Below are 70926 nucleotides of genomic sequence, written 5' to 3'. Positions count from 1 at the left end.
ATACCCTCTAGGAAATTGAACCACATTCTTATGAATAAAATAGCTTTTAAATAGATAGTGTGCTGTGTCCTAGTATCTCAACTTGTGGCCACAATAGTTACAATCAACAAGGTTTGTAATCCATTGTACCTAAATGGCTCAGAGAGATGAAAACTTTAAAACAAGTTCACATTTCATGAGGGGAAATGTAAGGGAAGACTAATTAACATACCAAACAGAGGAAACTAGGCTATCTTCAACACATCAAAGTTTGAACTAATTCCCTAAAAACTTTTTCCTCCAAAAAATCTTCTTATGCCATGAAGTGAATCTTATTTGATGGCATATTAAAAAGCTGGTACAGTACCCATATTACGAATCATAACAAGTGCGATATTTTGGATATAACAGAAACTAAAATATTTATTGACCATTTAAGGATTGCATCATCATCTGTTTCCATTGTAGGATTTTTTTGTTTCTGGTTCCAAAATGGCATAAGAAGCCTGAGTGAAATATGTAAAGAGTTAAAGACTAAAGACTACAAGTTTGTAGCACAGCTATGAGTGGGTGAGTAATTCAGTTGATTGAATCACCAATAGTCCAACATTCCAACAGGACACTTCCATGCGATTGCAACATACCAGCTGCAAGAAAAAGCCACGGTTAGAAAATAATCTCGAGCAGTATATTCACACTCAAAAAAAAAACACACTTGTACCACAACAGGTCCACTGTTAGCGCTTGTGATAACCTGTTGGTTGCGGTAGTGTTTACGAGTGCCACATTTTTTTGCCATACGCATGCATCTAAATATGGTTAGGCAATCTCCTAGAGGTGCCTTATTGCAGGTTTATATTTTTAGTTTTTATACATTTTCCCCAATTTTTGTGCTCAATAATCATGCATTAGGCTTGTCTCACCAGAACAACCTTGACACACTCATACTCACACCCAAGTTCACCAGGAAGCAGACACTGTATGGAGGAGAGGTGCATCCCCCTGACATCAGCTGTGTAACTCACAGATGCCCCAACGAGTCATAGGGTGCCATAAGTGGGGTACTAAAGTAACTCTAGTCCAGGGGTGTCCAAACCTCTCCTGGAGGGCCACTTGTCCTGCATGTTTTAGATCTCTCCCTGCTCCAACACAGCTGATTCAAATGATCAACTCGTTATGAACTCCTGAAGCTGCTGAATAACAAACTGATCATTTGAATCAGCTGATCAAATGACCGATATACCCACCGCTACCCCATGGGAATGAAGCTAGTTTGTTCAAAAAAGTAATAAACGTATGTGGTAAGATGAGAACTTCAGAAAAAACAATACAGTGCATTAAATATGCACAAAAACAGAAATCTGTCTTCACCGTATCATATTCTTCTACAGACTGTGGTGGGGTATGGAAAGCATCATCCAAAAATGTCTGTTCTTGCACCAATTTCAAAACACAACATGCTCTTAAAGGCCAAGTCAATTCAACACTATACCAGAGGCAGCCACGATGAGGTCTGTAAATCAATAAAGAACAAAGGGGATGATAAAACACAGCCAAAACAAGCCTCATTCTTGACACCACAAAGCAAAACAAAGTGGCCTGAACAAAAAAGCGGACACTTCAAAGCTCCAAAGGTACTGATAGATATTAAGAGAGACAATTTACTCAAAACAATGGTGTAGTGAATAATGGTGAAGTACACAAAATGTGACAAGTCATTTTGTATTGGTCTGTTTGACCTGTTTTGAATTAGCACCAGGAAATGGTGTCATTCTCTTAATGTCTGGCAGAGAATAGCTGCAAAGAGCTTCATCCTGCTTCTAGCAACTTTTCTCACAGGTTCAATCCAAATCAGTACTAATAAAAAGTTTCTGAATAGAGTCCAAAAAAAACCTTGACCATTTTTTCAACTGCTCTAGTAAAAAGACCTGAAAATGACACACAATGATACACAGTTTATATGTGCTTATGTTACTTACATACATACATACAGGTAACTGCCAATATAAAGGAAACACTTAACTAAATAAAAGATACTGGTGTGGTTCCTGACTTAATTAAGCAATTAGCATCTCATCATGCTTAGGGTCAAATATAAAAATGCTGGGCTGGCCCAGCTGCCTACTATGGCTTGAAGAAGAGATATCAGTGACTTTGAAAGAGGGTTGACTGTTGGGGCGCCTTTGGCAGGGGCTTCAGTGGCAAACACTGCTCAACTTTCCGGTGTTTCAGAAGGAACAGCAGTGGGCATGTTGCCATGGAAGCCTGAGGGACAGACTTGATCAACAAGGGGCAACAAAGGACGAAAGTGAATTCTCCTTGATCATAATGTTCTGCTGAGAACATCCAAAAGAAGGATACTATGGTCGGGTTGGAGTACCTGATTTACTACGTGAAAGAATCCATTTGTGAGTAAATTGGTGCAAAGAGGCAGTGGGCTACTGGGCAATGGAAAAAAGCCAGGGTCAGATGAGTCATCCTTCTCCTGGTTCTCAACATGTGGACAAGTGCATGTGTGGCACACGCCAAAAAAAAAACCTACAGGCCCAGGTGCTTGTTTCCCAACAGTAAAGGGTTTTGGCAGCTCTGTTATGGTGTGGGGTGCATTCTCCTGGAAGGTTTATGTCCACTCAGCCTCTTAGAAGGCAAGATGAATGCAAAGCCATTCTGAGTCCTTCACACCTTAACACTATGGTGAAGCATTTCTATCCTGATGGGAATAGTCTCTCCCAGGATGACAATGCCCCCATCCACAAGGCGCAAGTGGTCACTGAATGGATTGATGAGTCTGAAAATGATGTAAACCATGGTGCTGCATTCCTTAGACAGTTCCAGACTCTTGCAGAATCTATGCCAAGGCACACTGAACTTGTACTGGCAGCTCATGGTAACCCAACACCCTGTTAAGATGCTTAATGTTGCTGTTTCCTATATTTTGGCAGTTACATGCCCACATACAGGGTAGCTGAGAGGAGCAATGGTTGGTATTACAACTGTACCTACACATCCATACTATACAATTTTTAACTCAGAGAACTGCGGGTTAAGATTTCAGGTAAAGCACTGCTCAATCTAAATTGTCACTCACATAAATGAATGACATGTAAAAGTTAAGCTGTGTTAGCAGACCTTGACAAAGGGATCCGCTAGACAAGTAAATACTAATCATGTAAGCACACTTCAGTGAGCAACGGTTACCTCTTTTGTCCTCCGACTCTTGTTTAGGTTTGATGAGGTCCACCTGCCGCCCAGTGATGCCCAGTGTGGCCAGGTCGATGACCCCGCTCTGGACTCCCTCGCCCAGGTGACTCTGGTCCACGATGTTCGCTTTGGCCTTGTTGGACTTAAGCATGAAGTCTTTGAGGGCCAGCAGTTTGTCTTCCTCAGCCTCTGTCATTCCCTGCAGGGAGGCAGGAATGTAACACTTGAGCTGTGGGTATTAGGGTTCAAGATGATGGTCCTAACACTGGCTGAAAGAGAGAACTGTTAATGTGCCTGAGTGATGTACTTTGTTCTGATCTATTCTTGGGGATGGGTTCAAAAACTGGTGTGTCTCTCAGTGTTGATATTAGGGCCACATCATCAGGTGACCCTCTACCCAAGGCATTTAGGTCTGTGGTTAGGCATTTAGGTTAGTGTGGTTAGTCTACTATAGCATTTAGGTTACTGGTTCTGGTTGGTGGCACTGACAAATGTTGGTAGTACATATCAAATAACATCCACCCTCTGCCCTCCATCCTCCAACCTATGACCTATGACCTATAACCTGTGAGAGCAGCTTCTTCAGCAGCTGGGCAATGGCCGGGTCCTCAGGAATAGGGCATTCTGGGATGGAGCCATTGCGTTTCTTCTGGCGTAGCAGCAGGTGCCTGAAGAGGCTGCCGATGTCCTTGGAGCGCAACGCGTAGTCGAAGATGGAGCGGCTCACTGGCTCTTTCAGAACACTCAGGAGAACGATCTCTTTGTCAATCTAGCACAGGAAGATATCCCAGTCAAAGTAAGTACCCATACACAACGGATGCTTTCAACAAGTTCATGTGTCTACATGTACTATCCCATGCAGTACGCTCTTCCTCTACTCCAAAATGACCTGCACTATATTCAGAGATGGACATTTGTAATGAATAATGAATACGTATTACGCATAGTTACACAATGCTGGCTCATAGACTAACGCTGTTGCAGGCTGATTTCATCATCGAAAGGCCTAGATCAATTCAAACAAGGCTAACATTGGCTGGTGATGATGTGAGCTGAGCCTCACCTGTATGATTGGCTGGGTGATGAAAGGGTTGAGATGGGGCATTAACTTGCAGTAGACATCGGCGATGTTAAGGTGCTGTGCCACCACGGTGATGAACCCCACTGCCCCATACCGAATCCACAGGTTGGGATGGCACAGGAAGGGAGCTGGGAGAACATCAGGGGACACCACATTACGCATTTCAGAGGAAAGTTTTGGGGGGGTTATTTTTGAAGTGTTTTGTAACATATATAAAGGGCATTTATGTGTCACTTCACTTTATTTCTGCAGTAGTCACTATATAGCTACTTTTAAAATTATTCCTTGTTTTATAAGATCTTATATTTGGCAACAAGAAACAAGTTTTAAAAAATTTTTAAATTGCAATAAGTGTCACATTTGTCCATTATGGGCCCACTCGAAGTAAAAACATCCTTCAGATCAGCCTAGAAGCACAAGCACAGGAGAGCACTCTGCATCAATAATTGACGGCACTGACTCCAACCATGGCTCCACCCATAACTGATTTCACTGACTCCATCCACACCCCCACCCATGAATGATATCGCAGACACGCCCATGCTGCTACCACTCACCAATATCGCTGACAAACTCATAGATGTGGGGTTTCTGCAGTAGTCCCAGTTGGCACATGCAGGTAAGGGCATTCAGGGCCTTGTAGATGACAAACTCCTCAGCATCACTCAGGCCCTGCTGCAGCAGCGGCTTCAGGATTGAGGAACTCTGCCAGCCCACATAGGCTGCCACACCTGCAAGGGGGCGGGGACAGAGGCACAAATGCGTGCGAGTGTGAACCTTGGCGATTTACAACAGCTTTTAGCAGACAGCCTAATCTGGGACATTTTACAGCGTGTATGAAACAATACAATATCAAACATCATGCAGAAATACAAAAACGGCACTCTATTTCATGTGATACCTAGGAAAACAATTAATATACAGGCAATTCAATAAAGTTTGGACTGAGGGGGCAAAAAAAATCATGGGTTTGGGCAATAAGGCTCAGCATTGGAGACATGGGATTTAGCAAAGGGAGTGCTGGGCACCATTGACAGGATGGAACCTGATGGTGGCACATAAAGCTGGTACTAGTACTGGTAACTGCAATCTGGAATGTCAGTAAACCTTCTGCTAACTGTTAGAACACCTGACCCGTTTATATAACTACATCCACTTGTCATGTGTGTGGCTAGCGCTTACCCACAATGCTGTCAAAGAAGGCCCCGCGGAGGTGCCAGTCATTCTTGTCATTGAGGAAAGTGATCATGTGGGAGAGGAGCACATCGTTGGCCTTCTGCCGGCCGAAGAAAACACAGAGCCGTGTGATGCCATTCTCCATCAGCGTCTGCTTCACAATGTTCTCTGGGTCGCTCAGCAGGGTGACCACCTTCTGCTGCACCATCTCGTGTAGAGCTTGGAGCTCTGTGGGACAGGAGGGAATGGGGAGGGAGGGAGAGGTTTGGCAGTAAAAGTGTTAGAGCAGAGATAAGAAGAGACAAGAATGGAAGGAAGAGGGAGGACAGGGTGGGGGTGGAATGAAAAAGATGAAGAGCAGAGATGACAAACCAGCAGGAGGAGACACAGGGGGGCAAGGACACATCAGTGGTGTATTATCAGGCTGGTATTTTACCAGCTGAGCCCAAAAAAAAAAACATAAATAAATCCAAACACTAGATCACAAATAATGGACAGGAAAATGTGTCCAAGCATACAAATGCAAAGCTCAAACTGGACCTACATTTGGTGCCTTTTGCAACATCACCAGCCATCTTAATTTCAGAGAATATCGCCAGCCACACTTAAAATCTGTACCCTTTCATTTTTACTGATCTCTACAAAGTAGAAAAGATACATAAACAATCAAGAAATCAAGAAGTACTCTCTAAATCAATTAATAAGAAAGTGTTTACTATCTAAAGCATGTTCATAGCTTACCATCAGAAAAAAAACAAACTTTTTTTAAAGGTGCAAAAGGAACCTCTCTGAGATACAAAGCCTTTGTTTCCAGGAAAGTGAGCTCATACATCAAGCTGAGCCTTACCAGAGTCGTAGTTCTCATTGGGGTGAAGAGCCTCCTCCACATCTTCCCCATTTAAATCATGCTCCATGTTCAGGTTGTTCTCCTGAACCAGCTCCAGAAATCGCAAGGCTGTCTCAGCCAGATGGGCTATGTTCTCTAGAGGGGAGGAAGGAGGGGTGCATTAAATCTGGAGAAAATGCCAACACTTCTGCAAAAGTCAGGCAACTACTCAGTAAACTTTAGATGAAGAAACAATGGAAAACAAATAATAAGATATTTATAACGAAGTAATAAGTGTGCACACTTATTTTCTTCCTTTTTCATGGTTTTCAGGAGACATGATGATATAAACATTTCACAAAATAAGCAGATGCACATGAAGGCTTACACACCATGTCAAGTTATTATCTAAGATAATCAAATCTGGCTGTGTCTGAGCAAAGCCTCTCCCTCCCCATCCACCTGTATGACCCAATAACCAGTTAGTCCATCCTCCTCTCTCCCCATTCACCTGCTTAAGCCAATAAGCAGTCAGTCACTCCCTCGCTCTCTTTCTGTGTACCTGCATATGCCAGACGGACGATGGTGGCCTCGTCCTGGGCCATATGGGCGATGCCAGGCAGAATGTACTCCGGGTAGATGTTGACGTCATTGCGCGGCACCTCCTTCACCAGCGCCAGCACCTTGGTGAGGGTGCGCACGGCCTCGGCCCTCACGCGGGGCACCATGTCGTTGCAGAAGTGCAGCAGGTAAGGCGTGATGCGGTCCAGCAGGATGTCCACGCTCAGCCGCTCGGCCAAGTGCAGCACCAGCTCCAGCGCGGCCAGCTTGGAGTCGCAGGAGCACAGCGTCTGCAGGCAGGACGTGATGACCGACACCAGCACCACCAGCCCGTGCTCCTTGGTGGTGTCCGACTCGGCCGCCGCCTTCTCCGCGGGCTCCCCGCCGCACAGGTTGTGCAGGATGTTCTCCAGGTCCTTGCGGATCACCAGAACCCGCTCGTCCGCGGACTGGAAGGTCTCCTTAGCGAACTGAGCCATGTACGGCTGAAGGAATGTATAAAAGATATCTGGGAAGGCCTTGCCCCTCTGCTGCTTCAAGTACTCCTCCGCTGTCAACCGTTTCTCTGGCTCACGCTGCACCATCTGGGCCACCTGAGTGATTTTCCCATAATGCAACAGTGATTATGGTGCTGATAGACACAATTGTAGACCACAACTACAATTACAGGCATACAAAGCTAAAATTCACAATGGCTAAAGGACATCACTATAGTAAAACAGTTCATAGGGCTAGACGAAAGGTTTTAATTTGAAATGATCTCCTGGGCAGAAAATCATTCTTGGACAGATAATGTTTGTTTTTGCCCCGTGACATGTTTAGAAGGAGGGTCACATCGAAAAATCTTATGGATAATTACCAACTCTCTGACACTCCGGTCCTCGATTTTCATCAGTACTTGCTCAGTCTGAAAGTGGCCTTTGCGGTAGGCTAACAACTGTGAGAGGTCAAAGAGAGGGTTGCCCTCTGTGAAGAGTTCCGCTATCACACAACCTGGAAAACATTGAGAGTAAGTTACATTCATTGATAAAAATTGTAGGTGTTCCCCCCCTGTGTCATTTAAAAAAATGTACACAGCATTTAGCAAAATGCACAGTAAACATATGTTCACTTTCTATTGCCTCCGATGACCCTGTTAAAATACAACAAACAGCTTCACAACAGCTACAGGTGTTCTGAATGCTCAGAAGAAGGGGCACCTGCTGAGAAGATGTCCATGGGCTGCTTGAGCTCCCCTCGGGTCCTCTGGCTGTTACTGGTGAGGTCCACAAGGGGCGTGGTCTGGTCGCTTTCTGTGGCGAACATGCTGCCATCCACAAAGCGCTCGGGGGCGATGTAGCACGTCCTCCTCCTGGAGGTGTCAAAGAAGTAGTTGAAGTCTGCCGGGTTGTCCTCGGGCAGGTACGTGGGCTTGAAGCTGGCAAAGTCCGTGAGGAGAACCCAGTTCCAGCTGGTCACCATGATGTTCTCCGTCTTGATGTCACCGTGCCTCACGCCGGACTTGTGCGCCTGGTCCACGGCGTTCAGGATCTGGAAAGCAATCCACTTCTTCTCCACGTTGTTGAGGAAGGGCCGCGTGCTGATGCGGTCGTACAGGTTGTCCCGCACGTACTGGCGGAAGAGCATGGCCGCCTTCTCGGTCAGCGTGGCCTTCTGGAACGGCAGACAGTTTTGGCACGAGTGCAGGCGGATCTTGAGCTCCTCCAGCTCCTGCTTGTAGCTGGTCAAGGGCAGCGAGGGATCCTGGATAGCAAACACCTTGACAACCACCAGGCCCTCCCTGTGTTTTGCCCGTGCCACCTTGAAGAACCTGGTGCTGCCCAGGCTCTTGTCGTACTCATAGTCGTGGATGTCAGAGAAATAGCTGTCCACAGACAGGATCTGAGAGGGGGCGATTCCAGCCAGCTGGTTCCCCATCCTCCTTCACCTCAGGGCTACCTGTTTTTATTTTTTCAACCAGACAACAGTAAGCTTAGTCTGCATCTGCAAAGTCTAAGCAGTATAAGAATATCGCAGGCGATCTTCCTGGAAACATTTTCATAGCTACAGTTAGCTAACAATTCTGCTTCTTGATTTACCAAAACCAGAAGACCTTGCTTGCAGCTAAAATGTCGCAAATAATCCTAAGTAGTTAGCCATCTAAATTCAAATGAATTTGATTTAAATTATCACAGTGATCGGATCACATTCTAAAAGACACACTATCCTGTCCTGCAAATTGAGTAATATCGGTATTTTCGAACTAATCAAACAGGCATGCATAATATTCAGCTAAAACATGAACTAAGTGCAATACCTTGTTAGCTAAGTTAGCTAATAGCAGTCAGTAATGTAATATTCTGCTAGCAAAGTACATTGCAATAACATAATTCTATCTACCCGGCTACCTCGACTTGTACACTATCGTTCAGCCTAGCGGTAGCAAGCAAGATAGCTAGCTAGCCACATGCAAGTGTGCTAGCTAGAAGCTTCACTATTTCCTTCTAAAGTAGAGGACATTCGCCGAGTCAGTAAGTCATAAAGCAGCAAACCTGATGTAACTAAATTGGTCTCAGACACTAAAAAATACGTTTTTCTGCTTGCATGGCGATGACAGTGCATCATCATGGCCGTTAAAAGCTACAGGACAATACAGAATAAAATCCTTGCAGCTAAGACCATTAGCTTTCTGGTTACCTGGCTAGCTAACAACGTAAATTATTGAATAAACATGTCAACGCAATGCACGTGAAATTCCATAAGACATGGTGCAAGTTATCGTTTACCTGGATCGCGATATGGAAGGTAGCTAGCTAGCTATGGGTAGCTCGCTAGCTCGCTAGCAAGATGACTCACTTCTGTGCGTTTCGTCCTCGTCGTGAACTAACCAACATTTCGAATGGACGGACAATGACAGTCTCAAATTTATTATGCAACTCTACAAAGCTCGCCAGATTTTCACAGATTATAAATTTCCACACATTTCCTGTTAAAACGTGTTTGCTGTAAAAACATATCCCTCCGCTAATCTATTGCTACCTTGTGTTTACTTCCTGCACCGGGTGTTGTGTATCCGGGAGCACAGGGAAGCACCTTGGATTGGCTTGTTTCTTGACACTGTCATGTGATGGTCGCTCTCCGTTTCACGACCCGCTGACCGAGATAAGTGACACAATACGGGCAATTTGCGCCGCCTTTGCATCAATCAGAGTGCCATTCTACTCTGCCATTGAAGCAAAGTGATACACTGATTGCATTATGTGTTAAACACAGATAAAGGTGTACTTGTGAGGGTGACAGGAAAGTGGTGGGCTGCCATCGTGACATCCTCCACATGACCCTCTTCTCTCTCCCCGCTGATACAGGAGGTTCTCATCTCTACCGTAGGAAGGTGACCTTGCAGCTGTGCGGTGCCACAACTCCACTCTCCCTGCTGGTCAAAGAGCCTCCTCAGTCTGACACATACAGGTCTGCTGTCTTCCTTATTCCAGGCAGTTCCCAATGTGTTTGCTGTGGTTCCATTTATTGTCAGCCTCATGATTCACACTGATCCTCAAAACCATTTTAATGAAAGGGTGGGGCATGGATGGCACAGGAGTGGGGTGGTTCAGTGGCACATCTTTCATTAGTTTGCAGCTCTGCTTCTCTGCACTGCTTATGTGCATGAATAATTTACCATTTTCCTTCATTAATGCCATTACGTAGAAGACTGTGGCATTGTCTCAGAACAACTTACTTTGCTTTTTGAAAAAAATTCTGAATGCCAGTCATTGTTAATGAGAAACCCACAAGTGCTTTATAACAAGCTGAACATGGTGTTCTTGAAAACAGCTCATGAGCTGGGGAGGTGAAATGAATATTTCTGATGCTGTAAAGGGAACATAACATTTTTTAAAGAAATAGAATACGAAATGATGCTCTTCTGAATAATCATGTGGACGGCAGGGACCATTGTCAAATATTGTCATGTGTTTCTTGATTTGTCCACAAGGTGTCACAAGCCCTACATTAAAGACAGCACATTGTACAGGAATGCTGTGATTGTTGGTTTGAGTATGCAATGGATGCATTTCACTGAGAAACTCTGTTGGGTGCTGTGGGTGGCCTGGCCAGTCCTCTGTTATTAGGTGTCAATCCACCAGACAGCCAATCTAGTATATGGAGACAATTTATAGTTTGCTTAATGCATTCATATGTCTGGAAGAGGTTGAGAAGAGTTGGTTTGGAGTAGCCAGCTCACTAATGGAGGGTATTATGAATGACATAGATATTCAATTACTGTTCCATATAAAAGGATTCATTGGAGCCTGGTTATTTTTAGTTTCTGCACATTACTTTCAGTGGAACCAATGCAGTAGTCATGCCCTTTCTTCTTGTCATTCTAGAATGGAAAACTGGTAACTTGTTGCACTGTGTTAGACCTGACACCAAATATGATGTTAACCATGAGATTAATGTTTGCACAAAGACAAAGCAGTTATAACAAATGAGTGTCATGTGCTCAATCATAGTAGCTATTTTATACTAGGGAAAAGTTATTGCAAGCAAAGAAATCCATTTGTGCTTATTTTTACTAAGAAAAGGGTTGTCATCAGAAGTAAGGAACAAGTGTGGCACACAGAGTTTATGGGAAGCCATGTGACACTTCCATTTCATTAATATTTTGCATATTTACACGTGACTTTTGTCACATAGCAAATGCTCTTATCCAGAGTAATGTACAAGATGACTACATTTAGTAGTACCTTTACATTTTTGACATTCAGAAGATGTTCTTATTCAGAGCAATTCCAGAAGTGAAACACAATGGGCATACAACAAAACAACGTGAAATTTTACACAAACCATCAATCACACATAAATATGAGCCAGTGTTAAACACACAAGGCTGAGACTACAAATATGCACCTTGCCCAATGCACACGTGCAGCATAATATAACTGGAGTGTACCATTCCAACCCAATACCAACACATACCCAGGGCCTCACTGGTGGCCTCCCTCTCTCAGTAGACTCCTATAGATAGACTCCCATGCACATCTGAGTCTTCTCACAAGTGTCTGCACCACCACAATCCGCAAGTGTCTTTCATATTGTGTTTTATGGAGCCAGAATAAAAATTGTGATTTAAAATAGCAATAGGCATCAAAACAACAGACGTGTATGGGGCACTGTTTGTAACACAGCCAATTTTGTTCACAAAACAAAAACACTGCATGACATTTCTAGGAGGAAAAGGTAAACATTTTTCTCACAAAATACATACCATTATTTGCCCAAATGTTTATAGATTCCTGGAAACCTTAAAAATTATTAGGACAATTTGACTAAGAACGTGACAGATCTGACTGGTTTCAAAGTCCAATACAAGAAATCCCCAACTGACCAAAGCAGGCTTTATTAGGAAAAACTCCTCTTTCATATTGCATGTACTTGCTTGCCCTTCCTTGTTTCTTGCACTCCAGCCCCTTCCCCAACAGGGCAATCATCTAGTCCAGTGCTCTTACACATTTTCTATGGACCCAGATTTTTAAAGGAATACTAACTGCTAGCCAAACTTTACCAACTTCCTACTGATGAAACAATGTATGAATACATTTTATGTATTAGTTACTAATATGTACTGCAATTTTTATCACTTTCAGAATAAAGTATCATGGTTGCTTTATAACTGTTTCTAATTTGTGGTAAATGTTCGGTTCAGAACATTACTGTAAATTCATATTACCCAAATTAAACAACACAGGTTAAATATTTTACGTATAGTTCAGATTCACAACAATAATAATAAGGAAACCAAACTAACAGGAGTCAATGTGTAAAGAGGAAAAAGCAGGTGATTGTGTTGAAGATGCCGGTCAGAATAAGGTGACACTAGAATTACAATTCACAATATTTGATGCAGCTTACTATTATTGCTACTATTACTGCTAGTAATGAGGAATCAAACCGCCAACAGGAAGGTATTGGCATTTGGCCCGGACCACTAGTTAAAGAGCCTTGATTCATCCCCATTGCCAATCTGTATGGTTAAATTCGAAGGGTGGCTTGGGTATATATCACCTTTGGTGTGAGGGAGGTCGTGGACAGTGTAGCTAATAGCTGTCCTGTGTAATGGCACAGACACAAAGGCCGAGTACAGTACGCCATTGTGTAATTCAGAATTGCTCCTACCAAATAAACGTTCGAATTCGCACAAAACCCCGCGCGCAGTGATTAGGCTGGCTCTTCTGATACCAGAAATTCGGTCACCGGGCGCTTTACGCGGCGCACCGTGAAATTCTAACTATGTTCGTGACAGCCACAGTTTTCAAGACCCAGCACACTTCGGCAAAATGAGGACAAGCGGCTGGCTGGAGGTTAAACGGGCTGGCCAGAGGTCTTCAGGTGTATTAAATATGAGATTTCTTCCGGAACAATACCAGATCGACGCAAGGAAGCCGAAATGAACCGGTGAAACAACGAAATGCACGGTTGTGTTTGTGTCGGTGCGTCTGAACGTAGCCCCGCCTCCCTCAGCGCTTCTAGCGTGTTGACCTCACTATGAACCGTCAGTCTGACCAGTGTATCTCACGGAAGATGCAGAAGAAAAAGGAACCGCTGGTAAGTTTCGGTATCAATTGGGGTTCCTCTTTCAAATATATTTCATGTGTTGTCCAGATCGGTAGAGCATCCTTACGCCGGCGGAAATTATTTTTAAGTGGGCAATCACAATAGCGCAACGCTAACAAGCTAGCTGCGTACAGAAATGAAGGAGGTAGCGAGCTAGTGTTGCGATGCTCTGTGGAAAAAAGGAGCAGCCAGCATGTTGTTTTCTCATGTTTCTGCCTACCTTTGAATGACCGTTTTCTGCTTTTCCAGGCCGCCGTGGTCAGGCGCTGTGTTGTTCCCAAGGAAAGTTGCTTTGTGTTAGCTATCTAGCTCAAATAAGTGAACGGAATGAAGTTTATTTACAGCGAAAGTCGTTAGATTGTATCTGATTAGCTACGAGCTAATATAGCGAGCGGGAAGCTATAGCTAGTTGACACAGAAACGTGTCCAATGTAGCTGATGTAGCCAGCCAGTCAATCTATATAATACGATCGAGCTAGCTGGCTAACTGTAGTAGTTTGTACCTAGAATTCTGGGTAGCTAGCTATCAAGCCAACATACATGTCTGTTTCGGCTCACTATTAGTATTAGCTGTGTCCTGTTAACTCTCTAGAATGGCAGTTGATTTGGACAACATATGTAATCAGTACCAGGCTAGGTAGCAAACCGTTGCAACTATTGACATTAAAACAGTAACATACAGTACTGATGTTTATCTGGGTAGTTCAACGATCAATGGCAAGAAAACCTGGCAATTTTTCAAGCCACCCTGGTAACCATTTAGATAAGCGAGCTAGTTAACTATCACAGCGAAAAAGCAAACTAGCTAGCTCGCTGACTTAAAAAAAATAATTTCATGTGAGTGTTGAGTGATAATCACACTCACATGAATTTCTTTTTAATTCGTGTCAGTAACAAACTGTTAGCTTGTGACTTCGTCTTGACAGCTATTGGGTTAGCTAAAGACCATGCCGTCGTGTAGCTAACGTGGTTTTAATACTTATATAAATGTCCATTATCCAGAAGGATTATCCTGTCCACAAAGATTATGCCATCCACTCCCTGTATTCTTCCAGCTTGTGGTCGTTTTGTTTTTCAGTTTTCCTTTGGGGCTGGCCCTCAGGGAAGCAGTGAAGGATGTTGTTTCCTTGTACTCTATTTCCATTTTCGGTCTGCAACGATAAAGGACGCTAGGCAAGCATGTATGTGGCAATCACAGTGCTGATTTTAGTGCTGAGCGTTGGTATTATTGACATTTATGCATTTTGTCCCTGTCACATTTAAATTAACACCAAGGAGAGCTTTACATTACATCATGTGCTTTGCAGACGCCTATATCAAGAGAAACATACAGAGCTTGCATGTAATGCAGTTATACAGCTGGGTATTTATTTATTATTTTTTGAAAGTGTTCAGGTTAAACACCTTGCTCAGGGGTATGGCAGCTGTGCCCCACCTCTGAATTGGTCCAGAATTTCTCACAGGTCACAAGCCCGTACTCCACACTGGTAATTTAACTGGGCTATGGGGGCCCGTACATCTATCATTAATTTAACATACTACACATTTAACATACTACACATTCCCCTTCGGCTTTAATAAGACACCATGCTTTGCTGTGAAAACAGGTTTAAAGGGGTACCATATAGGCCTAGTGCCTGCCATGTGATGTTTATTGCAGTCCACAGTTCCCAGCAGATTCCAGTGGTTCTGCTTGTATGCCTTTGTAGCATGAACAGAACCCTTGAGGGTCTTAATGAGATTTAAGCCAGGTGATTATGATGGCCAACTTTAGTTCCTTCCTCCTCAAACTGTGGCAAACAGAATAATCCTCCCAAGTCAATAGCCTTGTCTTTCTGTGTAATATGAGTGCCCATAAAATAGCCTGTGTAGGGCTATCACACCAGTGTGGAATATGGGATAAGCGTATCTTTTAAAGGAGTAATTAATGTAGATTTTTATTTGTGTATTTGCCAGACACTCTTATCCAGAGAGGCATGAAAGGTCATTATGGCAAGATATTGTATAATGCATATCACAGAAACAGCATGAATAACAAGTACATAGGTACAAGACACAGTAAGTGAGCATGAAGCCTAAATACAACGCTAAATATATGCATATGGCAGCTCTTTTAATATACACAGGGTGGCTGTCAATTGTCATTAAGAGGAGCATACCTATGGCATGCTGACTGTAGAGTTCACACAGTGAAAAACAGTGATGCATAAGAGCAGCATCACGTGGCATCATGCAGCCATATTTGGAGTGCCATAAAAATCTGTAAATATAATTTTAGACCAGGTCTTCCAGTACACTATATAAGTAATCCCCAGAAGTTGTATCAAACATACCTTAATAACAAAACCGACTGCTCCTTTATTTTCTGTTGAGCTCGAAATGATTTTCTCTCATTATTAAATAGCCACAAGACCACAAAGGTCTAGCCAGGAGAAAAGGAAGGAAAAAGTTCTGGCTCCCTTGAATACTTTTTAATTGATTGCATGTATATTCTGGTTATTGCATGTACATCAAAGACTGGCAAGAAAAATGATTGACTTGTGATTTGGAATCGGGGTGCTCTGTGAATAATAAACAGCTCCCAGATTTAATTAGCCTAGGGTCTGTGTTGCAATCCTACTGTTAATTGCATTGAGAGTGTGTAGAGCAGAGGGGCAGTATGGTTATCGGGGAAAGGTCTGACACGCCTGTTTACAGTGCCCTCTGAAAGTAACGTCCCTATTGTTTTAAATTCACACATATTTCAGTCATTAAATATGAGAGAGCAAAATGACACTTTCAGCGTATTTTTAAACAGGCTTTAACAAAACAAATTGTAGGGATAATATGAATAAATGAGGAAATCACACAATTCTAAAGAACACTTGTCAAAAAATATGGGGAATTGTATTAACGGATTTTCAGAGAGCTGAAGTGGTGAAAATAACTTCATTACTAAATAACTTCAACAGCTTCATTGTCTGAATAACTGTACAAATATTTGTTGAATAAATTGAATTGCTTAGGTAGTCAGCTTGTAGTGAATGTACTGAACAGGCATCGTCAATCAGACAAGATACATGTAGGTATGTAAGTTTGAAGCGGTTTTTGGTTTTATGCTTGTGTTTATCTTCACATTTTTTTCAGAAAGACAACTGGAATCCCAAGCCATCTGTAGATTTCAAAGCTACGTATTCCATCTAAGATCACATACTTAGTGTAACGGAAACAGTATTTTTGTTAATTGGATTTTGTTTAGTTGGCAAGAGGCAAGTAATATGTGGAGGTGAGGGCTGTACTACAGATTTAATTATAAAATCATCACAAGGAAGATGGCTACATGGATATTTTTAAAACTAAAGATGTGTTGTTTTCAAGGGAGGTCTATGTCATTACCATCCCAGAGTTCACTCACCCATGAAGTTATCATTGATTGTGCGCAACTGAGGTTTTCCCTATGTTGAATTCAACACTGAATGAAGCTTAAGTTGTACAGGGACTGCTAGTAAAATTATGCAGGGGCAATAAACATTGGCTGTGTAATGCTAGAAAGTGCATGTTTGCACCATCTTAAGAAAGTAATACTGAACATAATTACAAGGTCGCTAAGATATGCTAATGCATGAAGTGATTAGGAAGCTGGAAGCTTGCAGGGTCAGATCTCGGTTGTGGCAGAGCTCTTGTACCCTTGAGCAGAACGCTCAGCCTGATTTGCTTCTGTAAACACGCAGCTTTGTGAATGCCATCGATGGGCATGAATGGGTCAGGTGTGAAATATAGGCCGTGTCAGAGAAGTGCTTCTGCTAAGCACATAATTTGATGTGAAGCTTGGTGGTCATTTCAGAGGTTTGTGTACGGTAGAACTGGCCCGAGAGGCAGAGGTTCCAGGAAGTGTAGGGCAGGCACAGCGAAGGCGGAGGGGGGTGTTTGCTCTTGGTGTGTACCTGTTAAAGGTGGGTGCTGTGAGGGCTGTCAGTCAGACAGGGCGTGCCAGGCTGGCACCTGCAGTCTACCGGCGCCTCACTCCAACTTCCAGCTCTGCAGACCAGGGTCCTTGTGGTCTGGCACCTCTGTGTGATCTGGCAGGTCCATGCCAGGGCTTACACTGGGTAACTTGTTAGAGCAGTGCCAGTCTTATCATATACCCAGCTGCAACAGCCACAGCGTCTGCTGGCTTCTGTTGATGCTCTCCATTTCTTTTTTTTTACCTCCTCTTAAAGGGCACCTAGAGCCAAAGGCACTTGACCGTGAACCCCAGGGAGAGCATTTAGCTGGACATGCCAAGCACGCACCAAGCCTGTGGCCCTTATAAAACAAATTTATAAAGGCTTGGTACATCCAGCAAAACATCTTCCCTGGTTTTTTGTTCTTTCCTCATAAGACCATGCCCTTGAAGGTTAATTGTTTGTTGAATCCCTTTAAACTGGGCCCACGTGAAATGGTGGGTGTGCATTTGGAAAAAAGGTTAGGAATGAGTGTAAGTTTGAGTACAAAATGACCGCCTGTTCCAGGGTCATGGGTTAGAATGGTCCCGCAGTATTAGAGTATTGGCTGTTTGTACCTTTTCTGAGTTGTAGAGGGTTGGCCGCAGCTCATATGAGAATGTGACAGAGTGGGTTGGAACCCAGCTGGGCTAAACATGTTCCTAACATAAGGATACAGCTGAACCAACTAGCTTATTGAAAATCCACACAAATGGAGTTCGTGTGACAAAATAGGAAGAGCCAACCGACTGATGAGGTTGTTTTTGTATGATATGTATTTGGATATTCTTTCCTGCCCTGTGAGGAAAAACAAAGTGATGCAACTCAGTAAAGTGGTAACAACACAGCCATTTTAATTGCCCAGCCAGTCTGCCATAATCCAACAATGGGTCAACAACAAGTGACTTTTTTATACTGAAATATATAATGAATGTTAATGTAAGGATCCTCTTTTGTTCATTTCAGCAGCCGATCTCTTAACTGCAAGACATAGAAAAAGTAGAACTTTGGCTGGGCTCTATTGTTCGGTGTCACAGACAGAATACATTGGGGTTAGACTGAGCAAAGCCCTTTGCTCTCTTTTGCCACAAGGCCATCTGAGTAACGTCGCATCGGAGGTAGACATTAAAAAAACGACATGAGTGTGTCTGAACAGAGCAGCTGGGGACATACAATACCCACATCTCACTCCTCATTGGTCATGGGAATCAGAGATGGCCTGGATTTGTCCTCAGAGGACATTAAACCAGGGAACTGGGTTCAGCTGGTTCCTAAGCAGTAGCTAGCAGGGAGGAGAGGCCAGAAGCGTCCGTTGAGAGCTCATTTGTCTGCACTTTGAATTCAGTGAGGTTACAGCCTGCCTTTTGGGCAGGGCTTGTCCTCTACATCTGCTCCTTACAGCTGAACGTGTGGAAGAACTGGATAAGCTACATTTCTTGCAGTATTCTAAAGTCCTTTTGACATCACACCTTGAGACTGAGGTTTTGTTTCGTAATTGTTTCATTGTTTTAGATAAGACTGCTGAACATGAGAGACTCACAGTAGGATTCCGTGTGTTATCAACACAGATAAAAATGGTTACTTAACATGGCATGAAATGTTAAGCATATCCTGAAAAAACTTGAAACCCACAGTCTGTTTTTATGTATATTTATAGATATATGTTTTTACAACATTTTTATAATTTTGTTGCTGTGATGTCAGATTTAAAACCACTCAAAATATCGCTTTTTGTAAAACACACTGAGAGGAAAATAGATTTTGTAAGTGCTGTAGGGTACTATGCAATTGAAGACTTCACCATATACCATAAAGATATTTTTTGTGTTTACCTTCTGTGGCTAGACTTTAAGGGTGTAGTTCCATTGCTGTGAATTAGATTGTTCTGAATTGTCCAAGGTGATCTATTTTGTTTCCTCGCAGTACTTCACTGGCAATATTTCACATAGAGTACTGGGCCTCCCCATACTGGTTAATCAGATAGCTAGCTAACAGAAGGCAACAGACATCACACCATGTATAATGGAGTGACATTTTCATAAAAACACATAACTCAATCATTTTTATTCCAGGTGTAGATCATGTTTTCAGGACGATTCTTTTTCTTTCTAGTCACCATTTGGCTTGTTTTGATTCCCAGTGCTTGGATACTTCCATGCAAACTGTAAAGACTTGCTAGGAGAGTGAAATCACACTCAAGTTCTATTTCCTGGTCCTAGCCTGAGGGGTATGCCACAACAAACTAAACTATTTTAAAAAAGCTTAAAGGCCAGGCTTGTTCCATGAGAATATTACACCGGGGGAAAGTGGCTGTTTGGACATACCAGGAATTTATAAAATACATCCTAAAGCCCCTTTGTCTCAGTTGGTGTTCAAGAAGGCAAATTAAACACTGGATTTTTCAGATTTTCCTAGGCACCACTCACATTATGAATGCTTTCAGTTTTAAAAAACATCAAAATTTTGACAAAAAACGATGGTGTATTTTCTTCCCTGTGAGCTTTGAGTGGAGAGCTCTGTCACACAGGTGGAAGTGTTGATGATTCAAGGACAGTGGTTTGCACAATAGAAGAAAGAACATTCTTCAGTGATTGACTGAATTTTTTGTTTGATTAAAAATTTCACTACAGTGTGAAGCAACCCCTCTGAACTGTGCTGATACACCTATTTGATTAACAGCAGAACATGTTCTTAAGAAAGCACCTGGTGAATGGTGTGTGAGATTAAATCCTTTATTCTGCTGACAATAGGGCTTTGCCGTTATGTGTGATGCAACCCATGTCCTGTTGCTCAAACCCCCGATGATGTCAGCATCACTATCAATGGATGTTACCTTGATATTTATGACTTTATTTAACAGGGAAAAGAAAGGGGATTTTGCATCAGCTGGAAAATAGTGTGCACAGAGGATGAAGGAGCATGTTCATCTTCAAAAAGACAAGCTGTCTTGTAGATGTTTTTGCTCAGCAACTCAGGAATTTTGCAGAGCGCTGAGTCACCTCCCGTTCAACATGCCACACGACGTTTGCTGTTGATGCACAGCTTTAAAGATGAAAAGACAGAACCACAACCTTGTCCCCTGTACATTGGAGACAAGGTTCATTTGGTATGTGAGTTGATTGCCTGGGATGATTTCTTTGCTTTGGGTGTGGCCTGATCAGGAGATGCCTTCACATTCTCCAGCCAGCAATGTCGCACAAAATCGATGTGACATTGGGGTTAAATTCCTTTAAGTCATTGGTGGTGTGCAAAGAAGTCTTGCCTTGGAGTTAGACTTCCTAGATGTTTATATCCTCCCCTGCTCTCTGACATGATTTTTGATTCGTCTTGTTGAACCATATGAAAGTGATGCTAACTGATGGATCTACCACAACAACCGTTAAAATTCCTCACAAAGCACCCAGGTTAGTTATGGGAGAAAATCAAACCTAGAAGTGTTTGGTCGGATGTACCGAGCAATTCTAAGTCTTGTAAGTAAGCTCGTAAAAGTCTTTCCAGACAAAATGATCCTTTTAATTAAAATTAATCGAGTGGTATTAGGTACCATTTTAGACAGTTTTGTCGGTGTGATTACTGTGTTGCAGTCATGCTATATCCTCAGTTTTACTTGTGTGTCACACACAATGCTAGCATTGTGCTTCTTTCAGACAGTGTACAATTCCTCGACATCTTTAGGGGACCGTATTGATTTCTGCTCTCTGCCATTCTTCTTATTTGATACGCATCAGGTTTGATAATGGCTTCCCTGTAGTCTCCAGTCTGTGGCCACCCCACACGCACACCTTTGTGCTGAGACTGTGTGTGTCTGTGTGTGAGAGAGTGAGTGCATCTGTGCACACCTGAGTTATTGTGTGTGTTCCCTGGCCTCCTGCTATTAAGCCCTAAGGCATCAAATAGACTGTATTTCTGTCGTGGAAGGAATCCAGCTACTACCCTTACCTTGGGTGCGCCCGCACTTTACAGGAGTGTACGAACAATAGAATTTCATTCGTCTAAAGGAGTACTTTACGGTGACATTTTGAATGGTGTGAGCAGCGTGTGACTGTGTTCCAGGCTTTGGCTGTGGAATGTTCCGCAGAGAGGGCCGAGCGCTCTGCCGTGCTGCAGTAGTAAGCGGATTGGTTCTGGGGTGGTCCTTCATGCAGCCTGCCCTTATCCCTCACAGCCTTTTTTTTGTGCAAGTGACTGACAGATCTGCTCCCAGTGGCAATGTTTTACCATGGTGAACCAGATGGCACTCATGTCTCTGGCAGAGGGTGCATCACTACCAGCCCTCAGACGGCAGTGGAATGACGTCATAAAGGTGTGCGGCATTCATCGGTAGAATGTCAGAATTCTCAGATGCCAAAATGCCACGACACTCAGATTTCATATTCTGAATGTCTTCCAGTTGTTGCGTCTTTGCCGGGGATATTTTTCCAGGGTGTGTTCAAAAGACCTCCCATTGGAGTTGACATAGGGAATGTGAAAACAGTTTTTTAACAAAAGCTGATATTCAGCATATTCAACAATGTACAATAGGACCAGTTAAGCATAGTTCATAGTGTGTCTACTGTTCGCACAAAGGACGTGATTTTCCAGCATCAGATGACAGGGTTCATGATAACTTCATGCTCACTTCACAGCTCACTGTCTCTAAGCTAACAGCCATCACCGCTTCAGAGAAAGAAACACAAAAAATGGAGCGGGAGGGCGCACAGTGTTCCCTTCCCACGATGCAACGCCCTGGCGAATCCCTCCTTCCTCTGAAGTGCCGGGATAAATGAACTGTCACGCTTCACTTGTCTCTGTCGTCCACCACGTGTCTCGCAGCTCTCCGAATCGCGTCTCTCCCAGTGTGAAACAGGTGTTGAACCTGCGTCCTTATTTTGACACCGTGCCCCCCACTCTGGCCAGAACTCTAATGAGAGCTTTTGATGGAGGGGGAGGCATAGAGCTGTCATGCTGTCGGCACCGCCAGCTGAGGGCTCCGGCGACCTGCCACCCCCTGCCCTCTTACACAGCCCAAGGCACCGGTAATGAGCACGGCTGTGTTCCTGTGGATTGAACACTGTGTACACAAGTGTTAACAGTGGAACACTGTGGACATTTTAGTGGCACCTGCCTATCTTTAGCTGATGTGCAGCGGTGTGTTTTTTTCAGTGTAATTCTACAGTGGCCATATGGGGCCTACCCATAGAAAAGAGTTTTAAAGTGCAGTCCTTGGTGCTGTTGAATGTTTATTCCCCAGTGTGTATTCTAGGAGTGTCCTCCAGGAACAGAATATTCATGAATTACAGACAGTGTGAGATTTGTACTAACACAAGGTGTTTGCACACGGTTGCACTCATGAAAAAGCTTTGTCTGCCACTGGTGTGTTATTTACCCTGAACCTACTCACTAAAGATGAGATCTGAAAGGCTTCAGGAAACAAGAATGGCGTCTTTATCTCTAAACATGTCACTAAACTGGAATACCTGCACATCATTTTTGTGAAAATTCTTTTGTTAGGGTCTAGGTAGGTAGATAGTGAGCAAATGCATTATCAATTGAAAAAACATTGGCTACACTGCAAAGGTCCTGTTAAAAGAACAGTGAATAAGGGGCCTCTGTAATTCTCATTAGTCTTCCTTAGCAGTACTGAAATTTCTGTTTTGCTATATGACACTAGTAGGACTCTAATGGGAATTTGACTGTGTATCTCAAAGTTCAGGTTGCCCTATGCAAAAGAAACATGCCTATTTCATGGAAATCCTTATGTCTGCACTCTGTGAATCTAACAATGTGGGTTTTTTTTTCCTCGTTTCCTCAGTTGTTTTGTTTGATTCTTGTTGACTTTATCTTTGTGAAACCTGCACTGTAGGCATTAACTGAGCCACCATTGAACAATTTACATTCCAACTAAGTAGAGTGACTTCTAAAAATAGTCCGAGAGGTTGAAGTGCTGAAATAGCACAGATTGCCAAGACACCCCCCTCCCTTGCAGCTGCTGGACGTTGGCATGTGTTAATGAAACATGGCTGTGCTGTAATGGGAAAATAAAAAATGGGACAAAAAGCAGAGAGTGTGCTTCATTGCTCTCTTAATGTAGACCCATATAGGTTTCTTTGTGTGTTTGGGGGGGAATATAGAGTAACCTCTCATATTGTTGAATACTTCCAAGATGCCAGGGCAACTGGCAGTTAATGTTGAAACAGGTTTTATACCTCCTTCCTTCTTCTCTCACTCTCTTTCGCTGTCTCTTTGTTTGCTTTCTTTCTGGCTATCTCTTTGTTTCTGTTGTTTCTGCTTTCGCTCTCTGCTGCACTTTACGGCAAGTTAAAATGAAGAATGCTTCCATTGAAAATTACTAGTGTGGCCACCCAGGCTCTCTTGTGATCTGCAGAAAGGCAAGGGCTGCCAGGGACAGAAAGGGATCATGGTGTCCTGGGCAATTGGGGTCTTGCCTCACCCCTAAGACCACAAACATTGCAAACCGAGGCCGTATGAGCTCTCCTCATTTGCTGCATAGTAGTTAGGTCGTTTTTCCATGTAGAAGCTTCTTGTTTGTTTTGCTGTGTACAGGAAGATATTCAATTTCAGTGTTCGGAATATTTCATCAGTAAACAAAGCTGCCTGTATTTTTGCATCACAGGTGGGTCTCTCCTTTACTTTAGTAGGAACCCCAGTTGATCTCCGTTCAACATCTCAGGCAGGGTTTATGGGGTTTATAAGCTCATGTCACACATACAATATGTACAACAGCTACTAACAGAGATAGCAGCCTGCCAGTACTGGTTAAAACAGGGAATCGTTTACATGGCTCACAGGGGTTCACAGCAAGTGTCCTACTTTCGTTTAAAAATGAATGACTTTTGCTGTGCTCATTTGACCTGTGGAGGGGCTTCATAGAACTTTTTTTGGCTGTATCTGCAGGAAACAGGACAGGGAACAGTTGCCTCTGACTCATTCAATGAGCAGGCAGCTCCCTCGGAATTGAGCGGCAGTAATAATGTTTTACCACTATGACAGTGACATTACTTGGTGTGTTTTTCTCCATTAAGATGTTGACTAAAGCACAGAAAATGTGCACTTTCCCACTCCATACTTCCAACTCACACTATTTAATATTGGTGATGGCGATACAGGCGAACAAAGAGGGGCTGGAGCCTACATGCAGTGAGTTTACTTTTTAAACCACATGGCAGCTTGGCAAACCAGCAATATCAGTTGGAAATCAATTCTGTTCGGCAAATGAACAGTAGCCTTGGACTCTTCTTTGACCCAGTTGTGTCACAGGGAAACACACATCGGGGTCAAACTGAATATCATTGCTTATGGGTGAGAAAACAAGCTTGGTCCTATTTAGCTCAGGGCTCAGAAACAGTAGCATTCTCTCAGTGGACGCAGCTTTGCCGGTGATTTATCAAGTAGGCCTAGTTTTACGGTTTAGAGCACCCATTGAACCAGGGCCATGGTAAAACCCGGCATGGAGACACAGTGAATGTGGAGTCACAGTATTCCAGCAAAAAGGACAGAGATGTTGAAATGAAGTTGCAAAGAAATGAGGTAGCAAACAAAGAAATTAGGCCTTTTTGTGAAGCATCACCCTCATAAGCGCAGGAGTCTGTTGTGGAATAGTGTGGCTTTTGTTCATACATTCAAGGTTTACGTGTTATAGTGAGAGGGGAATGCTTTCAGAGGATCGGTTAGGCAGTTGGTTTTCTGAGAAACAACACTAATTTGTTTAATTTGCTATGATGTCAAGTCTACAGCTGCCAAGTCAGTAATTGTCTGCAATATTTCAGTTTGGTTTCACACTTGTATGTCAGTTTTGGCCGCATTTTTCCACACGGTCAACTTGACTCTCAGCATACTAGCATAAACGTTTGATTACTACTAGGGCTTGGCTGTGCACCAAGCAGTTCACGCAAGACCTCTTTTATTTAGCCTGTGCCTCCTACTGCTCGTTGTCATTGGCAAATCTAAGGCCTCTTAAAGCTTATTTCAGAGGTCCAAACAGGTGATAATCCAAAGGGGAAAGGCCAAGGCTGCATGGTGGGAGGTAAAGCTTGATCACTGTACTGTTCAGCTGGTCTTATTCCCTTAGCCCACAGTGACACAAAGCAACAGCATGCCGGTTCTGCGTAGCTGTGTTTCCAGTGCGAGCATGAATAACTGAGCATCATGGGCTCAGTCTCCTGAAGCTGTAACCTGTGCACTCAGTGACTGCAGTGCTGCCAGTGGCTCTGGGAAAGAAGACAGACCAGCTGCAGATCATTTTTGAATTACCTTAGTAAGACAGCTGCTTGAGCTGTAAGAGGGGCTGTCTGTTAGAGGAGTGCTGGTAAGAGAGAAGTTGTCAAGTGGCCACATGTACAAGCTGCTGCAGCAAGTCATTTATGGACCCTGTTTTGTAGAAGTTGCCAGCTTTGACAATGAGAAGGAAGCTCGGTTTGAAAATGATTGTGCTGATGAAGATGACCTTGTCGGCAAAAGTGATGGTAATAATACTACTCTTTTATGGCTCTCCAACCTTTAAATAAAGGATAAAGAATGTAAAGAGGAGAGAGGCCATTTTGAGTGTTGTCATTTTTTATAACTTAGCTGCAGTGCAAAATGTGCAGCTGTTGATGCATACATCAAGATGTGTACATATTGCCAGCTGGGGCAGTGTTACTTTAAAAAGTATACTTTTGGGGGCAGGTGGGGCTAATTACTGGAAAATGATCAATGCCTACCTCATATGGAACATATGGAAATGGAGCTTTAAAGCAAGCTAGCTCATAGTATTTAAATTCAGGGATAATATTTGGTTGGGTGTAGCAAGGACACAAAATACTTAATCTATCAGCATGTAACCTCAGGTGCCCTACAGTTGCTGTAATGCTTCTATGGTATAGTGCGAACACATCCATTCATTACTCTAAAGTGGCAGACAGAGGGAGAAGGAGAATCTGATCCAGGTTAAAGCCTGTGTCAGTTTTAATTAGCCGGAATCCTCTCTGGCAAAGAATCCGGGTCCTTCTGCAAGAGGCTTTATGTTCTCCCTGAGAAGAGAGTCAGGGGGTCAGTGAAGTGAGGGACGCCATTGATGGTGCAGATTGTCTGCTACGGACATGGACAGGATCCAGGGCCTTCGGGGATGACAGGAAGGAGAGCAGGTATTTCTCGGTGTCGGAGATGATGATTTCTGCTGAGGACTGGATGGGCACTCCTCGGCAGATTTAACAGTTGTCATGGTTTATTCAGGAAAAGAGGGCAACGTAGCGTAGCAGGCCTGGGCCAGCACCTTCTATTACAGCAGTGATTACCTCCCTAAGCTACCCCAGATCGGCAGTTAAATGCCTAAATGACAAGCCACATTTTTCATTTAGGACAAGTACCGAGGGAAATTGTATGAGATCAATTACCTTGGTACATTTCATTTTGAATTAAGTCCTGTCCGTTTTGCCAATTTTGTACAGACCAGCCGCAAGATTTTCTTCAGACATTTGTGTTGAATGTTGTGTGTAATCTTGAAATGTATGCATTGTCAATTGCGGAGGTTTGGCATGTGCCATTGTTGCTTTTAATTCATGCTAGTAAGAATACTCTTCTAATGCTGTTACAGCCGTGACAGAGCAAGACATCAGCTCCCAATGAACTTGAATGAGTCTATGGATTTGTTGTTAGGTATACTGGTCCATTTTGAAAAAGGGCAAGTGGATAACTCTTTGTGTTGAAATGTTGAGGTGTTCTTTTCTTCCTATGCTGCCCAACAAGGGGCCCAGTCTGTTCACGGTCAGCACAGATGCTATTTCTCAAGAGGAAAGCATCCTTTTAATATGTTTGAAAGGCGGTAGCTATGTTGATATTAAACATGTGAGATCCACACCAAAGAAAAACATTTACAAGAATACCGTGGGGGTGTCTGAAAGGGCGTCTCACCTGCTATTCATCCATACCTTTTCATGGGATTGAGTCCAAACCCTGTCAACAAAGAACGTCTTCTTTATAACCCTTTTTTTTTTGTTTGCGTCATTGTGAAAGTTGTGAGAAGCACGAGGATGAACAAGTTTGATAATTTACCTTGCAATACACCTGCTCCATGGTGATGTTATTTGTGTACATTTGAAAATTTGCCTTTCATTTCCGTTGTGTGTTGAATGTGAGAGCTGCATGCCATCTTAATTACCCTTATGTCCTGTTTTATGAAAGCGACACTCTGTAAAACTAGCATCTTTATTTAGTTAAGACATGGTTGGCAAATATTTGAATTGTGCAGAAACGTCTATTATATTGACATAAATACACAATTGGGGATGGTAAATGGTTGTGGTACGTTCAAGGTTCAAGTGGCATAGAAGCTTGTGCAAGGCTTTCTTTAAGTAGGTTAGAATAAAAGAATGTTTTTAATATATGGGAAATGAATATGTCACTTTACACGGATGTGCTGCTGCATGCTTGTCATTCTACCGTCATCTATACCAGCAAAGCTTACATTGGCTTTCGTGATGATGAGGCAGGTGAAACTATTAAACACTGTCTGTTTAACCTTGTGAGTTTTGATACAAGGGTTTGTCTGTATCTGCATCTACATCCAGATGCAACGCACACATTGTGCAGGTAACTGTACTCAGCGGTTCCTGGAAAAAAGCTGGAGGAACTGTTTGTTTTGCCGGCCTTCTCTTTTTGTTGACAGTGGACTACCGTTAAATCGGTTGTCAACCTCAATTGTTATGTCAGATACTCTGCTGAGAAAGCAATACTTTACGGGGGACATAGGAAGTTCAGAGGCGAAATACCACTCGTATGATATCCACCACCGCAATTGTTTGTGTAATTTTTAGGTAATTTAAACTGAATGTGTCAAAATGGAGTGCCTCTGTGCAATATAGGCGTAAGTAACATTTCTAGTAACTGTTGCAGGCTGTACTGTAAGTACCATGTGTAAAAACAAGCTTGTATTACGTTGTTGACATTTAGCAAATGCTCTTATCCAGAGTGACTTACAGGTTTTTTTTTTTTTTTTTTTACAATGTTATCCATTTATACAGCTGTATATTTTACTGAGGTCATTTTGGGTTAGGTACCTTGCCCAAGGGTACAACAGCAACGCCCCAGTGGGGAATTGAACTGGCGACCTTTTGATTCTGCTGCTTAACCACTATGAGACACTGCCGCCCACTGCTGAATTAAAGAGAAGAGAAGAGAAGGTGAAGAGATGTTTGAAATAGGTTTGAAAAGTTCATCTAAATAGTTATAATTTAAAATGTCTTTAATGACTTGTCTTTATCAAGGTAGCTAGCTAGTAGTGTAGCAGTCTTTGCAATTATCATTGTTTACTTATTGGTTGGTTATTGGGGTGGTTTTGTAGCCATAGCTGACCCCCAAATGCACAATTATCATTAGGTCCTAACATCAGTACACTATTTCAGTTCTTAATGTCAAATTGATTGGCCCCCAGCTCGATGTTGGAGCTATGGTGTGACAAGTCGGTGTGGTCTTTGATTCTGGAGGAGTGATGGTTCCAGTTCAGCCAGGTATTTAATTATACGTTATCGTTGTGTGCCAGTGGCATGCTGTGCTTGTGGCATGAGGGAGGTGTTGTATGGCGTGTTCACTCCACACCGGGACCAAACTTGCCTCTGTCAAGTGAAAAAGCGCAACATTACACTGCTACACTGCACTGTGTTTCAGAGACCCCCTGCATTTTCGTTCCCTGTGACCCTGGACAGAACACCCCCTCCTACCTTTTTTAATGCACAAAACCTCTAGAATTTCTCATCTTTGCATTATTGTCCTTAATAATCTGAGATGTGCTTTTGTGAAACAGGAGCACTTTTTTAGTTAGTTGTTGCCCAGTCGCAGATTTACTTTTATGGTTTTAACATCATAGCCGTCACCATTCTCTTTCATTGTTCCTTTGCGTAGATGACCTCTTTTATCATTCTTAAGGTTTCTTTATTATTGCAAGGCTTATATACACACTGCTGTGTTTGGAGATGAATGTGACATCCATTTCATTTTCTCACACAGTATGCTTTTATTTTCTGGAAAAAAATCTTTTAATCCTGTATGATGGAGTGCTGATTTAATCTGCTTAAAACCTGGCCTTAAAAATAATCAATATTGTGAAAGCATTTGTAGACTGATTCTTCGATACCAAAGAAGTTTTATCCCTGCGGTGGTTGCCTTTGCTCATAGTTGGTCTTAATGTAAGCTTGACAAAAGTGGGGTAAAACAATGCAGTGAAATGCAATCATTCTTTAGAACTGAGAACACACTCGGACGTTCACTCGGCTGTGAGCGGCCACTGTGTAGTAGCTGCACCACTCTAGAACTGAGGCGGTTGTGACGAAAGCAGAGCGGCTATCACAGAGGGGCGGCACCTAACACACTATCGGCTGCGACCTCCCTCCCACCCAAGAGCAGCAGAAAGACCAGCCACAGCTGTACTTAATGGCTCCAATTAAAGGCTTACAAAAGACGTCAAACACCTGTGTTGGGTGTGGGAAGTGTAGAAGCGCAACAGTGTGGTGATTGTTTGGACCAAGGAGATTTTGTTTGACATTTTTGCAGACAACTACCTGCTCATTGCCTTGGGTTACACCTGTTTGTGTCTCCTCACTGCCTGGAGGACTAGTTTGGGCCTGACCCTTATGTTAGTTAGGCTCCAGGGATGATAGCTTTTTTTTTTCTTTGTGTGTAAGTGCTGTAAATGGGGAATCTGGTGTGCTTGTTTTCTTTTTGCTGACTAATAAATACACAGTGGTTTTCCTTGGGGACCACACTTGCTGTGTTTGCCTGCATATTATTGTACATACACACCTTCCCCCATGGCCTACCTTCCATTATGTCACTCAGTTTAACAATACAGTTAGCTATGGCAATATTAGGATCTTTTGTACTACCTCTGTGCCAGTATTACATGTGTGGGTATATTTTGTACCTGTCAAAGCAATATTTGTAATCCTTTTAAATTGGCTAAAATTATCTAAATCTGTTTGTTACAATTTTATAATAAAAGTGTATTTACGTGTTTTCTACAGTGAATACAGGGTTATGCGCACAGTGATTAGGCCTATGTTGCAATGTGCACTGTGCATTAGTCCTGTATTGCGATGCATGTCACACTGTGACCCTTGTGTCATGATGTGTAGTATCGCAAGGGTCGTGCCAGATAGTCCAATACAAAGCCCTACACTCAGTCCCCTGACAGCTCCATACAAGGCCCTTTTCACAGTCATCACAGGGTCTTCATTGTACCAGTCTGTCCATCTGGTGACCAGCAGTCTCAGTGCTGTGTTTAACCAAGGCTGTCTGAGTCTGCCATTGCCTGGATCTACTGCAAGGCTCTGCATCCCCTCCACTAACTGTTGTCATGACATATGGAGCAATGGTCGCAGTTGCATTAGTGTATTGATATTTAGTAAAGCTCTGAGCTAACAGGGGTTGAAGTCTCCTCCTGTACAATAATCGGACAGCCTAATCTCTCAGTTTGCATTCTAGTGTTATGCTCTCCAATCTGCCAACACAGGGGATTAATGTTTTGATTGTATTATTTATGGTAAGGTTTTATGGAGGCCTAGGATATAGATTTTTCTCAAAATTGATTCTTTGTTAATGGCTGTAGTGATAACGAAGATGTATGGCTGATATTTCCTCCCTCGAGGGATGCTTTTTGTAAACGCAGCTTCATGTGTTTGTCTTTGTGTGCTCTAGTGTGCAGTGGTATGCTCTGCAGCAGAAAGAGGGCAGGGTCATAGGTTCAAACTCCATCTGTTGTACAGTCGAGGGCTGCATTTTGCTGCAAGCGTTGCAGCTACATAAAGTCTGTTCAAATATGTAATGTCACGTGATCTCTTCTTTTTTTTTTCCTCTCCAGCTTGGTGAAGAGTTACCCCACTGTGAAGATGAGACAATGGTTCCGGTTTTAACATCGAAAAAAGCCAGTGAACTACCGGTGAATGAAGTGGCGTGTTTACTGCAGGTGAATTGACACGCACTTTAGGGTGATTCATGCCCCCTTATAACTTTTGCCACTTTATTACATGCATAGTGGCTGGAAGCAAATCAATCTGCATAAGAGTGTCTGCTAAATGAAGATAATGTAGTGTAATGTAATTAAATGCTGTGAATATGGCAATAGTACATAGTGAAATGTGTTGATACTGTGGATGCCATTTTTTTCTTGTCATTAATGTCCTTTTCTCTGTACAGCTAAACCTCATAATTAGAAATGACAGCAACATTATAATGGGGTAGCACTGGAGTACACGTCATCATATCCCAACAACTAAATAATGATGGATCTCTGTACAGTTCATAGAAAGACAGTATATCACAACATATCAGTATGCTGTGATATCAGAGCAGAAAGTTGTTTATGGGCAAACCCATATGCATGTGGCGTATTGAAGACTGAAGACATGAAGACTCTTTCTGACACACATGCATAACAAACTTGAAAATGCACAGACCCACACACATTCATGTAACAAACAGGCAACCAGTCAGTTTTTTTCTTTATTTTTCCCATTTTTTGATCCAGCTTTAGTAGTCAGCAGTTATCCGTTTAATCTTGTCAACAGCACAGTGACAACCACTGAACCCACGCAGCAGCACAGATTGAGGCACATGCAGTCCTGATACATGTGCTCTTCCCATGGTGCACCAGGAGGCAATGCCATCGGAGTGTAAGCCTGGTTTCAAACCCAGACCAAAGGACTCAGCTTGCGCTTGAAATGAGCAATTTTACTCTGTGAGCCATTCAGAAGCCACCCAGTCACCTTTCTCATGTCCTGAGAGAACTTGCCATGGAGTGGTTAACAGCTGTCTGTCAAAAGTTATTCCATTTGAATTCCACTGGAGTTACTCATGTGGCATCAGCCGATCACCGCCGTCATGGTAACAACTGGCCTCATTGGCCCTGTTTTTGGTCGCGATTAGCTACGTCATTCCTTCATGACCACTGGCATGGTTACAACTGGCCACAGCATTCTCTCAGTAGTGCTAGTCTTGGTCGCTATTTGCCACTTCATTCCCTCTTCAGCGCTGTCTTGGTCACGACTGGCCACCTCATTCCCTCATTAGCGATCTCTGCTTCTGTGTCCCCCTGCTAGGCGGACCTACAGTTCGGCCTGAACCACAGTGAGGTATCTCGTCGCCGTGCTTACCATGGCTGGAATGAGTTTGACATCAGCGAGGATGAGCCGCTATGGAAGAAGTACATTTCCCAGGTGAGCGTGAGCTGGTGCTCTTATGCTAAGACAGGTGAAATAGCACCTTTCTGCCAGACTGGGTCCAAGCACATAGGGTAAAACATTAGATAATGCCATAAAGTACACCTAATCTGAGAAGAACCTGATAAAAGAAACTGTAAATTTGGTGAAAAACAGGAAAAAATGTACCCTGATTAACCCAACAATTCAGATACTGTGCTTCATGTGAATGTATTTAGCGGCTGTATCAATGTTGAAATTGTTTGAATACTTGGTTCTGGTTTTTCCAGTTCTCTTTGTATTAAATCCTGCTTATGATGCAGTGAAGGGGTATTTAAATCAATTTCAGGAATGCTGCATATGCACGGGATATAAGGTTTGGTTCAAACCAGTTTCTCTGACATTATTGGTACAAACAGTTAATCATGCATTTCCAAAAATACACTACAATGAAATATTTACTGCAATATAAATAAACAAATATATTTGCATATACTGCAACTGCAATGTATCATTTTGTGTTTTTTATGTAAAAATATACAAATGAAAGAATGTCTGCTGACTGATGGGATATAGAATCAGGAGAAGTGGTTGGAGTGAAAACTAGAATGCACACCAGCCCCCCAGTAGCTGAGGTTGACATCCCCTGCCTTACTAGGTTAAAAGGTTGAATTTTTGAGTTTTGAACACTTGAGTTTTTGCAGGAGAGCATACCAGTCATACCAGGAATGGAGTGAATCTGTCCAGCCACCTTTCACTACATATCCTGGCACTTTTAATAGTAGGACAAAGTTGTCTATGGCCTAGCTGGAGGGAACAAACTATCCCGGACACTTTCCAGTCCTTTGTGACCACAAACGTCCTGGTTATCTGCTAAATATGGGGCATTCAGGCTGAGAGATTTTTTTCCCTTTGTTTCCACACAAACCCCAGTGCAGAAATGCTTTTTCACACGACCCTCTGTCGTCCTCTGCTTCGGCTGCCTGGAGAGACCTGTTAGCACCTCTCACAGTAACAGTCCAGGGCTAGCAGCCCACGCCTGTTACACTTAGGCCAGGAGACTCTGCTAATGTAGAGCTTTCACTTGCACCCAGTAACAAAGATTAAAAAAATTAATTACTGTGCTCGCCATGAGTCATAATATGCAGCCAGTTGGTGCGTTGGTTGCACCATAATTCCTCTGGGAGAAAATATGTATTCGAAAATTTGGACTTGTTTGGATGCCTGTATTAAGCAGTCTAGCCATATACAAATGTTTTTATTCACTTTTTTTTCTTCTTTTTTTCTTTTGTTTTGTCGTTATGGTGGGATAAATTTTTAATAGAAATAAATTTTACTTCTATTTAAGAGTACAGATTAAAGACAGGTGCACAGACCAAAGTAATTTCAAAACCTGTACAAGTATATATGCATATTTCTAGTGAAACATGGTTAAAAGAATGAAATATTTTAACATATTGGCATGTTTTTGGTAAAGTGATAAAAAAAATCCCATCAGAGTGCAGTATGTTTATGCATAATGAAACTAGAAAGCTGGAACTGGCAGAACAGCAACCTGTACCCTGTATCGGAGCTGTTTTTTTTTTTTTAAACAAATTGTAATAGACCAGAACAGCATTGGCTTTGATGTCTGACTGGGAGATTGTGCTGTTGGATGGCAGGCATGCTTCTTAGGGAAAACATGCCCTCTACAATTGATTTATTGTGTTTCAGGAAACAAATAACAGTGTCCATTACCAGTGTTTTCCAGACCCTGTTTTTGTTTGTAAATGACCCTTCAGAGAGTTTCAGGAGCAGATCTCCGAAACGGACTGGCCTTAGCACGCTGTGTGTGCATTTCTTCATCAGAAATGGACTGCTGTGTTAGCTGATTTTCCATGCCGTGATTTGAACCCTGACACACGTTCTGTCGTGTTTAAGCGCTAGAGCTGGGTAGCGGCTGCAGGACGCTGTCGGGGCAACTGTGTTCCTCGCTTGCTCACCATTAAAGCAACACAGAGCCCCGGCTTTTCATGTGTCAATCCCAAATGGTACAGGGGCTCGGATGCACCTGCGTCTTAAAACCCCGCGCCGCGCTTCTTTTGTGTCGGCGTCACTCCACCCCCCCCCCCCCCCCCCAACGTTTGATCACACGTCACCCATCAAAATAGCATGCTCTCAAAGCGAGCAGAGGCAGTAGAAACACGGGTCTAATCTACTTTTTTCTGGGTAAAATTCTCAGTAGTATTTTTAGCACAATGCGCAAAAGTAGTACACCGCATTAAGCTGGCGTCTGATCTGCCTTCACTCTCTGTGCCGTTTTGTTTGGTGCTTTTGGCTATGTAACAAATTCAATTTGTGATTCAAGGGTGTTTGCTGTGCTTTGACGAAGAACAGAACCGTTTATCATGTTAGTGTTTTAATGACTTTCAGTTAAGCTCAAATGAAGTACGATTTCATTTTAATGTTGCACAAAAGCGGAAAAGTGACTTCATGGTGCATGTCATAAGCAGAACCATAGATATATTAGCTATATTATCAAGGACACATTTTACATTCAATATTGCATAATGTTTGTTAATTAAATGTTGGAGAAAAGACATCAAATGTAGACCTAGGCATACTAGCCTGTCTAGGTTAAAAACAAAGGTGGGGGAGGTATTCCAGCAATGAGGAAGGACTGAGTTTCATATTTCTGTCTGAGGATCAATCATGTCCTTTGAACCAGCGGTACTATCCTCTTTACAAGTCTAGCACGCTAATTGCTGTGTACTCCTCAATTTGTCTGTTTAGAGTTCTCCTCAATTACACAGTCAAAGGAAATAATCACGTCTGTGTAGCATTTCTACAGTAATTGCTAGTTACCAGAGACATGCAAATCTGAGAACATCAATTTCCCAGACAAATCATGTTCGCCCTTGTGTGATTCAAAGCACTTTGCTTGTGAGGAAATTGGATTGAGACTAGTCAGTTACAATGTAGTTTGTGAAAGCTACAGGCACCATTTAAATGATCCACTTTTTTTGCCTTGGGTGTAAGCTGTTGGGCTCCAGCCTTGACATGAAGTTGGTCATTTGTCTCTTTTTTGCATGTAGGCAGTCACGATCAGAGGATTTTGGCAGGTGGAGGAATGGTACATCATTTTCATATTTACTTTATATATGCTACCAAATATTTAGCTATGAATAAACTGAGGATATTTTCTGATACTGGAATATGCAAATAAACAAAGTTATGAATCATCAGCTCTGGATTATTTTGGGTCGATTTGGGTAGAAAGCTTCTAGTGACAATTCCTCAGCTAACGCAACTGTCTTAGAAAATGACAAGAATAATGACAAAAATGTTGTCGTGGTTGATTTGTAATGTACCCATCCCAAACATGGGCGAGCTGTAGGTTTCCATGCTGAAATAGGAGGCAGAAGGATACAATTTAGAATGCATGGTTTAGAATGCATGGTTTTGCAAAGTCCATCATGGTCGGAGCTACTGTATTCTGTTATTCACTGACCTCTGTGATCTAATCAGGAATCTTTGTTCTCTTCAGCAAAACACAATGATTGGCTGAAATCAGTGAGTCATTGATAGCATGTGAAAGCTCCACAAATTATTCAGCTTGTGAAACTTTACTCCCCCATCCCTGATCAAATGCATCTCTAACCTTGGCGTGAACTTGGACCCAAGCAGGCAGATATTTCAGTCTCTGTAGTACAAACGGCCAGCCAGTTTGCAGCCACCGGCACTAATTGCTTGTCGCCACAGTACTGATGTCCTTTTAAACCGCGCGGCATTGATTTTGTCGCAGCAGAATCGCGAAAATGATTGTGTGGGACTCTGACCCCTCTTGCTCCCTCCTCTGTTTCCTGCAGTTCAAAGACCCTCTCATCATGTTACTGCTGGCGTCGGCCGTCATCAGTGTGCTAATGCGACAGTTCGACGATGCCGTCAGCATCACCGTGGTAAATGCCACCTCTCTTCTTCCCGTTTCGCTTTACAGTCACTTTGTTTTGTTTGTCTTTTTCCCGCAAACTTACGTCTCTCTTTGTGTTTCTTGAACAGGCCATTATTATTGTTGTTACAGTTGCCTTTGTACAGGTAAGGTCCAGCCCTCTCTTGAACCATCTCGCATTTATGTTGGCATATCCAGAGATTGTAGTGAAAATAATAGCTTTTTTGTGTGTTCTAAATGAGTTGGAAAGAGATACACACTTGCATGCTTTTAAAAGTATGTCATATGTTGGAGAGGAAAGGCCCACAGGAGCTTGCTGTGAGTCCTGTCTGTGGAGAGTCTGGAGAGAGTGGTGCAGGGGTGACGTGGCTCTGTGCTTACTCTGCCTCCACAGGAGTATCGCTCAGAAAAGTCCCTGGAGGAGCTGGGGAAACTGGTGCCTCCAGAATGCCACTGGTGAGTGGGGCTGTTCCAGAAACATGGCAAACACGCAACACGTAGGAAATTACAGGAGACCAGAACGCGTACACAGGAGGAAGTGGGAGAGATCGGAGAACACGCACATACACGTGCGCACGCGCACACATACACACCCACACCCACACACAGGAATGTATGTGTGCGTGTGGATAACACACAGGAACACATAAGAGTATGTCTTTACGAAGGACGACCTTCTAGAGGAAACATATCAGGGATCCATGTGCGTTATAAGTGCCATCATACACAAGAATCTATTTAAGAGCAATCTGTAGGCCTGTTTGACCTTAGCATACACGATACAATCAGGCTGTGGAAGACAGACTTGCACACAGGGGACTACAACATGCAAACGGCACAGGCTGCCGGCTCCCACTGCATTCAGTGGGCGGTTTTACTGACGAGGCAAGCCGGGTTCAAACGAGCAGTTATCACGGAGCAGCCGGGAAAGGCTCGACGCCGCCTCCCCCACTGTGCGAATGAGAGACGGATCCGAGCTGCAGAGCCCAGGAGCAAAGCTGTCTGCACGGGGCGGGGGGGAGAGAAAGAGTGAGACAGAGGGCGTTTCATTTCCACTTCAAACATGACCCGCGGCTGGCTATTTGCACTTCAAATGCAGCCAGGGCCCACGCCGCACAGGGCACCTCTCTCCTTGCTCTCTCGGTGCTGTCTGACGGGGGCTGTGCTGTGGAGTTATCAAAGCCACAGCCCACTGAACTCTGAGCCAGGGAATATAGCCCAGCACTGGAATCACTGAAACAACCTGTTTTTTTCTAGACATTTATGATGTTTTCTTTGAGTCCTTATTTATTTTCCTTGTGCCTGTTAACCTACGCTTGACCTAGGTTATGGTCAGCTGTTTCCTCCCCATGATGGTGTATGCTTAGCTGTGCTGCTTGTGTCAAAGAGAACCAGGCTAACATGCTGGTTTTGGTCCCATGCCTACATAATCATCGCCACCCCCACCATACTACAGTCATTATTGTGGAGTAGAGCCGTATCGGCCTCCCTGTGCTCTGCCACTGACCCACCCACCCCCTCTGCTCTGGTCATTTCCAGCATACGGGAAGGACACCTGGAGCACCTGTTGGCACGAGAGCTGGTCCCAGGGGACACAGTCTGCCTGTCTGTGGGGGAGAGGGTCCCAGCTGACCTGCGCCTCTTCGAGGTAGTGATCTCACCATTCTCCCCTCCGTGGTCCGCATACTCACATCAGCTACGCAAGTGCAAGGCACCATGCTTCAGACTTCACGTTATCTTTTCAAGGGGAAAATTGTCACACAGCTTGACTACAGAGAGTTTCTCAGATAAAAATATAAGAACAGAGTGCAAAGTGCATTTGCAAGGTGCAAGCATTTTTTGCCCACTTTCAATGCTTAGATGCAGTGTGAAACTAGCTCTTTGACCTGACATGTTTACACCTTACGTGTGCACTATATGTTTAATTAAATACAGCATTTTTCTTACTTTGTGTCTTTGAAGTTTTACTTCTTGACTGTACCTTATTGTCAGTTACACACCTTTATTGTACAGTTCAGCCGATGTGAAGATTCATTTCTTGTTTTATCATAGAAATATATTGAAATAGTGGCGTAGAGTACATGCAGAACGCCTCCACTGCTCCAGTTATACTATCCCAGAGTGCTCTGCAGTCCCAGGGCCTTTTTTTTTACCCTTAATAAAGGATTTTTAGAATGATTTTAGAACTGGCTTGAATCATACTCTGGAGATCTCTCTGTGCCTGAAATAGCATTTGATTTCAACCTCTGCTAAATGTGACCTTCCTCAGAGGGTGACTGCACTGTTCCCTGATTCATTCCCTCCACCCTGCAGGCTGTTGACCTGTCTGTGGATGAGTCCAGTCTCACAGGAGAGACTACCCCCTGCTCGAAGTCCACAGCCCCCCAGCCAGCAGCCACCAATGGGGATATCACGTCCCGCAGCAATGTGGCCTTCATGGGGACTCTGGTGCGCTGTGGCAAAGCTAAGGTACTGTCCCCACCCCGAAGGTTTAATACCCTCGCAATCATTTTGCCTTATGTGCTGAATGAGATTTTGCAAAACTTGTGTGGAGAAAAAGAAAAAGGTGACAGTTTAATTAGCCATTCAGATGTTTTCTTGTCATTTGTGGTTGTATTTTGCATTTCGATTGCATTGTGTTTTGCAGGGCATTGTCATTGGAACAGGGGAGAACTCTGAATTTGGAGAGGTTTTCAAGATGATGCAAGCCGAAGAGGTAAGTTACACCTTTCTGAAGCAGCGGAGGTGTGCATACGCGTGCGTGTGCCTGTGCTGGGTCTCAGTCCTCTGCGTCTGTCTGCGTCTGCATGTGTCTGTGTGCCCATCCCTGTTTGTGAAATTAAATTAATGTGATGCAAAATGATATATCATGTAATGCCTAGTATGAATAAATCTTGTCTTTGTCCTTTTAAAAAGTCCCCCACATGCATCTTCTGTTGTGGTTTGTGATTTTCTGCTGTTTTTCATTTCATTAACAGGCCCCCAAAACCCCTTTACAAAAAAGCATGGATCTCCTGGGGAAACAGCTCTCTCTCTATTCCTTTGGAATCATAGGTAACATTTTCTGCTCTAAAATGACAGAGTTACATTAGTTGTACATAAATAATTACATATTAGCATATAATTGCACTCATTTGTTGGCATTATTGGTGAGGCACTGTCAGCATACCCTTGGCTTTTATGGTGATCAGTATTCAGCCAGTGTTTCTTCAGTCATTATCCCACTATAACAAATGCGTCCAATATAAGATGAGTAATGTAATTAGAACTAGAGCTAGTGATTGGTCGACTTGCATTGTTTTTGACCTTTTTGCCTCACATGATGCCTTGGTGTATTTCAGGAGTCATCATGCTGGTTGGATGGCTGCAGGGGAAGCATATATTGGACATGTTCACCATCGGTGTTAGGTAACACACTCTTTCAGGGGTTCAGAATATTTTTGCATATTTCAAACATGGAAGCATCTGATATGAAATGGTGTAAATGACCACTTATTACATTGTCATAAAGTTTGCTGTCATGTTGGAGTATATTGATCTTCATCAGGTATAAGCTCATAAGCGAATTGTAGTCTATACTGCTCCTGGGGGCCCACATTCAAGGGTTAAAGGATTTTTCTCCCTTTCCAAGTGCTTAACCACTTGATTCAGTTCATTACTACCGTAACTGAACTAATTTAGCTGCCCTTCCCTGCTCTGAGATTGTGAGTCTGTTGAAGAGAGCTTCAGGAGGGTAGCCCTCTGGGACTAGCATTAGGCATGATATCACGAGGGGGTGGTGGAATTACCATGTCATTCAGAGACAGAAATGGAACAAAGATCCTACCCTTGAGTTGAGGGTGGACCCCTGACAAAGCAGCCCTAAATTATGCCTGGGGGGGGGGGGTGATGGGGATGGGGATGGGGGGGCATCAGCGTGACACCCTCGCTGTCATCACTATGTTCATCACAGCCTGGCGGTGGCAGCCATACCTGAGGGCCTCCCCATCGTGGTGACGGTCACCCTGGCACTTGGCGTTATGAGGATGGTCAAGAAACGTGCCATCATTAAGAAGCTGCCCATCGTGGAAACTCTGGGTATGTCAACACAGACACTCACACGCTCACTCAGTGCTGCTGGCAGTAGGCCCACAATTAGAAATGGCTGAATTCTGTTCTGTTCAGGATGAATAATGTCTCAGTATCCTGCAGTCATTGATGGATGAGGCCTCTGTAGTTTAATACACCATTGGCAAGTGTCCGTGATTATGTCCCTGAATCACTAAGTCCTGGAAGTCTTTCCGCCTGTGGAAGTCTGTTGAGAAGGCCCAGAGATTTATCTTTTAGTAATGGTGTTGTTTTTCCATTTATGTAACTATCAATATTTAAATCCCTGAGGGCTGGTGTAGTTGTTAAGGAGTTGGGCTTGACTAGAAGTTTGCATTCTCAGGTAGGGCACTGTAGCCCAGAGCAACGCACTGAAGGACTTGTTGCTGTGAATACCACATAAATGTGTAATATGAAAGTGTATGCACTTGATGTTACCATATGTAACCTCCATCTGCCAAGCAAATAATGATAACAGTGATAGTGATTATCTACGGTGTCAGTGTTGCTTCAATAATGGCAATAGCTCTAAATGTGGAAGTGTATATAAGAGTATATAATTCCAGCCTTGTTATGTGCATATGTGCATGCTGCATTTAATGGTGCATGCAAGCAGCTTTAGCAGTATGTTTGAGCTTCCTGTCTAAACTTCTCCTATAATGTCCTCCATGAGAGGAGGAAGAGTTGCGTGTGGAGGATTAATTTTCAAGTTTTGTTAGCATTAAAGGGATGACACGCCGGTAGCGGAAGCAGCTTAAGTGGGAGCCGCGGTTCGTTCGCGCTCCTTCCCATATCCCTTGCGGCCTGTCGCGTCAAGTGACGCGTGGACCGCAAAATTACGGTGATTATAATTTCATGGTCCGTTAGCGGCTGGAGGAAATTCGCCCGGACCCTGCATGCTCCAGCCACCACTGGCTCAATCCCATTACAGAGCGTGTACACAGTGTGACGGGCAGAAATGCAGAGTTCAGAACACCGTCACACTTCACACTTCTTATAGGAATGCACACCTGCCAGAAAATCTACATTTAAGTAACATATAACTAGAGCTTCCTGTAAGAAGAAAAGAAAAAAAAAAAAACAAACAATGAAGATCAATATTTGAAAACCGCACCCCTGGAAAGTGTGTGGTTCTGGCAGGCGTCCTTACTGTGTTGATTAACAATCACGCGGTGTGACCTAGCATTCACCATCTCAGGGTTTCTTCCAGGCATCTATCACATGTGTTGTAATGAAGCAGAATCTTTGTGCTGTTTATCTGATGCGGTCAGTGTGAGGTGAATCCGGGGGCACCCACCCCTTGCTCCTCATGTGGCTTCACAGAGATCCTTCTGGAGCTCAGCGCCGTCTCATGACTGGCTGTCAGCCTGACGTGGCCTTTTCAGCGATTCTCATTCGGGTGGCAGCTCAAGCATTCCACACTTCCTATTGATCTGCGCCTCTGTCGCTGATGCATCAGTCGCAGTAACAAATAGCTGCATTTGCCCGGGTCGCACTAATGCAGCCCAGCTTTCCTGGCTGTCATGCGAATGGATTTTATTGAATCAGTAGGGTTTTGTATTGAATTGTTTGTAGGCGTGCGGGCATGCATTTTCATGTAATGCCTCAAACAGTATGGGTAGTGGCTGTAGAGCCGTTTTGGGTGCTCTCTCTCTCTCTCAGTTGTCCTTCCTCTGTGGGCCCTGATCTCATTTCCCCTCGTACACGTTTGACACCTCATTGCTCAGCACATCTGCTCTCCGCTCGCGCAGGCTGCTGCAATGTGATCTGCTCCGACAAGACGGGCACCCTGACGAAGAACGAGATGACGGTCACTCATTTGTTCACCTCTGATGGACTCCATGCTGAAGTAAGAAGGCCTGGGAAAGAGAACAGGCTCTTTGCTGATGATGTTAGGAAACACAGGCATATCTCTCAACCAGTGTTTAAACTCACCAAGACATACTGTATATAGAACTTCTAGAAGTACATGAGTTACATAGATGGATAAGTACATAAATAGTCTTAGTCCATAACATATAGAATTGTTATCCAAGAGTGGTCAGTAGTCGGACGTGCAACACCGTAAGTCTGTTTGTTACATTGCTGTAAATGGTAGGTTACCTCTTTCAGAAATATCGGGTTTTTCTAGCCATTGTTAAACGTGATTTCTGTTAGCTGAGAATTACTGTTATGATGTCTGATTGGACGATTAAGAAAGATCGTAGTGTAGGTAGGTTGTCTTTGCTTTGCCTTTCATGGTTTTACTGGTATCACTGCCAAAGGTCACCGGGGTCGGCTACAACAATGCTGGTGAGGTTCTGCTGGATGGAGAAGTAGTCCATGGCTTCTCCAACTCCTCCATCAGTAAAATAGTGGAGGTGAGTGAGGAAGTGAGGCTGTGTGGACATGGTAAGGTAAAAGCTTTTATGGCACAGCAGGTTGTGTTGGCCTTCCCTCACTAATCCTTTTTTTGTCTCATTTTGGTCTAGGCCGGCTGCATCTGCAACGATGCGGTCATCAGGAACAACACCCTGATGGGACGTCCCACAGAGGGGGCTCTCATTGCCCTGGCCATGAAGGTACTGTGCTCAAGAGCAGCCTCCATAGGTGTAGAATTACAAGAATTCTGGAAATGGCCTTTTGGAAGTGGTTTGAGAGAGCACGTTAGTGTTCCTTACCAAAAAAGTAACTGGAAGGATCAAAAACATCAGTCTGACTGGTTCTTTTTGCTGGGGCTGTGATTTTTGGCATGTGTAGACAGCGAGGGCAGTGGTTCTGAACCTCCAGCAGACTTGTTCCTGTCACACTGGCTAGCAGATGGCATTTTTCCTGTCCATTTGGATATTGAATGGCTCATCTCTGACCACTGGGGAAAGTCAACCATTAAGATAGGAACACAGATTTATTTCAAAAGGCGACAGTGTCATGAAGTGGTTTCTGTTGTGTCTCACATATTTGAATCCAGACAGTGAAAGCCACTGTTGTCAGCTCAAGTACATGTTAGCGCAGAGGAACATCGCAGTGATATGATGTTCTCTGTGGGACTGGTTGCCTAGCAGAAAGCTAAGAGAGCTTGACTTCAGCTCCCTAGGAAATAACACACGTCCCATAAATAACATAAACGCCTTTTAGAGCCACACGACAGGAACAAGGGGCTGTGGTTCTGAAGGAGGTCAAACATGCATATGAGAGGGATTAATGACAGAAGGTCATGGGTTTGAATCCTAGGTGGAGAAATTTCGCAATGCAGTATGACAGGGTAGCGCCTCATCATCATGCTGATGAAAAAAATCCCAGCTGTACAAATCACAGAAGGTTGTAAAGTTATATGTATTTTAAGCGTAGCCCTGGACCACCCCAGGGTAAAGTAAATAGCCATCAGATCTGTCAGTGCTTCATCTAAGGAGACTGCATAACCACCTCCAGCAAGTACTGGTGTTTCCCTTCGTGGTCTCCCATCCCGGTTTCTGACCGGGCTGGTGGGCCTGTCTGGGTCTGTAATTTGTGCGTGCGTGTCGATGGAAATGGCAGCTGGTGAGGAGTCCCAGTGGCATGTTCCTTGACACACCCTGTCCCAGTTCCATTGTATAGACATCCTCCTCTGCTCTCTGAATGTCCAGATGAAGAGAGTTTGCTCTTACCCATAGAGCTTAGATAAAGAGGGAGTGACTAATTCAGCAATATGTCTCTTGTGTTTGTTTTGATTATTATTATGCTCCCTCAGTTAGTTGGGACGGTGGGTACTTTCACAATAGAGCCATGCACGCGCTGAGTGTTATGGTGAGACCTGGAGCCTCACAGGTATGGAGTGATCGTTGCATTGTGTTGGCTTCTGCAGATGGGTCTGGAGGGGGTCCAGCAGGAGTACGTGCGGCGAGAGGAGCACCCGTTCTCCTCGGAGCAGAAGTGGATGGCCGTGCGCAGTGTACACTGCACTCAGAAGGTGGGTGCAGCCAGTCACAGCAGTGGACCTGGGGGGCATCATCCGAAAAACATACTACACACTATTGCACTTTTGCTGGCTTTTATCGTGCAGTATCAGTATGTGAAGTAGATGCCATTTTGATGCTAGGGTGGTTTTACGCAGCGATATTACTCAATGTGTTGCTAATTCCGTCACATGTCTTTGGTGTCACATTTAGTGTCACATGATTTGGTGTTATGCAATATATGAGGGTTACAAAACGTACGAAACGCACATTGATGCTGACTGTCTCAGGACATGCAGTACCTGCAGTGATGGGCAAGAAATGTGTAGGCAATAACGCAGAAATTCCACCAAGCCCAGGGATCACATAGCAGGGAAATAGTCACCTGACAGCAGTGGGGAAAGTAATGCCATTGACTATTGAAGGATGGATGTTTTAAAATCAAAGGAACATCCCACATTGATGTGACCAGAATGTAAAGCCAGTGATAGTATATTGTAACTCCATCCAGTGGTGCACGAAACCTCGTTCCCCCATCAATAGATATCAGTAGCTGGAGAACCGTGATAAAGACGTGATCAACGGAAAACACAAGCCACTTACTTACAAGCAGCTGCCTCCATCTTTAACAGACTTCCTCCTGTTGTGACAGGAGATGCTTCACAGATCACGCTTGTAATGTCATATTGTCACAACACATTCTGTTTTTAACTAGGTTGTTCTTTCCTATTCATTGTCATTCAGGATAAACTGGGGCTATTCTACATGAAAGGTGCCTACGAGCAGGTGATTCGCTTATGCAGCTCCTACAACAGCAAGGGGCTGACGCTGCCACTGACCAACCAGCAGAGGGAGCTCTACCAGCAGCAGAAGAGCTACATGGGCACGGCTGGTCTGAGAGGTAAACGTCTGATCCGCTCTTCGTCCTGGGAGATAAGACGTAGTAGTGCATTGTTTTTCATTGTTTTTACTGAGCAGTCCAGCTACAGTCAGTTCAGGATTGTAGGTTCTGCCTGAAAATGCACTTATCTGCATACCCATTCATCTGGTGTGCTTTAGAGCCAAAGCTTTGACCTACTCACTGATAATGTTTAAAAAAAAATCAATGTTGGCATCTCCTTTATTTTGTTCAAAAAAGACTGGCTGCTTTTTGCAGGCTGTTAGTGATTAATCACCAGTTGTCAGAGTGAAACGGTTGATTTAATTGCACGTTTTAGCCCCATTTACTTGTTCATTTGGCCTCTAACTTCACTGTCCTAAAATTAATGCCACTACCTCTTCCAGAAATCCAGCAGAAAATTCTGTACAATATGATGGGATCTAATTTAGACCTGGTTCGCGAAATTAGGTGCTCCCAGAGGAGACTGTGAGAGCTGTGTTTAATTTAAGTGTTCCCTTACAAGACATCCTCAATTAGGAAAACGTCCTTGTAGGTCTTGTTGCAAACTCCCTCCCCAAATCAGAGCAGAATAGAATAGCTTCTCATTTGACCAGAGGTGTGTGTGTATGTGTGTGTGTGTGTGTCCGTGTGTGTCCTACCCACGCAGTGCTGGCTTTTGCGTCGGGCTCCGAGCTGGGCTCTCTAACTTTCCTGGGCCTTGTGGGAATCATCGATCCGCCCAGAGCTGGCGTGAAGGAGGCGGTGGGCACACTCGTCAGCTCTGGCGTGGCTGTCAAGATGATCACCGGAGACTCTCAGGAAACTGCCATTTCCATCGGTAAGCTCGCCTATTTGTAAACCAAGCAATCACCTGGGGTTCTAGATCCAGCCCTGATGCCCTCGTTGGTTCTCCTCTGTGTAACTCGTCTGAGGACGTGTAGAAAGGATAAAATGTCATTCTCTTTCAGGGGTTGGGGATTTAGTCTTTTAGGCAACAAGAGACATATCACGTATGTGCCAGTGAGTGTAGTGTAATATTGGCCTACTTATTCACAATGGCTGCTGTATAGCAGCGGTAACAGCATCTTAATTCTGTTGCTACCGCCCTGTTTGCGTCAGCTGTGAGGTTCGCTTGTTTTGTTCTGTTTAATTTTGCATGAGCGCGATCAGCCCTCCTGTAGCGGAGGGAAGGGTTTTCTCACCATGCTGTCATCACAGTAAGTCACAGTCACAGTGTCCGCGAGACACACGCAGGGAGTCTGGGCTGATGAAATGCGTGGTGTCCCGTCTCGCCCCCTGCAGCCAGTCGACTGGGCCTCTATACCAAAGGGTCTCAGTCCCTTTCCGGGGACGAGGTGGACCAGATGGATATCCAGCAGCTGTCTCACATAGTGCCCCGGGTAGGGAACCCTTATCTCTGAATGCTTAAGCCTTAATCCAGCCAAAGCTTCCAGCCGGCCAGATATGATATAACATTGTAAGAACTGTTTGGTACAGTAATCCCCCGTGTGAGTGTGTGCATGCCTGTGCATGAATGCGTGGATTGATAGAGAAAAATAGGAAGATGAAGATGAATGAAGAGAAAATTATACAGAGTTATATGCAGAGAGACAGAGCTGAACAGATATGAAAGAAATATGAAGATAGAATGTTGTATAGAGGAAGATACAGATACATCAAGAGAAATGGATGGTGGAGCTAAAAATATATAGGGCAGCATATAGTTTGAGAGAAATCTGTTGGGTGGGAGATATTTTTTCATTGTTATTCTCTGAATTCAGAGCTGGACGGTGAGGTGACTCTCTCATTTTCTCTCACAGATAGTGGTTTTCTATAGAGCCAGCCCCAGACACAAGCTGAAGATCGTCAAGGTGAGCTAACTGTTGGTCGCCAGGGGATATGCTAACACATATCCCTGGGTGGAGAGGATAAAATCATGGCTCTGTTTCTCTCAGGTCCCACTTGAATCGCATGTCAATGAAAAGAATAGTCCAGTTATAGTTTTTCTTTCCTTTGTTTTTTTTTTTTTAACTAAAAGGTCATTTCCATTTTTTTTCTCAAAGTAAGATCAGAGGTAATTATATACCTTTTTAATGCATGCAGTTCCTTGGGCTAGATGCATGTAAAAAAACTCATTCAAACTCGTATTTCAGTAATGAATAAATATATGGAATCCCAATGATATAGGATAATTAATCACCTGGGAAAAGTAATGCATTTGACATTCAAAGAATACAGTATACTAAGAAGGCTCATATTTTATTAGCATCGCTTTGTAAAGGCTCTTGTACATCAAGACAATTCCTTATGACGTGTGTTGGGTCCTAAACAATCTATGCACACATAAATAGCTGGAAATGACATGACCTGCCTAGCCAAGATGCTACATAGAGTATCCTGTGCACTCCTGGCACACCCCTGACCTTATCCTCGGCTGATATGAGATGGACGTGCAGGTACCAATGCCATGTCTCCCTGGCAGTTTACAGTTTCAGACTTCTACAGCAATATGTGTATGATGCTGTAATTGGATACTCGCCTTGCTCCTGCCAAAGTCGTCAGCATGACTATGTATTATTGTGATAAAAAGACATATTGGGGTGGATGATAAGAAAGAGCTGGGAGTTGCCGGTCCTTACTGAAGAAAAGCCATGGTATACAATGTAGTGAAAAAAAGGTTATTGAAACAATATCGCTAGAGTCTTGGTTTAACAGAATTGGTGGTGATTACATTTGCATTAATGTACTATTCAATAATGAAGGAAAGTCTTCATCTGTTTTTCTTGCACAGTCTCAGTGAGAGGGCCCATCAGGACTGCAATAGTAGATGTAATGTGTCTGCCCTTATTGATAATAAAGTGCCAGTATGTTCCCACTAACAGACAGTCCACTTAGTTGACAGGTTGATGTTCGAGACTCTTGACCGAAACATTTCTCTTTGTTTTGATTGTTTTCGATTCTCATTACTTACCGTCAAAGGAAATTTAACTCAGGCAGAGCATTTCAGACTTGTATCTGTTCAAAGGTAATGGCAAGGTTAGGTGGCAGGTTATGTTTCGGGAAGGGAGAAAAGAATAACGTTTACCCCTCTCCTGTGTGGCAGTCCTTGCAGAATATCGGCGCAGTAGTGGCAATGACGGGGGACGGGGTGAACGATGCGGTAGCCCTCAAGGCTGCGGACATCGGGGTGGCCATGGGCCAGACGGGGACAGACGTCTGCAAGGAGGCGGCGGACATGATCCTGGTGGATGACGACTTCCAGACCATCATGTGAGTGGAAGGGGCTCTCTAACTGAGCAGCGCTCCGGACCTTAAAAACTCCACACACAGGGGAGTTTTTATTGTGTCTCACTGACATTCGAGTGTTCCTCACTTGAATGTGGGCATTTGAAATCATCATATAACCTGAAAGTTTTGGATTTGATATGATGATAGGGGAACATCAGTGATTCAGATGCAGTATGCAAATGCATTAGACAGGTATGATCTGTTAGGTGTATGTTACTGTTTACTTCATGAATTTTTGCAACAGTACAAAAAATGCCTTAAATTCGTTTTAATGAATTGAGATTTGTAGCACACTGTTGTCTGTTGTCAACATGTAATGTCAGTTAAGACAGCCTTTGTGTGTAACCCAAAAATGCAATACTTGCCATTCAGCCTGAAGGACAGTGCAGCAATTAGATCCTATATTTTACATTTATTTACATTTATTCATTTGGCAGACGCTTTTATCCAAAGCTACTTACAAGTGGGGCGGAGTACAGCACAAGCAAAAGATCCCGTAGATTCATTCAAATATTTCCAAGTATATTTTCCAATATAAGCAGAATTTCTGTCATGTTGAATAAAATCGGGCCCATCAAGTGTGAATGTAATATATAGTTAATACGCCAGTACAGTCTGAATTTTTTGTAATTAAGTGACTATTTATTGGTTGTCAACAGGTCAGCCATTGAGGAAGGCAAAGGAATTTACAACAACATCAAGAACTTTGTCCGCTTTCAGCTCAGCACGTGAGTGCCCTAGTTGTGTCTAATATCGAGGGTAGCCTTTGAAGCTGCTCTATAAATGGAATCAAAGCCACATATTTTTAGTGGTGCTTTCCCAGTTTCATTCTCCTCATGACAATGCTCTTTGTCTGTGTTGTGCTTTTCCAGGAGTATCGCAGCTCTGACTCTAATTTCTTTGGCCACGTTGATGAACTTCCCTAATCCATTAAACGCAATGCAGATTCTGTGGATTAATATCATAATGGACGGTCCGCCAGCTCAAAGGTAAAGCGGATCGAATGGCACAGGGATTTCTGGGGATTTCGAGGGGAAAAAAAGACTCTGTCCTTTTTTTCCTCGTAATCTTATTAGCAGTGTCATGTGCCATGTTCCCCCCCTTGCAGTCTGGGCGTGGAGCCTGTGGACCGGGACGTGATCCGGAAGCCACCGCGGAATGTGCGGGACAGCATCATCACCCGCAGCCTCATCGTCAAGATCCTGGTCTCGTCCCTCATCATCGTGTGCGGAACACTCTTCGTTTTCTGGAGGGAGGTGCGTGGGGTGGGCCCCCTCCTGCTACCTGTTGCTTATCTGCCTCCAACAGATTTGTGGCACTTTATTACCCCATTAAAACTGTTCTGCCCCTTGCTGCTGTCATTTGTCTCCAATGGGGGCGGCAAATTAATGCGCTTCCAGGTCTCCTGTTCATACTTGAATTGTCCTCTGTGGGTAATGGCACATTTCATTAACCCTTTATAATGTCATTCAGTGCTTCCCAATGTCTCCCTAAATACAAATACACCTTATCCAGGGTGACTGATGAGATTTAGATGAAAAAGTTTGCGGGCATCATATTACAATAATGCTTTTACAGTTAGCGAAGACAATCCTTTCATAAATGCAGAATGGATCAAGTTAAATAGGCACAACTGATGAGTCTTAACAAAGGGCCCCACTCAAACTTCCTTACTCTGGAAATTAAGAATACTTTTCTCACCTAGTGTTGACTATTTAACCAATTGTACTGTGCAAGATTGACGTTTAATTATTGCTTTTCTCATTAAATATAATTTTGTTTACTCAGAAGCAATGCTACATTTTCTGATTATATTTTCTTTTGATATCTGTTGTTTTCTTTTGATGTTTGTTTGCCCTTGGATAAGAAATTCTGCTGTGTAAACAAATGAGATGAAAGCAGGAATCAGCACAAAAGCCGAGAAGAAATTAAACGTTTGTTTCTGTCTTAAGACTTTAATGAGATTGGGCGGAAATTGAGGTAAACAAAGCAAAGGCCGGAGGTGAATGCCACCTTGTGTTCTTGTGAATCGTGAACGGTAAAAACCGGCTGATCTAGTTAAACGTTCATTTGTTTGTATATTCGGTCCGCTGTGCGTGTTTAAACCCTGGTGCTTCCGCGTCTCTCCCGCAGCTGCGAGACAACGAGATCACCCCGCGGGACACCACCATGACGTTCACCTGCTTCGTCTTCTTCGACATGTTCAACGCGCTCAGCTCCCGCTCGCAGGTGCGATGCGTCGGCACCCACTGCTACTGCTGCTGCTTCACCGGCCACGCTGTCGATACGCGATAGAGCTGTAGGGCCCCACAGTGTCTCAGATCCAGTAGTGTAGCATGCACAGTGTGCTTTGCAGCTACCTAAGCAGGAAGCAGCCCTCCACGTCGTAATGTTCCTCCTTCACTCACTCACTCACTCACTCACTCACTCACTGACCAAATGCATCTGACGCAAAGTCACAGCAGTACCTTGTTCTACCACCAGATGGCAAAAAAAAAAAAAAAATCAAGATAGTCACAGGTTTTGAATATTGCCTGTTCGCTTCCTTTTTTCTTATTCCAGCCAATTCCACCTTGCTTAATTGACTAAAGTCATTAATTAGCCTCACACATGTACAACTACAATCTATATCTTTGAATTTACTTCCTTGGTTATAAAGCACAAGTGCATAAGTATCTTCCCCTGCAATTGATTTCGTACAAAAACTGTGCTAGGTAATTAAGAGCAGAGGGTGTACCAAAGACCAACAAACACATCACAGGAGTTCAGTTTATGTGTGACAAAAATCATTGACCTGGATTGTAGGAGGTACCAGTCTGTAACCTGTAAATAAGGCACAGAACGAAAGCAGACTCGTTATTTTTGCTCATTTTGTTTTGCAGTCAAATTTGATCGAGATTCAGCTTACACAGTATCAGCTGACACAAGTATAGATCACAGCAAAATACAAAATGCAATTACTGTGTATCAGGAACGAGTGCGGGAGAGAACATTCAATTTCACAATTACTAAATCAATTCTACCATCAATGCCTTAGAGCAACACAGAGCATTAGGAAGTACAATGCAAAGAGCAAAATGCAGAACAAATAGGAATCACAAATAATTTGTCTGTAGCGGCGGAAGGCTGCCAGACTGTACACTTAAGCACTGATTCCGAAGTGCTGTCAGACCACACAGTTTCAAGACAGATCCAGCGTTGCAGGTCATCGTAAACATAAACAAAACAATTAGTAGATTATGGTGATATAGGAAGTAGGTCTTTGTGATAGGTGTCCACAGCTCATTGCCATGAGCATGTGGCATATAATGTAAATAGACAGATTAACTGTGGAGAGTGCCTTGTAGAGTAGATATTATGTGTGTTTCAACTTTTTTCAAGTAATCATTGCATATGAAACGTGACAGTAGTGAAGTAGATACAATCCCAGCTGTCATATGAAACCTGTCCACCAACCAGCACGTGTCTCTGAACAGACCCGTATGGTGCATGAGATGGGCCTGTGCAGCAACAGAACGTTCTGCTACGCAGTCCTGGGCTCTATCATGGGCCAGCTGCTGGTGATCTACTTCCCCCCACTACAGAAAGTGTTCCAGACCGAGAGCCTCAGCATTTTTGGTAAGACCGTTCTCCTCTGGTTGGGGGGGGGGGGGGGGGGGCTTTATGGGTGACTGCATCTTAATAGATTAAGAACTAAACAAATCTATATGTATTCATTGATACTGATGCACAAAATGATTTTGTCACTAAGCACCAAAAACATTTTCTTTTCAACTGACAATAATCAAAAGCTAAAAAAGGAAACAATGTATTTAATATATAGATGATATATAGTGCCAGTCAAGTTTGGACACATGTGATTAAGATAATGGGAAACATGCATTCACAGACATTTTGATCTAAAGACCTATGCTTAAATGCTTGAAATTTGTTTCTTATGCATCAGATTCACTATTTATATTTGTCTATGCATGAATTTCTTTCCAAAAAAAAATATTTAAAAAAATATTTTTGGCTACTTTGAAGAATCTAAAATATAACAGTTTTGATATGTTTAACACTTTTTTTGGTCACTACATGATTCCATTTGTATTATTTCATAGTTCTGGTGGCTTTACTATTATTTTAAAACGTGGATAGCACTAAAAATAAAGAAAAACCCTTTCATGAGTAGGTGTGTCCAAACTTTTGACTGGTGCTTTATATTTATATTCAGGATATATTTTTATGGCTGTGCTTTTTTTAGGTCCACATCTCTTTGTTATTAATTTGGTGAAATTATGTGCTCTTCCAGATCTGCTCTTCTTGTTGGGGCTGACGTCCTCTGTGTGCGTGGTGTCCGAGGCGATAAAGAAGGTGGAGAGGTGGAGAGGCCGAGGGGCGGGGAGAACTGAGACGTCCGATTCCTTCCACGAAGTATGACGCACATTGCGTCCGGCGTGGAGGAGCTGGGGGCGGCTTTTCGGGGTGGGGGATCGCGCTCTGCGGAGGACGCAGACCGGACTGGAAAATGTGGCAGCAGGATATCCACTGTTTACCGTTTGAAAGTTTGGACTTCTTCCCCCCCGAGTGTAAATGGTGACGGGTGACACTGTCCTTACCTGAGAGAGGCACTGTGGTGGTCAGGAACAGAACTGGCCCACAGGGGCTTTGGTGTGCTGCTTGAGACCGTACAACTTTTTTGCCATGTCTGGAAGAACATTATTTATGAGGTTAACTGTTCAGATAGCAGTTGTTGACGCCTTGGTTTCTTTGTTTTTAAAGGACGCTTTCTGTCTCCTTTTTTTAAAAAAACCTTCTTTGAGCACAGGCGGCTGATATAGCTTTTGTGGAACAATATGGCTAACGCCTTCACGCATTCCGGCTCATCTTGCTAGAATGGTCCAAGTCCCTGTGTAGTTGCTTTGAAATGTGTAACTTCACAATGTAGGAGAAAAGACTACTTCTGTCAAAGAAATGTGTGCGATCATTTTGTGTACAGACTTTCAGAGGCAGTTACCACTAAGTCGTGTATTTCGTGGCTGAATAGATTTTATTTGAAAAAGAAAAAAAAAATTGTTTAACTGTGGAGTAAGTGTGAATACGGTCAATATGGTTTGGTGTTGGATGCAATGCCACTGCTTTCTGCTGCATGACCAGGGTGCTGGAGTCGTACTGTAATGTCACCATGTTTCGTTCTTTTTACTCTTACCTTTACCCAAAAAAGTAAATGGATAGTCAAGGAAAATCATCCTTGTTTTTTATTCAGTAATGTTTGGGTCGCTATGTCCCTGCTCTTCACTTTAAGGGTGAAGTGTAAGTCTCACCGCTACAGCCTTTTGTCCTTAGCTTTGAATAATGAATTTAAGTTTTTTTGTCTTTAATTGTACGCAAAATTTTTTGTTAATTGACTGCCAATCTTGTGGTAATGCACTTGTATGTGCAAATATAGAAAGAAAGCTTTACGTGATTACAAACAATGATTAAACTAAGTACTCAAAGTAAAGGACAAGGTACTATTGCAGTTGGATTGATCCTTTTTTAAATCCATAATGGTTTAACAATAAAGGGTGAATGAAGGGGATTGTTAAGGTGTCCGTCACTTTATGGTTAAGTTCAGCCTTGACCTTAGTACCTCACAGAGAGCTCCTCCCATAGACCCTGCTTCAAACCCCTCATTCCTCCCCATTCCCCAACACCACATTCCCCTGAGCACTCAGAATGAATAATCAAAATGATTTAGAATGTAGAGTATATATTAATTTGTACAGTATATGCTGTAAAATAAGTGATATAATTTATCTGTCCCAATGATGTCCATTTGCACTCTTGATCTTAAGATAATAACCTGCTGTACTTGTGCTTGTTGGGGAAGGACCTTTTCCAGCACATATACTGAAGAGGTTTTCCTCTTCACGTACCTCACAAAATTATTCAAGGCCTTTCTCTACGGGCAAGGCAGTCTCTTCTCTCTTACATAAAGAAGCGAGGGATTTTTAGGCCTAACAGCTGTGATCTGACAGTTTTTTGTTTTTTTTTAACAGCTAAGCTTTCACGTTTCTTTTCCTGAGGCGGTTTTAAACACGCCTGGCTTTTTTCTCTGCTTTGATCCATTTGACAGGTCAAACTAGTAACCACCCTTGTTCGCGTACTGCTTCACTTTACCAAAAGGTACAGAAAGACCATCTATGTGGGATTGATGGCTGTGCTTCTTGTTTTGTGTTCACACAGCTGAAACCAGTACTCTGTTGTGGCAGTTGGAGAATAATCCTGTACATTAAAATTTTTATAAACCTTTTAACCATGTGTCTATTTTGTGTGAAATGGCTTTGATGGGACTTGGTAATGAAACACAAAGAACAAGAAAAAAAACGAGATGGACTGATGGATTCATTCTTCAAACAATCAACATATACATTTGACACTCAGTTATTTTGAATTTTGAATTTTGAACAAGGAAACAAGGAATTTGTGATTGATTGAATTTAAAGTAATCATATTGAACACAACTACAACCAATAAAACATAAACGCAAACATAAATTATTAAACAATTTAGCTATATTTAATCAGAAAATAAATGAGAGGAATGTGGTCCATTGGTAAACAGTGATTGGCCTAACTATTACCGGTGGTGGGGGTTAGCCATACAGCAAACCCCAAATAATTGTCCAATAGTCAATGATGGCAGATTTCATTGTATTGCCAGCTGTTAGTCCCAGCTGACTTTGCCTACATTTGTATTTATTAATTTGGGAGAAACTTTTATCCAAAGTGACTTACATAGCCATTATACTATAGAGTAACATGCAGCTAACAAGGCATGACTGTAGACAACAAACAGACCTGAAAACAACACAAGTTCACTGCTAAGATAATGCTCAGATTGCATACAGGTGAACATAGATATACATTTGGTTAATTAGTTATTTAAAGTGCTACAGTAGAAGTGCAGTGTGAGATTGGAGATGGGACTGATGAAATGTGACAAACAGCCTGAAGAGGTGGGTATTCACATCTACACCTGGGATCAAAAGAGACTCCACAGTCCTTACAAGTTCTGGCAAATGCATACTCTGGTTTAGTGCACAAGATCACAACTGTTCTGAATATGTAGTTGGAAAGAGTCAACTGTATAGATTATATCATTTAAAAGAAGTTTTTTAAAGAGTCAACTAAATGAAGTAGCCATAGTCCCAAATTTGGGACTAACATGGTTTTAATTTAGCACAGATACTTTGCCCTGTTGTCATTATAATTGGTATATTGGAGCAATTACCTCCTACTCATCATCACAGCCATCATCATGATCGTCATCATCCTCACACGCCAGTAATTTAAACCTGTTGTTCAGGTCCTGGATGGGTTTGGCTTCCTCCACGGGCCTGCGTCCCCTCCCTACACGCTGCTGGTGTGGCTGCTCCTGCTTTTGCACCTGCTGCTTTTTCTGCTTCTGGTGCTTTCTGTTTTGTGGCTGCTGAGGGTGCTGCTGCTGCTTCTCTTGTGTCAGTCTCTGTCGCCCCCCCCTCCTCTTGACAGGTGTGAAGACATCTATGTCCACAGAATTCTGCACTGCCCCCAGCAGGTCTCTGAAGAGCTGCTTAGGAAAAGGGGGTCCCTCCAGCAGTGCTTCGGGGTCACATCCTCCTCTGAAATCACGCACGACCTGATGCACCAGTGTTCCCTTGTACAGCCTATCAGAAGGGACAGACAGCATGCCAGCAAAGAATCAGTCCCAAAATTACCACAAGACAAGTTTTGCTCAGCATCACTTCCTCTGAATTTATTTTTAAAAACATATTGGGTCAGAGGCCTGCACAGAACTGTCTCATCCTGACATTGCACTTAAGCACATATTTAACACAACAGAACAAGAAATGTTTTTCTGTGTGTGCTAAGGAAAAACCAATTAAGTGTTGAATTTCAGTTCCTTTCCTTCCTGTCAGAGGTGGTATGAATTTAGTGTGAGACGGTATCCCATACCAGGCACATGCAGGCTTTGGCAGAGGAAAGCAAAGTAGCTGGTTCAGCATCAGGCTAAACCGCAGACAGGACTGCCACTGGCTGAAGGCATGCGCCACACTCAGATCAAGCCCATTCCCCGTCGCCCGCACCCGCACACGGCCCAGCCTCTGCCGGACTGCCCGCAGCTCCGGACTCTCTGCCGCCGATTCTAACACAACAAAGATGAGTCCCTCAAATTATACAAGCCTTGTTCCCTTAGTCCCAACCTATCTGCAGCTCACTTAGGAAGGGATAGTGTTGCAAAAGCTTCAGCCACTCAGCTAATGCAGAACCAGAAAAGTAGGACAAATCTGAACTCCATTGATGCAGCTGTTGGAGAGATGTATGTGCCTGGTCTACAGTTTGCCCTTCAAGGGTAAACAAAAAAAAGACAAGAACAAATGTGGCAGTGAGCGTGGCTGTCCATAGGGCATGCATAGAGCAGTAATCACAGTGCAGTCTCAGACCCTCTGCAGTGCTCAATATATAACCAGTGTGACAACACTTAGACGGCTTACGGGTATTTAGAAATACATTTAAAACTGTAAATTATTCTGTGGCCTACCTGGATAATGCAACACCAATTACTCCCATCAGCTATTATAGAGAGGCCAGCAAATATACATACTGTATTTTTGGAAATATATATCAACTTGATCTATTAGTATCATGATAAATTGCATGGCTCATGCTGACATGTTTGTCTCATCTGTTTACATGCCTGGATATTTACTGGAGAACTTGGGGTTCAGTACCTTACTAATCTAACTCTTTGGAGGCTGAAAGGCATCATTACAGGCCTCAGGGCCAGGAGAGGATGGCACTGGTGTAGTGTGTCAGTGACATACCATTTTGTTGTCTCAGTCTACTGAGCTCTCCATAGACCAATCCCAGCAGCAAGGCCTGAAGATGCTGCAGGTCAGGTGTGGGCTGGGCATGAGTCAGCCAATAACAAGTAACGCATATGGGCAAGCTGAGGTGAGATGGCACCATCTTCAAGACAGATGAATTTACCCCCAGTGTGTTCAAAAGAACCTGGAGTCGGAGCAGCACCGGTGCCTACAGGACAGGGGAAAATGGAACGGACCATCACAGCACGAAATACTTCTGTCCTGTTCCATAAGCCTTGTGAAACCCCTGGAAGGTGGTCAGAACAAAATGGTTCCATCTACAGAAAGTACAGCCATGGGATACCATACTTTTAAAGTTTTCATTTCCCACATCATAGCATTGTTTTGTACTACATCTATTTGGCGTTTTAAATGTTTTCCCCATTTTATGCAATGCCACATCTGTATAAAGCATATTATAAAGCATATTAATCCAATACCATGTTAATTCCAACTTTATTGGAACTTGATTCTGTGTGTGCGTAGATAATGTCTGTCTGGCTAGCTAAACAGCTAGCCAGCTGGTTGTAGGAAACATTACTGTGATTTAGCTGTCAGGTTTTGCTGTAATGTTGTCTTGCTGGCTATGTTTTGCTAGAATTATGCAATATTTCTGCCATACAGATGTGTGCCTGTCAGGGTCCAGTTAAAACATAGTTTGATTTGCCATAAGTAATTATGGCTTCAGAAGTCAGGCAAATGCGACCTATGATTTACTCTTTTTGCACTACAAGTCACTCAACATACAACAAGATAGTAAGCGGTCATTTGAGGATAGGCACTACGCCACTGAAGTCATCTCAGCTACTCGCAGGCACCCAATAAGTCCCAGGATGCTGAGATAGCAGTGAGATGAGGAAATCCTGGCAGATTTACCCACCCACTAGCTCTGGCAGAGTGAAGCCAATTTGTTCCATTGCTGCAGGTTTTCAGTCACTGTCAGCAAATGAAGCAGCTGGTTTGAAACTTTAACCATAGTGCTCAGCCTGCACTTGAAACATGCGCTGACATATATAACTCTGGTTCTGGAAAGGCCTAGTAGAAAATATTGTTTTAGACATAAATGGAACAAAGGTGATTGACAACATCTGATAGAACATGCTGATAGATGGTATTTATTACCTCATTCAGTTTCTCCAGAGGCAGATGCTGAAGTTGTGTTGGGACAGCTGGAACAGAAGAGGACCTCAGTTGCAGATCCTTCCTCTCAAACTCTTCCACAAAGTAAGATGCACCCGTGTCCATGGGGTTCAACCTCCTGTCAGGCTTGCTACTGGCCTGTGCCTGTTTCCCATCAAGCAACAGTCCATAAAGGACCTGTCGAATGGGCTGTGAGGTTGCATGACAACTAGGCAGCCGGAAATCTTCCACCTGAACTTTCAACATTACCCTCTGCAACAGCAGCACATTGAGAATGCAAGAGGCCAGCTGTCCCTTAGCCAGTGCCAGGAGTACCCATGGGGGCAGCGCCCTAACAGGCTCTGGCAGATTGGACACTGGTGCTCCCTCCTCGAAGAACTGGACCAGGTTGCTGGAAGACAACCTATACTCCTCCATTCCAGAAGAAAGGACAGCACGAACAGTGTTCCTGCTATAGGTCCCTTCAAGGATCACTAGAACCCCTTCCAGGGCCTCCTGTGGTCCTGAGAACTGAGAAAGCCAGTGGAGGAGGTCATGGATGCGGTGAGTCCTCTTGCTGGAGTGCCCTGTCCCATCCGTTACAGTCACCCTGGTAAAGAACGTCTCCATTGCCACCTGCATGTTGGTGTAATCATTGCCTGCCATGGCAGCGAACAATGGGAGGAGTTCTTTATTCATGTGGTTGAAGTGCATACAGAATCTGTTGATGGAAAAGAGCCGGGCAGGGATGTATCTCTCAGAGGTCCTCTCACAAGTCTTCACTCTATTCCATTGAAATAAAGGAATGGGAAGGCATCCTGCCTTCAAGTCAAAGATGTAGAAGTCGCTGTCCATTGTCAGCACTGCACAATTCCATTCATTAGCCAGGGAAGCTATTTCCCAGTCAGCCTCTGCAATGCACTGAGCAAATGGCACATGTAGGCTGGAGAGGACCTGTCTGAAGACGTTTTTAGAGAGGATTGGTATGACATTCCCATAGGATCCTGTTGCCAGGGCGTGGGCCCCTTTGATCTTACTCTGGGCTCGCTGCTTAAGAGTTTCGAACTTCTTGTCAGTGTGATCGATCCCACCATCCAGCACAACAAAAGGGCGTATGTTGCACTGGGCAAGGGCCCTGAAAAAATGCCGGATGCGGTCTGCAAAGGAGTCATAGTCTCCTCCATGCTTTTGATCTAAGCCTGTAGCCAAGTAAAGTCTGTGGTACAGACTGCTGCCATCGATAACAAGCCTGGTGTTACATAACTTCACATCAATAAAATATTGCGGGTTTCCTTCCACGTAAGTTGTGAAACCCTGAACCCCCATGATGCCACAAGATCCCTGGAAAAAAATCTGTCTTTTGATTGTCACGACAGCTTGTAAGTTCAAATTTGTAAGTGCTGTTTTTTCTTAGCTTTTGGACAACATACTTATACTTCCTAATTTTTCCAATTGCCCCCTGTATCAGAGTGGCAATTAAAATAGATAAACACTAAACCAAAAGACTGTAACTCGATCATATATAGTCCAGATGAAATACATCCTTTAAAAATCATTTAAGAATACAGAGTGGACAATAAGTAAACAACGACAACGCAGTAGCTCTTCTAAATTTCAGTGTCTTGCTGTTTATAATCTATGAGGTGCGAGTCACTTACCTTACATAGAAATTTATCAACACAGTCCCCTTATATTTACATTACTTTGATTTTATTCTTATTTGGAGCAAATTACAAAGCATATCCCTGCTAAAGCACCTCCTTTGACTTCAACAGTCAAAAACGTTTGATATTTCCTGTTTTTATACTTTATACTCTGAGCGTCAGAAAGGCAGAGGTGGAGTATGGGAAACTGAGTCAACATGTGACGTGTTGAAACAGAAACTGGAAAGAAAAATGGCACAGCAGTAAAGTAAGGTTCCGGGTTCAAGTCCCAGTTGGGGCACTGCCCTTCATGTGCTTGAGTTAAATACTTGTAAAAAAAAACATGCTTTGCATGTAGGAAGTCACACTAACATACATCAGTATTACTGCTAGATGGTATAATATGTCTGCAAGTCTAACACTACATAGTCTGTAAAGGTAGATTCACAAAAAAATACTCATGATTTGTCTTTTATATCTTTCAACTTAACTTAATATCTTTGCATTAGGGTGGATGTAAAATAAAGATATCCATACCATAGAATAATATTTGCATCTGCGGTGTATATGGCAACTGCAACCCAATTGAAATCTTCATAAAGATATAATACACTAATTAATCTGCTCTTAAACATGATTTGGCATGTCTGGGTCATGACATGTTAGTTGAAGTGCTGTAAGTGTTTGATGGAGTTTTTTGTAAATAGTTTTTGCTCTACACCTGAGATTCACATTACTGTGTAGCTGTAGGTGTAGAATGTTCCTGTCTTATTGCATCAAACATCAGATAGAATTATCCTCAGATATTAAGCCAGACACAAACACACCTTTTACACCCTTGAAAATTAAAGAGGCCTTTGTACACTATGTTTATACATAATTGTGCTTACAGACATGCTGTAATTATTTTTGAATAATGTACAATGCATCCATGTTGGAGTTATGCTTTAGGATCCTGACCTTAGACTGTTCTAAATAGAATCCAGGGAAGACAGGACCAATGGGTTTAATATGAAAAGTGTGGAGCAAGGTCCTGTTCTCAGAGCCTTTCTTGACTTGACTTGTCTGAACAGCCTCCTCATCCTCCTCCAAAGCAAAAAAGGAGAGGGTTCCCCTTTCACAGTCTAGACAAACCCTCATCGTGCCCGGGGCCTGCACCATGGAGCTCAGCCTCGAGCTGGAGTGTTGGATGGTACCTTCAAAGGCCTGCAGCCTCCGCCCATTCCAGCGCAGCGCCCAGGCAATGCAAGAGTCCACCCAAGACTGGTTAGACTTCTTGCAGGTGGCCCCCACCTCCCACCTCCGAGCCCCCACCAGAGCCACCTCCCACCAGTGCTGCCCTGTGGAAAATCCCTGGGCACAGAGCACCTGCGGGTGCAGCCGGAACCGTTCAGGGTGGGGTGGGTTTGCTTGTCTTTGCTCCGTCCATTCTGCAGATAAGAGGTCTTCAGACAGACTCAGGTTGCAGTGGGCAGTGTTGGGATCGAGTGTGAGCTTGGCCCTCTGTAACTGTGTCTCAGCAGGAACTATTTGGACTTTGCCTTTGTGTCTCCAAGCCTGAGCCCTTGGAGCACTGTGTTTCTGTAGGACCTCTTTCCCTTGACTGAGCTTGTCTTGGATCATTTTGCTCAACCTTTTTGCAAAAGCCTGGCCTTCTTTTTCAATTAGTTTGACTGAAGCTCTGTCCATCTCCCGTTTCATCAATGTGTAGCCCTGAATATGGATGTCAGCTTTCAAAAGCTTGTCCAGTGTTTTCTGGAAAGAGGCTATAAATTCCCAGTCTGGCAAATCCTTCTGCTCCAGCTCTTGTGCTTCTAAAAGGAACTGTTTCGAGGTGTTTCTCTTACTCTGTATCTCTCTGATGCATGCGTCCAATCGGGCATGCTGGAGGTTCTCCTCCGAATCAATATAATCCAGGACGCTCTGCTCCTGCTCTGAAATCATTTCCTGGATCGCGTGGAATAGCCCAGACACTTGGTCCTTCAGCCTGCCCCGGTCTGTGGTCAGGTGTCCCCGTGAGTCCTCCAGCCAGCCCACAGTGCCCTGCAGCACATTCCGTGCCTGCTCCAGCCTCTCAATCTCCTCTGCCAACACAGCCCTCCTCTCTGCCGCAGCCTTTTCCAACGATTGGCAGCTGTGACTCTGATGGTTTTCCCGGCAGGTCTGGCAAAGGCAAGTTTTGTGCTGACGGCAGAAGTACTCCCAAGGCAGTCCGTGCTCTGGGCAGCCAGCTATCACAGGTAGGATTGTCCGTCTTTGTTCCACAGTTTCAGGATGTCTGCAGTCCCCTGTGGAATCGCCTCTTTCTTCTGGCAAGGGTCCCTTCGTTTCTGGAGGGTGGTCCTTGGCAATCTGGAAGTGTTCAACAATGTTAGCCAGCTTGATGTTCCTCTGCAGAACAGGGTGCTCCCTGAACTCTGCCCGGCACTCGGGGCAGCTGTACCCCACAGCCATATCCCGACTCTCCCATGCCCTGTCCAGGCAGCCACGGCAGAAGTTGTGTCCACACGGCAACAGCACAGGATCCCTGTAGATAGTCAGGCAGATCGAACACCTCAGCTCAGCCTCGAGTTCTGCGGCGTGGGATGACATTGTCTCTTGAATTGCACTGGAGGCACTTTGAAAGGAAAGCTGTTCTGGCCTGACAGAAGAGAGGAAACCAGCAGATTCCTCAGGAGTTTCTTCAGTTTCCTAATCCAACTGTACTTCTGTCTCTGTCCGATTTCTATTCCTATATTTTCTAGTACATTCTCAAACACAGATGTGAGAGCATGCAATACTTGCAACAGTGGTTGAGCAACTGCTTCAGAAAGAAGAGAGGCAGCATTTCTTCACCTTATATGGTGCTTCCTGTTCTTTCAGCAAAAGCTTCCTTTCAGAGTTGCACACTCAAGGACAGTTTCACCATGACAGTCATTAAATACTGCACACATATGTAAAACAGTAAAATGTCTCTTAAGAAACAAAATATACTAAATGACTGGATAATAAAAGGGATCATCTTTTATATGCTTGCTAAGATTAATAATTCTATTGTAAAGGGTACATCAAAACACAGAATTAATCAACAAAATAATACTGCTTTGAAATACTGAAATTCTGCTGACACACTTTGCAAAGCCAAATTAGTACAAGGATTATCAACGGTTGTCAATTAATATACATATACCCCCAATTAATAATAATAATAATAATAATAATAATAATACAGAACCAGGGAAATGCAGGCTTTGTAGTTGCAATGGGTTTACAACCAAAATGATAAGATACATTAGCTGAATTAGCATGAATCATTGTTTTTTTTTTTTTTTTTTTGAATTAGCAAAGTTTGGGGAAATCTTTAGTGAAGTTTTGCCAAGACATTTTACATTACTCTACATTACGACCAACGAGTGTGAGCATAGCACTATTCGAGCCCTATCACAGGTTAACTTGTGCACTCAACTTGTACACTACATTTAACACCTTGTTGCTCGTAATGTTATAGCATTATTGTGTTTCAAAGTATGTGAACTTCAAAGTACGTGAATTGTCTCAAGTAACACCGAGGCCGTACAGGAAAAACAGTAAGCCTGCTCGAACTGGTATTTTCTCTATCTTCGTTGCACAGAAGGCGTTACTTTTTGTGATAAAAATGATGTGGTTTGTCTGTGAACATCATGGGGCAATACTCTGAATGGGAAGTACTCTAACCTCGGTCTGTGGGTTCGAAAATAGATGAACATACAAATCCACAAACTTAAAAATACTGGCCCTTATCTCTCCCCATCTACTAAAGTAGTGCAGTTTCAGCAGGAGAATTAATAGAGGACATTCGCATTCGACCATGACACAGGTCATCTGGTTTAGACAGCTTACTTTTTAACATATATTTTCATTTCCATAGTTCGTATCTTCTCTCACACTTCTCAACCGGTTCTCTACTTACCTTAGTCTTGAGGCATTGAAAACTACATTTCCCAGTAACAACTTTGCTGCCGCTTTACGATTAACGTTACGACTGACGACACTTGTTTCCGGCAGGGTCAATTTCACATGTGGAAGAAAGAGACAAGAGAAAGTAGCTAGCTAGCTGGTGAAGTTGGTAAGAAAGTCAGCTAAATGACAGTATCGTCATACAGCACATCATGCACTCTTACTTAAGCTATCGGTGCTATTTGTTGCTAATGTACTCTTTACAGAGTAACACAGCGTAACAGCGTAAATGTGGTCTAGCTAGGTAGAATCTGATGACGTTAGCTACTTCGGCTATACTAGTAGTAGTGCATGTTGCTAATAGCTTTTGGCAGTTACCAGCAGTGTAGCATTTGCTTTTAAGAAATATCTCGTTCTCCGTCGTTTTTAATTCGGTAACAGAATGTGACTACACTACACAGACTACACAACTTTGATAGCTAGATTACATAGAGTACTTATCCCTGTGCACGTTACATGTCAAGCTACGACTGCTAACAACTGACGCCGAGCTATCCATGTATCCTCTCTAAAGCTAAACGATCATTTACAGTAAAATGATCATTTAATTAAAAAAACGTTCATTTTGTGAAATAACTGGTTGTGAATAAGATTCAAACATCAGATTGTATTCCTCTGGACAGGACGCGGACTCTCCCGCTGACGTCCCCCTGGGCTGCTATGGAGAACTACAGGAAAGCGCGCACGATAGAGCAGCCCTGTCCTTGCCCCTTCCCTGGCCTGCCCAGCGACACGCCCGAGGTGCGAGTTAAGGACGGCAGTAAGATTCGCAACCTGATGGGCTTTGCCGTGGGGCGCATGGAGGCTGAATCGGGCAAGCAGATCCTGCTCTCAGGGGCTGGCAAGAGCGTCGCCAAAACCATCACCTGTACGGAGATCCTCAAGCGGCGCGTACGCGGCCTGCATCAATACACTCGGTTGCTGTACCGCACTGTGCAGGATGTGTGGGAGCCCCTAGAGCCCACCGCAGGATTGGACAGCCTCACTGTTAGCAGAAATGTGCCAGCCATCTGGGTGCTGCTCTCCAAGGACCCCCTCGACCCCACTCAGCCAGGTTACCAAGCTCCGGGGTCTTTTGACGCCCTGTGGGCACAGGCTGTTAGGGAGGAGGAGGCCGGGCACAGGCAGGGGCAGAGGAGGAAGAGGGGTGGAGGCGGAGGTGGGGGCAGGGGAAAGGGGGGCTCTGGCAGGCAAGGAGGGGCCCGGGAAGGCAGTAAAAAAGACAGTCGCAGAGGGCCGGTACAAGAGTGAGAGCAACGCAGACTGGGAGCTGAGAGTGGAGTTTCGGATGAGCTGGTCTTAGCCCGTGTTGTTTCAGGTCACTGACTCTCAGCTGAAGCACACTCTATAAGCTGTTCCTGCATCTCCTCATTGGTGTGTCTCCATTCCATCCATCAGATAATGAGACAGTCAGTGCTGCCAGTCCTTCATGAGGGCCATCGGAGTGCCCTCAAAACATGCTTTTTTGCATGACAACACTGGGGGGTACAGGCTGAAGGTTATCTACAGGAATAAATTCTCACGTTTCATTCATGTTTTGACAGTTTGATATGATGAACACAAAATGCACATTCATTTTTTAAAAAAAATAAATCTATCAGCCTCCCAGTGTAAACACTGCTAGGACCCTGTGAAGGTTTCTGTATCTGATGAGGCACTGCCTCAAAAGGTCAGAGGCCATACTGATGTGCCAATGGCAGAAATTAATATCTAAACCTTTGAGCTATGGAAACAGCAAAGTTAAAGGAATTTTTTTGCAACGTCACAGATGTGTTGAAGTTTACTCTTTGAAATATAACTTTGTTGGTTATTTTATTTGTTGGATATTTTATTTTGTTATATTTTGCAAATAAAATTTAGACATGGTTGCTGCATGTCATTTCTTTGCAAAGAAACAGGGTTGGGGTGAATTTTCTTTCATTTCAATCTGATTGTAAATCTGAAAGACAGATACTTAGGAGCAATGCAGGACAGTTATTCTGTCTTCACAGTGCCTCCAGAATATTTTGTGTGTCATCTTGGAAGGTGACTCAAGATTACATTCAGAAATGTATTGCATGTAGTGCTGTATTTTCAGCTGTGAAGGACTTGAGGATGTGGAATACTGTAAGTAATTTTCAGAAGAGGAAAAGGTCGCAGTCACACTATAATATAACCAACTTAACCCTGCAACCAGCAGATTTATTCTCTTAAAATGTGGACTCAGAATGTGTCAAACGTAACCCAGTTGCTGGGGATTCTGTAAATATTTACGTATTGGGTAGGCAAACGTGGGAATAAAACCCATCTTCACTTTCCTACGTCTTATGCAAATTGCACCTTGATTTCAGTATATTTTTGAATGTCAAATGGGTGAGCTTAGGAGAAAAGGAAAGAACAGAATCTTTTCTCATTCATAATTTGAACTGGATTGTGGCTTACCGTGCTGTTAGGTAAGTATTTTTGCTGAGTAATATTAAAAGTGTTTTTAACTTGTTTTAGTGTTGTGTAAGTCTGGATGTTTTGTTTTAAATATTTGCCTTAAGAAAGTGACAAGCTTAAAGAATATATTTTGTACCGCACAAGTTACATATAATTATAAATCCTTTTTCACATTTGTAATGTATTTTGTATATACTATAAAGGTACAACAGTTCCATAACCAACCACTGGCTATAATTACTATTATTACTTCAAGCATTTCAAAATGTTAGAAGACATAAAGGAAATCGAAACGTTTTTCAGGAATTAACATGTATGTTAATATAATGGACACAAGTGTTTATTTCTGTTGTGAAAACTTATGGAAGTTGTGAACGTTATTCTGTTTAATCAGTAATCAAATCATCAGTTTAAAAGACTACGTCTGACTTCAAAGTTCAGTTTGTCTGTTAGTAACAGTAAATGTTTTTATACACTCCCGAGCAATAAAAATGGGCCAAGTCCAAAAACGCAAAACATTAAGGTTTTAATGGTCTTAATAACAAATCATTGGTCAGGAAATTAGCAAGAATTATACAAATACACTCCTGAGACCTTCTGTGCCACCATTTGCTCGTTAACTTTTGCTGCAGTGAATAGTTTGGGAGAAAGCTGGAAACAGGGAAATTCACTTACATAGTGTTCTTGTACACAAGGTAAAATAATGATAGTGATTTAAATGTTTGATATAAATTTCAAACTAACACATGTCCGGATGTACAAAATTTTCTAAAAATATCTTCTGGGATGTTTTTATTCTGAAAAGATATATAGATTTGGTGATCTGCCACACCTAACGCAGCCCGTCAAAGGCCTGATATTGAGCTCATAAGTGGAACCAGGAGTGATAGAGAGATCTACAATATGCAGTGAGTGAGTCCCAAGGAAAATCTGCTCCAAAAAAAAGCAAAATATCATGCAGGGGTTGCTGTCAGAAATCGCATAGCTGGTCTTCATCAGGCCAACTGTAGTTATTCTGAAATTTACAAGACCCTAAAGGCAGAGAAAATCCCTATTTCTCTATCAGCTATTAAGGGAATAGGTCAACGCTTTGAAACAACAGGTGATGTTGCCAGAAAGAAAGGATCTGGAAGGCCCAAAGCCACGTCATGCAGGGAAGACCACCTGCTGACATTTACAAAACTGTCAGAAGAATTCCAGACCTCAGACAACAAGAATCTTTCGAGAACAACAAGTACCAGAAGGTTGTCTGTTGCAGGTTTTGCATCTAGAAGATGTGTTAAAAAGCCATTGCTGTCTGAGAAAAACATCAAAGAATGAAGTTTTTGGCAGAATATGGAAAGTTTGATTCAAAGTGGTTCAGCAGAGTTGTGTGGAGTGATGAATCATGGTTTGAGTTGTATGGTGAGGCTGCAGAGAGGTGTCTTCAAAGACCTGGTGCGAAATACAATATATGCATCTCCACCACAGTGTAATGGTATGGGGAACCTTTTCAGCTGCTGGTACTGGTGAGCTGCTTCACTGTGAAAAGTCAATTAATGCTTTGGAGTACAGGAGAAAGACTTGCTTGTTTTCTAAAGAGGAACAATCAGACATTATTTTTCAACAAGACAATGCTCCTGCCCACCCTGCAAAGACCACCAAGAAGTGGCTTGAGAACAAGTCCATCAGGCTCATGTTTTGGCCTGGCCAGGGTCCAGATTTGAACCCTATAGAGAATATTTGGTCTCACATTAAACACAAACTAGCCGGGAAATGTTTTTCAACTACTCATCAACTGTTTGAAGCCATCAACACCGAGTGGAACAATATTGACTCTTGCTTCTGTAAAACGCTATCTGCAAGTTTACCCTCAAGGCTTCAACATTTAAAGAAATCACAGGGGAAAGCTATCCCATATTAAGTTACTTTATCTATTTGTTTAATTCTTGCTAATTTCCTGAAAAGTTATTTGTTATCAAGACCATTAAAAGCTTAATGTTTTGCGTTTTTGGAATTGGCCCATTTTTATTGCTCGGGAGTGTATAAAACATTTACTGTTACTAACAGACATGGGAGAACAGAGAAAACTGAACTTTGAAGTCAGACGTAGTCTTTTAAACTGATGATTTGATTACTGATTAAACAGAATAACGTTCACAACTTCCATAAGTTTTCACAACAGAAATAAACACTTGTGTCGATTATATTAACATACATGTTAATTCCTGAAAAACGTTTCGATTTCCTTTATGTCTTCTAACATTTTGAAATGCTTGAAAATAGGCTTGGCCCATTTTTTTGCCTGGGAGTGTACAGTAATGACTACTATGTCCTTTTCCATTCAGTGAAACTGGGTAAAACCTTTCCTATTCAATGCAATGTATGTCCTGATACAGATCTCTTAAATGTTAGGTGCCCTCTAGAATAAAGTTTGTATTTATTTATTTATTTATTTATTTATTTATTTTAATTTTAAATGTATGGTCCACTTTATATTGTTGAACCTTCTGTGTGTTTGTGGACAGCAAAGCCAGATTATACTAAATAGTACTGTAACCAAAATAAGTGAGGAAAACCAAGTGTTAATTTCATCCTTGTTAATCTCATACAATCCTAATCAGTAATTTGAAAATACATTTCGAAAAGTATTTTGTAGCAGTTTTGTGCATAGCTGTATTGACCACAGAAACTGACATGTACTCAGTATGAATAGAGAGTTCAGAGAAATATTCTTCTGTGCTCAGGAACATTTGCTTTTATTTGAATGCTGATTTGCAATAGAAAGTAAGTAGGTTTGGAAGGACACCTGTCTCAAAGGACAGCGTGTTGAAAATTCAAAACTGTAACCTGAGAACTTCTCGGTCGTTAAGCAACAGAGGCTAACCTTCAGGTCTACAGACATCGTTTCCTCTCAGAGAAGGACTTGTGCACATATAGTGCAATTCTCTTCAGAGGGGTGAACCTGTAAAAAGAAGAAAAAAGTGAAGGTTGGTTGCAATATACTTTACTGTAGCCACACCAGCAGGTGTCTCACCTAGGACTGTCCTACAATACCAGCCAGAAATTGAATATTTCTTTTTTTTACCAAAAATCTCACCAGACATTAACTGAGATAAAAATTTTACCTGATTTATTTAACCACCTTCACAACCTGGTTGTAAGTATTGCAAGGACACCAGAGAATCCAATACTGTGTGACAAGTTCCTTGTCTTTAACATACACACTGAGTAAGGACCTAAATTTATTGTCTCATTTGAAATTCAGCATCTCATACAGCAGTGCTCTCATCACTACACTGAGACAGTGGATTTTCTGCTGGGTCCTGTGTGAAGACTGGCCCACTAAAGCCATTTCCAGTACCACCCTGATTTTCTCATGAGGTCTCCCATCCTAGTACAAACTAATCCAAGTCATCTCATACAAAGTCTATGAATTATGTATGTACAAGCAGGTATGGATAGATACAGCTTCACTGTAAAGGAGCTGTCTGTAATAGTGTGTGGGGTTTGTGTGATCTTCCTTTTGTAGCTTGTCAGACAGTTTTGTGGGACTAAACATCTGTTTCCTGGGTCACTTGTGACATCATGTGGCTTTGCTGGAGCCCGATGGTTACAGCGCTCCTTTTTGCAGGTCTTCCTTCTGGTGAGCAATCCACGCTTTAATTTTTATAAAATACATCACACAAATATGTAATATGGCAGTTTGTAATATGATGTTCATATGTATGTGTATACATAGAGATTTCAAATGTGCAGTTTTAATGAAGAAATTCAGAACCCTTATTTTATTATCTTACATAAAGTAAGTGAATAAACTGGTGTGTTAACTGAGTCCTGTGATAACACACATAAAGGCCATTTCTATCCTTTCTGTTTGCACCTTATTTTAATGAGTGTTTGTGCTATGATATGCCTGTGGGTTACTGACTAGTGAACCATCTTGTCATTTACTCCCTCTGGTGTTTCCTGTTTCCTGTTTCTGGGCTTATTGGTAAGAAAGGCAGTTAAGGAGACTAAAAAAAGAGTGGACTGTGCTGCATAGACACCTCTATTGTTGTTCTACACTGCCCTCTCCTGGACAAAGGTTTATGTGGACGGCCAGAGGCATAAGTCTATTTTGTGAGAGCTCATTTTCTGTGTGCTGAGTGCAGCCAGTGTCACAATGTATGACAATCCCGGGTCCATTATCTGATTTGGTTTGATTTGATTTATGTGTACTGTTGTAATGACAAATTTATTACATGTAAAGACATAGCAATGCAGACAGTGGATAAACAGTA

At 43.0% G+C, this 70926-nt stretch overlaps 4 protein-coding genes across 6 annotated transcripts in view; 1 reads left to right on the top strand and 3 right to left on the bottom strand.

Moving 5' to 3' along the window:
* The window catches only part of pik3r4 (phosphoinositide-3-kinase, regulatory subunit 4), a 17901-nt gene extending 8015 nt beyond the window's left edge, over positions 1-9886 (bottom strand). For 2 of the 3 annotated variants that reach the window (XM_036538907.1, XM_036538909.1), the window contains exons 1-10: positions 9590-9848; positions 8024-8762; positions 7684-7817; positions 6826-7417; positions 6285-6419; positions 5444-5665; positions 4819-4992; positions 4244-4389; positions 3746-3949; positions 3178-3379 (exon numbers count right to left, since the gene is read on the bottom strand). In XM_036538907.1, the coding sequence (XP_036394800.1) occupies positions 3178-3379; positions 3746-3949; positions 4244-4389; positions 4819-4992; positions 5444-5665; positions 6285-6419; positions 6826-7417; positions 7684-7817; positions 8024-8741 (2527 nt within the window). In that variant the 5' untranslated portion in view covers positions 8742-8762; positions 9590-9848. Of the gene's footprint in view, positions 1-3177; positions 3380-3745; positions 3950-4243; positions 4390-4818; positions 4993-5443; positions 5666-6284; positions 6420-6825; positions 7418-7683; positions 7818-8023; positions 8763-9589 lie in introns of all 3 variants that reach the window. The other variant, XM_036538908.1, reaches the window with a different exon arrangement.
* Positions 9887-13352: 3466 nt separating this feature from the next.
* atp2c1 (ATPase secretory pathway Ca2+ transporting 1) lies at positions 13353-54880 on the top strand. Its single transcript, XM_036538751.1, has 27 exons — positions 13353-13406; positions 31206-31310; positions 32443-32559; positions 36390-36479; positions 36580-36615; positions 36864-36925; positions 38009-38117; positions 38783-38938; positions 39117-39185; positions 39448-39523; positions 39811-39877; positions 40422-40546; positions 42307-42404; positions 42820-42915; positions 43027-43116; positions 44376-44480; positions 45211-45367; positions 46014-46184; positions 46649-46746; positions 47167-47217; positions 48450-48616; positions 49294-49362; positions 49507-49623; positions 49743-49890; positions 50768-50863; positions 52111-52252; positions 52929-54880. Exons 1-27 carry the CDS (start codon positions 13383-13385, stop codon positions 53054-53056), a joined length of 2769 nt encoding a protein of 922 aa, XP_036394644.1. The 5' UTR covers positions 13353-13382; the 3' UTR covers positions 53057-54880.
* A 272-nt stretch (positions 54881-55152) lies between these two features.
* Positions 55153-60236, bottom strand: aste1a (asteroid homolog 1a). Its single transcript, XM_036539208.1, has 4 exons — positions 58629-60236; positions 57465-57675; positions 56596-56785; positions 55153-56306 (listed from the first exon to the last, which is right to left on the bottom strand). Exons 1-4 carry the CDS (start codon positions 59949-59951, stop codon positions 55895-55897), a joined length of 2136 nt encoding a protein of 711 aa, XP_036395101.1. The 5' UTR covers positions 59952-60236; the 3' UTR covers positions 55153-55894.
* Positions 60237-61171: 935 nt separating this feature from the next.
* On the bottom strand, positions 61172-62860 carry LOC118785028 (E3 ubiquitin-protein ligase TRIM7-like). The gene has a single exon (XM_036539553.1). The coding sequence runs from the start codon at positions 62858-62860 to the stop codon at positions 61172-61174; it is 1689 nt and encodes a 562-aa protein (XP_036395446.1).
* Positions 62861-70926: the final 8066 nt, after the last annotated feature.

This window comes from Megalops cyprinoides, chromosome 10 (genome assembly GCF_013368585.1).
Source record: "Megalops cyprinoides isolate fMegCyp1 chromosome 10, fMegCyp1.pri, whole genome shotgun sequence".
NCBI lineage: Eukaryota > Metazoa > Chordata > Actinopteri > Elopiformes > Megalopidae > Megalops > Megalops cyprinoides.
The sequence above is the reverse complement of the archived record's forward strand: the minus strand, read 5'-3'. Positions and strand labels throughout refer to the sequence as shown.

What these genes read in the sequence shown, in the direction of transcription:
- atp2c1 (XM_036538751.1), top strand. Translation starts at nt 13,383, where the DNA reads ATGCAGAAGAAAAAGGAACCGCTG. An exon ending in ATGCCGTCAGCATCACCGTG is followed by an intron (nt 36,480 to 36,579) that starts GTAAATGCCACC and finishes TTTCTTGAACAG; the next exon opens with GCCATTATTATTGTTGTTAC. An exon ending in CCATCAGTAAAATAGTGGAG is followed by an intron (nt 42,916 to 43,026) that starts GTGAGTGAGGAA and finishes ATTTTGGTCTAG; the next exon opens with GCCGGCTGCATCTGCAACGA.
- LOC118785028 (XM_036539553.1), bottom strand. Translation starts at nt 62,860, where the DNA reads ATGTCATCCCACGCCGCAGAACTCGAGGCTGAGCTGAGGTGTTCGATC.
- aste1a (XM_036539208.1), bottom strand. Translation starts at nt 59,951, where the DNA reads ATGGGGGTTCAGGGTTTCACAACTTACGTGGAAGGAAACCCGCAATAT. An exon ending in CTCTGGAGAAACTGAATGAG is followed by an intron (nt 57,676 to 58,628) that starts GTAATAAATACC and finishes CCTGTCCTGTAG; the next exon opens with GCACCGGTGCTGCTCCGACT. An exon ending in TAGACTGAGACAACAAAATG is followed by an intron (nt 56,786 to 57,464) that starts GTATGTCACTGA and finishes TTGTTGTGTTAG; the next exon opens with AATCGGCGGCAGAGAGTCCG.